The sequence below is a fragment of the Thermobia domestica genome, chromosome 3 (genome assembly GCF_964235325.1).
Source record: "Thermobia domestica chromosome 3, izTheDome1.hap1.1, whole genome shotgun sequence".
Taxonomy (NCBI): domain Eukaryota; kingdom Metazoa; phylum Arthropoda; class Insecta; order Zygentoma; family Lepismatidae; genus Thermobia; species Thermobia domestica.
The window spans coordinates 102,852,492-102,924,580 of NC_137456.1; positions in this window are offsets into that span (position 1 = coordinate 102,852,492).

The window sequence follows — 72,089 nt, forward strand, 5'->3', positions numbered from 1 at the left end:
GCCTGTGACGCTCTGTTTCGCTCCATTTTACGTTTTGGCGTGATAGTAAAAGTTGTCATAAAATTTCTGTTACGTAATTGTATTTAGTACTTAGGAAATATCTATTAGTGGAAAGGCTTGACAGTTTAAAAGAATAAGTCTTCAATTTAATTATGATTTCATTGTCTTAGATGTCAAGCTAAGCAAGAACGATGACCCTATTTAAAACATTTGTTAATTTAGTAGGATTTTCTATTTGCTAGGGAGTTAAATAAAGAGATAATAATATTTCTCTTCCATTTCTGAACTAGTTAAAAAAATACTGAGGATGAGACTGATAAGTACCAAAGGTTCAAATGCACAGTGGCGTAGCGAAGGGGAGCGGACCGTTCTAGGCAGCAATCTGGAAGGAACGACAAAGTGAGGATCACATTTTAAATTTGACTATTTAAAAATTTGAAAATTTTGACTATTGATAACATTTTAAAATTGACACCTATAACCAATCATGGATCTTGTGTATGATTTAAAATTTTATGAATTAGCGAAAGTTAAAATTTATATGTTCGTCATTAATTCGGGTTACTTCGTACACTAAATCTCACTAGCCAACTTACAATCCGATTTCAGCTGGTGATTGTAATTGAATATAGTAAATATGTAATAAAAATATGTGGTTATTAGTATTAATTAAAGTTAAACTGTAATTAAATAACTATAAGTAAAGGTAGTTTTGCATTGGATGAAGAGTAAAAATTTTTACTTGCTTTTACACGCATTAACAGAAATCCTACCGTTCAAATTGAACTCTGAATGTTAGCTTTAAGTAAACTGCATATACGAGGGGGACCCAAAAGAAACCGAACTGAAAGCGCGCGTGGCCGTTTCTAGGTATAGTAGAGAGTAGTTCTGCTAGGTAATTCTAATAGAGATCTTCTCAAATCAGTTGCCCAATCGGCTTCTGCGTAGGAGATGGATGTTTGATTGTAGTGTTTTTTTTTCTTTTTTTTTTTCTCAACTGTTCTCGTTTGTCGTCTGCGAAATCATTGTGACAGATTTACAGGAACAAAAACTATGTTAGAAAATTTGATTCTTGCTTGTAACGTAAGCTTACCAAATGCTTTAACAGGCTTTCAAGAACGATGCTATGAGTGCAAACAAGTTTTCGAATGGTTTGAGTGGTTTAAACATGGTGAGATCAATGTTGAAGTTCATACTCGTTCGGGGCGCTCTTCATCATCTCAAAACGACGAAAACATTGAAAAAATCTGCCAAAAGATCAACAAGGATTGTTGTTTCACGATCGACGAAATTTCAGAACAGACAGGAGTGAGTTGGGGCTCGTGTAGCGGATTTTCAATGAGGATTTGCAAAATATGCGCGCTGCCGCTGAGTTTGTTGCTCGCCTGCTCACACAGGATCTGGATATTTGGGCTCTCACGAATAGGCTAGCGTTCCCTACCCTCCGTATTTGACAGGCCTAGCCCCGTGAGACATTTTTTTCAATTCCCTAGAATGAAAAAAAATCTAAAAGGGAAGCGTTTTGATGATGTGGAGGATATAAAAAGAGCTTAGCAGAGGGCACTAGACGATATCAAAGTTGAAGAGTTCCAGAGATGCTTCAGACAGTGAGAAAGAAGACTAGAGAATTGCATTTCATTTAAGGGAGATTACTTTGAACAAGACTGGAAGTATTTTGTTAAAGAAAAACTTAATAAATTGCTTTTTTTAAAGAACAAAGTCCGCTTATTTAGACCCACCCTCGTATATACACCTTACATCATTTTTATCGATTTTTCCCGTATATCATGAAAGTTCAAGGATTCTATCAGTAAGATTTTACTTTAAATTCTCAACCCAGATTAGTATACTAACAGACAGCTTGGGTATGTAATAAATAAGAAAAATGAAATGAAATGAAATATTTGAGTTTTACGTCCTACGAGTATGCCGGTTAGGCTAAAGGAGACGGTGATGATGAGAAACGAATGAAATGGTGGAATGAAGAAAGTGGGAGGAAACGGGAGAACCCCTAGAAAACCCACGAGCGCGGTGTTTGTCCACCACAGAGTCCACACGGCGCGAGCTGGGATCAAACCAGGGACCCCAAGCACCAGAGGTGAACGCTCTACCACTGAGCCACCGCACCCCCTGTAATAAATAAGAGAGAGAGAGAGAGAACATGAAATTCATCCTGTCTCATACACAGATGTTCATAGCTACTGTATAATTGAGCTAATTTGTTATTTATACGTATGTTTTCCATAAGAAGAAAAACTAACAAACTGATTATTTATATTCTAAGGGAAAAACAAAACGGATAGCTTTGATGGAATATCTATATTTACTTCACATTTATTAACTAACTTTATCTTCAAAAGAAGTGAATTACACATAAAAATAATGATATTTATAGATATACACGCTTTTCCTCTCAACACATACTTATACTAACATTATATGTGGCCATTTATATATGAAGAGAGGGAGAGAGAGTGAATGAAATAACATGACATATAAGCTTTTTTTTTTTTTAAGCGAAAAATTGCTTCTGCAAAATAGCAAGCATAGGTATTGTTTACACTTCTGTACTGTGTAATATTTATTTAGCCATACATTTCCGTGCCTTTTTTTTTTTTATTTATTTTATTTTCTCTAGTCCTGTACGTGGGGTTTCATGGTTTCCAGCCTGAAGCATTTAATTCTCTGTTTATTTTGTGAGGGTAATTAGCAACGAACTCGACAAACTTAGAAGGCCCGTGGCTGAATTTGTTTAATTGGCCAGCTTCTCCTACCTCCTGTCCCCGACCAGCCCTTCCGCCTTCAACGCTTCGTATATATATATATATATATATATATATATATATATATATATATATATATATATATGTATGTATGTATTATATGTAATTTTCTCCCTCCCCGCCCCGTAGCCTTCGCTCGGAGCGCTCAAAATCCCACGTTGTGCGTGCCTGAATTTCTATCTTTCTATCTCCCATAGTTTGGGTATGTGGATTTTCCATGTAGATAAATTGCACTTCATACATATTATTTGTGAAATTAGAGGAAAAAATAAAAACGAAACGACATCATCTATGAGTATTTTTAGAGTATATAAATGAAGGGAGAAAAAAGTCGGAATTCTGAGAGCAACGAGGCGTAGTGCAATTTTGTAAACGCATCTAACACTGCCATCTATTGTGCGCTTGCCAAGTTAGTGATGGAAATGGCACAAAATGTGTTTACTCCTTCTTTTTTTTTTTTTTTTTTAAGCACATTCTGCACCCATCTCGAATATGCAGAATGGTTGTTAGCAGTCGTTATAATTCATGAATGAAAGAAATTTGCTATTAATAGATTCTCTAATTATATAGTTGTTTCCTTTTCTTTTCCTTTTTCTTTCTATTTTTCTTTCCTTTTTAGTATAGCTCTATGAAGATTGCGGATTTGTAACAAAGTCAGTGATAGTTCTGCTGCAACTTTTTTTTTTTTTTTGTTTCAACTGCATTGTTTCCACCCTTTTCCAGAAATAATGCTCTTCTATGTGAAACCGTCACATCATTTTATCTCTTACAATATATATATATATATATATATATATATATATATATATAATGTATGTATAGGGTGTTCATAACAACACTGACAACGTTTTGGAGGTGATTCCTGACACGAAGATAAGACGAAAAGTATAGAACAATATCGGTGCATGAATGCTTCCTTTTGGAGTTATAGGTTGCCGAAACATGAAAGAAAAAATGAAATTTTAAGATCCGTAGATACAATACTATAAGATGTACCGTAGTCGGGTCAAGAGTTTATTTAGGAACTAGTATATGACCTATCCAAATATCCATGTTTCAGAATCCTGTTGCATTTCCGCAACAATTTTTATAGACCTAGTTGGTGAGTACTTCAAATTATATGCCCGTAGCCAAACTCCCTCTATAGAAATTGTTGCGTGAGTACCTTAGGATTCTAAAACATGTATTTTTAGATAGCGCTCATATTAGTTCCTATGTGAAGTCTTAACCCGACTACGGTAGATCTCATAGTTTTGGAGCTATGGACCTTTAAAGTTCATTTTTTTCATGCTTTCGGCAGCCTGTAACTCCGAAAGGAAGTATTTGTGCACCCAGGTTGATCTATACTTTTCGTCTTATCTTGATGTCAGGAATCACCTCCCAAACGCTGTCGGTGTTATTTTCAAACATCCTATCTATCTATCTATCTATCTATCTATCTATCTATCTATCTATATATATATATATATATATATATATATATATATATATATATATATATATATATATATATATATAATCTACAAATTTGCCCTAGATTAGGGAAATTTCCCTCAAACTACGAACAGTGTCTACTGCGGAGCTCTTTCGTGGCTAAGTGGTTAGCGTATGCGCCTTTGGGGTGGGAGACCAGGATTCGATTCCCGGCGGGACCTCATATAGTTCAGATTCTATTTTAATCAGTAGGCCTACGTCTCATGTAGACTCGCTGCTGAAAGGGACGTTCCACTAAAATCAACCCAAGTCAACTGTCTACCACGAGTATAATGTTAAAATTACACACAATTTCAAACTCCAGTGACTAAAGTCAGGTCTCGTTTATTTGGATTATTACTTGTGGAGTAAGTAACTTAATCATGTTTATTACTATTATTATTATTATTATTATTGTTAAACTTAAGCAATTTTCTAGGCTTATTATGTTTTTACCCAACGTGCGACCCTAATCCCAAACCCTAGTGAGCCTAATGGTAAATCTATTCTTGATCTCCAAGTAATTAATAACCAAAATAGCCCATAAAACCGCAAATCCAGAGCCAAGTGGATTTCTACTCCTGTGTATACATTCTGAAGCAAGAATAGAAAATTTTCTCGTCACAAACACTGTATTTAAAACACAGATGTATTATTATTTCGTTTCATTTATCGTGGTTAATTTTCATTCATTTAAAAATGTATGTATATTTTATGTTTATTGATAATTTTTACTGCCCAGTTGCAAACACGAAAAGCATTCATTAAAAATACGTGTACATGATTCAATCGTCCGTTTTCTATAATGAAATAACAACACATTTTCCTTTCTAAACAATGTTTTCAACATCAGTAAAACACACACACACAATTTGAATTAGGTCACTTGAGCGTGGTTCTCCTCTTTTCACCCGCAGCGAATCGATCAAAATCAAATAAATTGGATTTTTGTGTGTGTGTGTGTGTTTTTTTTTAAATATCAAATTAAATTCCAAAATAAGAAGTGAATGAAAATTCATTTGACAAAACACATGTAAACATTTTGGATGAACGGTTAATTTGTTTTTCTCTTTCTTTCTCACTATCATTCTCATTTCACTTGTCTATTCTCTATTTGTACCTAGAATCATCAGGATGGTTCACAGAGATGAGCTCCGAGTTTCATACGTCTATGCAGGAGCATACGCAGGGGGTGGGTCCTGGGGGTCCGGACTCCCCCCGAAATCCCGACTTTTTTGTAAATGTAGTCAACTTTTAGGGGCAACTTTAGCAATTTTCATATAATTTAGTCTCAAATTGTATTTGGACCCCTCCTGAAACGCTTTAGACCCCTCCCGAAATAAATTCCTGCGTACGTGCCTGCGTCTATGTATCCTGAACTGTAAATAAACTACACTACATTTGATAAATAAGGCCCTAAAGTTTAGAATGTCACCTCTGCCGTCTAAACATAAAAGACAGTATCTGTTGGAAAACTGATTTTCGAGAAAATAACAAGTTTCTATTTAGATAAAAGCTGCAAATTTTTAGGTAGGTAAGGGTTACGGGCAGTAATTAATTCAGGAATTGCTTGAAAGGAGAATATTTTCCCTCCGAATCAGCGAACTCCCAGGAAAAAATACTATCGTGTTCAATAAGGAAACATATATTTCAGTTTTACTTCAAACGTTTATGCCCTTCAGGCTAAAGGAGACGAATGACTACAGTAAAGTAAGTGAATGATGATGGAAGAATTGGTGGAATGAGAATGTGGTAGGAAACGGGAGTACCCCGAGAAAACCGACGGACATGATGTTATGAACTACAACTTACTTGGACGAGGATCGAATCAGGGATCCCCACGCAGGGAGTTCTATCACTGAGCCGCCGGTAGAGCTGTAACCGCCGGAACCCCTTGACTGTGCTTAATAATCGTTACTAGTATTTCTGCAGTACTACTTTCCCCCCCTGGGGGAAATCGTCTTAAATCTTCACGGTTTATGGATACAGTAAGTATATACATATTGTTAGCACAGTCTACTCTAGTTCAAAACGAATATGGGGATTGTAGCTAAAGAGAGAAGACCAGATCAAACTTAGAGAAATATCTGGAATTTCTCTTATGAACATGCCCCTAAAAGTTAGGCAAAACTGTGTGCAATGAGACTAAAGTTAATTCTAGCAGTGACCAATGAGGTTGATGTTTAATTTTAGTAAGAAGCTATATGTTCATGTCAAATCAATTTATTGGATATAGAGTTAGGTGTTCTTAGATTGGACGTGTTTAAATGTCCGAAAGATTGTGCGGGACAGAAAGGAAATCTGACCAAAGAGTATGTCATACCTTGAGTACTGTTGGATCCATGTTGTCAAGAGTCCCTCCCTGGAGTTCCGTTAACTTCGTGGGTAATACTGCATCGAAAACATGATGTGTTCGTCTGTTCACAATTCACGATTTTTTACGTTTACTAATTTGTCGCGACTCTCGTCTGCGCTCTACCGACTCTCGATCTCTACTCCTCCTATTTCCAAGGAAACGATTTTATGTAGCCGAAAACATGAGATTGCAGATTTCAGAGATACTTCGGAACAACAATGGCTCCAGCCAGCACATGGAAAATCTTGTGAAAACGCAGTTGAGAAAGAACATTCTGCTGACCAAAAATCCTTAAAATTTCAAGACACAATTTTCCGGATAGTCTAAATTTTGTCAATCTAAGAAATTTCTGGAAAAGATGAGTACAAAAATTCTTACAACATTACAAACCTTTGCTGATACAATTCTGGAATTAAAATGCTGATTTAATGGTAGTTATCTAACAGTTATATAATGGTACATTATGTAAATTCTCTTAACGTAATATTAGCTTGCAATATCTGGTTTCCTAAGAAAGACTGTAATTCGTGAACAATGTAAATAATTCTCATGACGCTATTCTTTTCTAAACTTTGTCGAATACGAAAATTTAATAAACACAAGTGATTATGTAAATAAAATAAAAATAAATTACTTTTAAAAACATAATGTATCGTAGCGTTACCAAGAATTAAACCCAAGTACAATAATATTCTATAACAATATGATAACATAACTAGTATTGTAGATACAGTATTCTGCTTTTCCCAATTAAGATCACATGATCATGTGATTTATCTGCTGTTAATAACTTAATTTCGGCCAAACTGAAGCAATAGTCTTTTTTTCTTCTTCTTCGAAAATCAGACTTTCAGAATGCTTGCCGCCTAATGCGCAGTCGTGCAGCAGCTTTAATTAGGACCAAAATGGCTATATGCTCTGTTGTAAAGATCTATACATTAAAAAAAATCATGATTATTGGATTAACGCTTCCGTTCCTAAGCCCAAGCGGAACTCTGAATAAATTCTAAGTCGAGGTGGTACGTATGCCTCTCTCGGGTAGTGGGTAGTCAGTTGTCGGTTGTATGGAAAACTTATTCGGGCTCACACCTTGAGAAGATGTGAACATCTTGTAAGCTGAAAGCTGTCGCCAGTTGTCTAGATTTATAGTATTTCGCTGTTGAACACAGAATGTTCCGTTGAATGTTTTGTACTTTTCTTCGGTAATAATATATGAATGAATTAAAACAGATGAAAAAACAAATGTAGAATGTTCTTAATGACCTAATGTATGATTCTAGTTTTAACGTCGAGGTTGATAATTCTTCAGCACCTATTATACGTTTTCGCTAAAGATAATGAGACGAATTAATTCGATGAGAAAATAGATTAAAAAAAAAAAAACTTATACATAACCATTAGATGCTCAAAAGATATGCAATTTAACTTACTACGTTTTTATTCATGTAGGCTACTAACCTATGATGTTCTCTGCGTTCAAGACTATCAAATTAAACCAAACAAAAGCGAACTACCTAAAAGTGATTTTCATATATTTTTTATTTATAAATAAATCGTGAAGCGAGAAATATTAATTTCCTACAACTTTGTAATAGTTTCAACATCTTTTTCCGCTTTTAAAATTTATCTTGTATAAATTATTTAAATGTAAGTAAAAGTCTTATTCCAAGTAAGATAGATAAAACTTCCACTTAATACTACCAATATATTCAATGTATTTGTCATATATTTCGTATTCTCACTTTTCTCTTATTACCTGATTAACTAACTAACTAACTAACTCTATGGCCTATGAAACCCGGAGGTTCAATGCCGCGTTCACAAAAGCTCTCCACTGACTTCTATCTTTAGCTAACTGCATCCAGTTTCTATTTTGTATTCCAATCTCTGAGAGATCCATCTTAATATTGTCCTCCCATCTGCGCCTAGGTCTTCCTAATGGTCGTTTTCCGATTGGTCTTCCAGTCAAGACTTTGAAAGCGTTTCTACTTTCTCCCATTCTAGCTACATGACCCGCCCACCTAAGCCTACTAGACTTGACGACCCTAACAATGTTGGGTAAACCATATAAATTATGTAGTTCCTCGTTATGAAGTTTCCGCCATTCCCGTTCCTCTTGGATACGAATATTCGTCTCAGGATCTTGTTCTCAAATACTTTCAGTCTATGTTCTTCCCTCAGACTAAGTGACCATGTTTCGCAGCCATACAGAACAACAGGCATGATTATCGTTTTGTATATTTTAAGCTTCAAATTCCTCGACAGAATTCGCGACGACAAGAGATTTTGAACCGAATAGTAACACGAATTCCCTGCTTTTAATCGACATTTAATTTCTCCGTGAATATGCTTTTCCTCTGTTAATATTGATCTTAGATATTTGAAATTATCCACTTTATCAAAAGTATTATTTAATATTTTAACGCATCCATAATTTGCTGTATTCCGGTCCCGACGCACTTCCATGTATTTAGTTTTCTCTTATTACCTGACTACACCTGAAAAATGCACTAAATTTCCAGTATGATGGAATTTGCATAGCAATGTAAGCACAGGAGATAAAGTGTTAACGATGCTAGGAAACACTGTTTTTTTTTTTTTTTCAAACTACTTAATTTTATAGCGAGGGAACTCCACGTAGTAGCACTCTTATTTCGACGTTTTCTAAATGAATCTCTATGTTAACGAACAGGTGCATCGAGAATGACGATCTGTCGCTTCTTCGGTTAAGGATTACCATTAGGAATTATATTTCTGAGCTGTCGGCATCTAAGGCCATTTAGCCTGTCACATATGTGGGGTGACACCCTTCGGAGAGCACACTGTCCGACGAAAGGGAAGGAAGAATGAATTGGGGAAAGAAGGCAGAGGGCTGGGGCCCTTATGTCAGGTACTATCCCGCTATTTGCCTAGTGTGAATGAGAAAAAACCAAGAAAACATTATTTAGGATGACTGGCTGGCTTTTTACACTTTTTTTCGACCGAGGTTCCTTACCGGAAATCAGACTCGAAACCTCTCGCACCAAAGATGAGGGTGTTAGTGATTACACTACTCGGGGCCATGCTTCTTTGGTTAAGTCTGCAATGTTTTGAACACATATTACGTTTAGAAAGAAGCTAGTTTTGAACATTGCCAGATAAATTATTCTAGTAATCATGTTTTGAAAAAAAAACAAAAATGGTGCATAAGCTTTTGAGAAAAAGCGAATAATAGTTACATGTTTGTTCTCAACTGATCATCCTTCACGATTATATTCTCTATGTAGGTGCGCTTATAGTATTGTAAACTTATTCATGAAACCTATAATAAAAGCCGCTCGAATCAGGATATCAAGACTCATAATCTTGTAATATTAACGCAAACCAATATTAAATAGTATCATGTGTTAACATGTTGTAACTAACGTGATCAGCATGTAACGTTATATTTCGTTACCTCTTTTTTTTAATACTGCATAATGAATGCTCTATAATTATATATGAACAGTGGAAGTATTGTTTGTGAAATTGATCAGGGAAAAGCATAGGACAGGTATTCATTACTACTGAAAAGATTGTAGAACGCTGCCCTGTAATTTGCGTGACTCCCTCTACTAAGCACCTGATAAATAATGAAGACGATAATGCAAGGGTATAATAATAGATGGCAGTACTAGAGCAATTTGACGTTTTCAGCCAACTAATCGCTTGATAGCGCCATAAAGTTTGAGCTGTAAGATACGTCATCTGTGTTAATTCACCACAGTGGAGGGAATTGTGCAAAATACGGAGTCCTTGAAACGAAAACTAGAACGATTTAACAGATATTTATGCGATAGAAGCTTGGAATAGATAGCAAAAGCATGTACTTATCATGTCTTGTATTTTTCTAGACTATTTTTAGTTCAAATGGAATATTTTATCTACTAAGAAGGATTTGATTCCAGTTGTTAATCACGAAATACCACAAGTAAGGTGAAGAAACCATGAAAATAGCAAACGGGAAAGCAAGCAAGAAATAGGCCCTTCATTTGTTTCGAAACAGAAAACACATTTTAATATTTTATTGCTTCTCATAAGAGTGTTAAGTTAAACGTGACCCATTGCTTTTTTTATTCAGTTTTGCATATTCTTGATAAAACCAGAGATATTCGATTAATTATACTATGGAAAACAATTCTCAAAATACTGTTCGCGAATCAACGTAGTATGTTTACGAAGGTTTGTTGTGGAGTAAACATACCATAGAGCACAGCCTCCACTCTTTAGAAACACTTTCAACTATGTTGCGGTACGTTTAACAGGGGTGCCCACAAGGGGGGGGGGCTATGACGCAAACTGCGTCATTGAAATATTTGGGGGGTTACAAATCTATATAAATATGTTTAAGGGGGTGTAAAAATTAATCGAAAAGTTTTTTTTTTTCATGGAAGAACACCTATGGATAGACAATTGAGGAGGGGGGTGCGTCATGGACATGAGGGAGGGTAGGCACCACTGCGTTTAATCATTTATACCTTAAAAGTGTAAGAAGTATGTTCTTCTAGAGCAGCGTTTCCCAACCTTCTTCAACTTGCGGCACACTACGGGTATAACTTGAATTCTCGCGGCACACTCATAGATATTATTATTTGTAAATATAAAACACAGTGGTATTTTTTTTTTCTTTTTTGGTGATTACTGACCTCCTTCACACAGAGAAGAAAGCTCGATTACTAGCTTTCCTCAGTGGTAAATAATTATGCTTATTCTTCATTCCAATTTAAAAATAGAAAACAATTGCAATGAAATATTGCACTCAGGTTTTCAAAAATACGCTTTCTTTTTCGAAAACTGTATCCAATCTTTCACTAAGAAGGAAGATCAGTAAACAACGAACGAAGAATCAAATCTCATTTACTTTTAAAACACAAATGTAGGTAATTTGTATGCATGTTTGCTTTGTCGAAGAGATTGACTGATATTTTAAATTTTCAAGTTACGAAATAGTTTGCAACAATAAAGAAGTAATAATGGTCGTAACAATGATAAATACTTTTTTCAACATTAAAAATGTACAAAAAGTAACACGGTATGAAACTTAAAATTGTAGATTCATAGTAGAGGTTCATAGTAGTGTGAAATAGAAATGTACATTTTCCCCTACTTTTGTAATTTGATTGCTATAGGATTAATAATTTTGTTTCGATTTCCTTGCAACACACCAGCGGCCCATTCACGGCACACCGGTTGGGAAACGCTGTTCTAGAGGGTCATTCTGCCGATTTAAGGGAAAATGAAATGACATTTTTAAGTTTTACGGTCCATGATTATGCCGGCTAGGCTAAAGAAGATGGTGATGATGAGAAATGAATGAAATGGTGGAATGAAGAAAGTGGGAGGAAACAGGAAAACCCCGAGAAAATTCACGCACACGGTGTTTGTCTGCCGATTTGAGAGGTTTGGGACGAAAGTAAATTGCGAAATCAATGATGTAGCTGCGAATTCCATACCCACCATGAATAACATTTTGCGTCATTTTTGATTTGTTCCAAATGCTAGTCACACTGTAAGTGCACTTTACTACATTAATATTATACTGTCATAAAAATGTCTTACAAAATGATGGTTTATCATCTCCAAATATTTTGAATCCCAAGAAGGGATTAGATATATTCGTTACTCTTCCTGAAGAACCTAACTCTTTCCTATCAACGAGTGCCTGGCGAAACCGCTCCCCTTGTCCTACCTACAAGATGGCCCTACTTATGTTCATGACTCAGATTCAGTAGAAAGCAGTAGAAAGAGATTTAATTCGAGAACAAAATATCAAATTACAGCCGCTTAAAAGAACATAGTGTCAGAGTAAAGTCGTCAGAAATCTACACATTATTATTATTATTATTATTATTATTATTATTATTATTATTATTATTATTATTATTATTATTATTATTATTATTATTATTATTATTATTATTATTATTATTATTATTATTGCTGTTGTTTTCAAGTGATTAAATACACAATTTTTTAAAAATACTTGTTCAACTCAATTATTCAGAATTTATGGCTACACTTTTCTACAGCTAATAACGCATGAATCCTTTAGTGCAAACCAAGCTCAGTCGTGGTTATATGGTCAGCATGCGCGCCAAGCCCGTATCCAGGGGTGTCTAGGGAGGGCCGCCACCCCTATATTTTTCCTGGCCCCCCTAAAATTTTGACGGTAGGCTTGCAAATGAACTACAATACGATGATAAACTATAGTATGGTTGGATCGGTCCCCCCTAACTACAGCGCCCCCCCCCCTACATTTTTGGGCTGACTACCGGCCTGATGCGCGCCTTTGGCGCTAGAGCTTATGTAGTGAGGACTTCATGTTAAACTGTAGATTTAGCACTATACACCTGCACTATATACCTTAGGTGCTAAAAACGTGTGCTAAACTCCAAACTAATCGACATAAAGTCAACACAAAGAAATTCAGGAGCGTCATTGCAGGTTTTGCTTTGGGAGGCGAAGTTTCCGTACGTTCCGTTTTGACCAAGACAGTTCCGGTTTGAAGTCTCTTGTAATATGCCACCCATCGCTTTACAATTTATCCTGGTTATTAGTCGTAAAAATATTTACACCTAGTACATATTTTCATATTAGCAGCTACACATATAATCATAATTTATAGTATACTGTATACAGGGTGTTTGAAAACAACACCGACAATGTTTAGGAGATAATTCGGGACAGCAAAATAAGACAAAAAGTGTAGACCAACCTGGGTGCAAAAATGCTTCCTTTTTTAGTTACAGGCTGACGAAAACATGAAAAAATGAACTTTAAAGGTTCATAGCTCCAGAAATATGGGACCTACCATAGTAGGGTCAAGACTTCACTTAGGAACTAATATGTGTCCTATCCAAAAATGCATGTTTCAGGATCTTGCGGTACTTCCTCAACAATTTTTATAGAAGAAGTTTGGCTACGGAATATAATTTGAAGTAGTCACCAACTACCTCTATAAAAATTGATGCGTGAGTACCTTAGGATTCTGAAACATGAAGTTTTGGATAGAGCACCTATTAGTTCCTAAGTGAAATCTTGACCCGACTATGGTACGTCCCATATTTCTGAAGCTATGGACCTTTAAACTTAATTTTTTTCATGTTTTCGGCAGGCTATAACTCCAAAAGAAAGCATTTGTGCACGCAGGTTGGTCTATACTTTTTGCCTTATCTTGGTGTCAAGAATCACCTCCCAATCGTTGTCGGTGTTGCTTTGAAACACCCTGTATATCAAACTCATTGGGAAAAGGGGGCAATAATGCTTCTGAATGGATTTCATTCTTGAAGCAATTTACGTGTGTGTTTTGTCTTTATTCAAACCAAGTAATATTAATTTGCTCATCAAACATAGCTAGTAGTTATCACGTCTAAGAACCGATGTATGGAGCAACCATTTATTTATATGTTTCAATAATTTGTTCATTGAGTAACTTTCCAGATAGCCTATGGTTTGTATAGCCTTTACATTGCGTTCCTATAAAATAAACGTTTAGAAATACTGCGAACATATTTTTAGATTTCGTAAAAATATTTTATATTATGCGACTAATCTCTTAGTCGCATAACAAGAAAACAATTTATACAATTTAACTTCAATGTTGCAAATATAGGGTGGCCCAAAAGTAGGTATACAGTCCCATACTGATCAGTTCACTGCATTTTATATAATTTCTTATTGTTATCCAAAGTTTCTTTATTATTTGTTTTTAATGTCGTTTTACTTATGTCGATTCACTACCTTTTCTGTCTGCTTTCGGCACTGCTTGCAAAATAACATATCCACAGACAACTTCCCGCGTAAAATTCACCAGAATTGTCACCAGGGGGCGATAGCTAATCTACCATCGCGAAAAGTATGTACACAAATAATCACAACGAAAAATAGCTGAAAATAATACTCTTCAAACGCAATAGGTAAGATCAAAAAATATGTAGCCAAAACGTAACGAAAACTTGGTCAATGCAAAGTGTATAGCTACTTTTGGGCCACCCTGTAAAGTGGTTTTGTCACAAAGTCTAGTTGTTTTCAATACTTGTTTAGTGGAGAACTTTTTCAATCTGGCGGCTTCTGCGAAAATATGGTGGGTCGTGAATTGTTTCTCGTGGAAATTTTGTGGATTTTTTAAATGTCGAACAGGCCGTCTGGCATATGAAGTCCCATTCACCGCTCTCACTCATTTCGATGAACGAATCGGAACTATTAAAACATTATCCAGAGATATCACATCGTATCACAAACTCATCAACTCCACTTAGAAAATCCACCTGATACAGCACATGAAATTTGACTTGGACGATCTAAAGTCCAATTTCTACTCTAGTACTGTATGGATAGAAGTATTTCTTTCTCTCTCTCTCTTCCTTCTTTCTTTCTCTTTCTTTCTTCCTTTTTTCCTTTTTCTTGTTAAGGAGGTGTCATCCTGTTCGTCTCAATCTAAATTTAAAGAAGCTGCATGGTGTTGTACAGTCAATGTCTAATGATAGGAATCAATAATTCTGTTATCGGATTCTCATATCAGATTCTTGTAAAATGTATTTGCCACTGCATTCCAATTTCGGTATCTACAAAGAAATTTGTAGATATATCTATGTTTACGCGGTTTGGATCACACCAACAGATGTACCTTGATGTTCACAACATAACTGAAATCCCAGCAAATCAAAGAACCTATTCATCATCACACTCGTCGTCATCATTATAGGAATTCTGTTGTTACTGAGAGCTCACTTAGCGCAACTGAGAAGCTTCCATGTTCCAGGGTCTTCAGCTAACCTCTTCGTCTTCACGTACGATCTTTCGGCTTTGATATCGTCCATTAAGTGTACCCTGCTCTGTCCCATCCCTCTCTTTCTTACCACCATACCCTATAGTGCGTCTCTCATAATACAGTTCCTTTTTAGTCAATGTTCCAACCAATGTGTCTTTCCTTTTTCAATAACATCTAAAATTGTTCTTTTCTCCTTCAACATTTCTCACACCCTCTCATTCGTTTTCCGCTCGACCCTGCTAATTCTCTTCATTCTTCTTTCACACTCGCAGTTCGAAAGTTTCCAGTCGTTTTTCATCACTCCTGCTGTAATGTCCATGTTTCTGCCCTATACAGTACAATACTCAACACGAAGCATTTTATAAATCTTTTTATCAATTCTTTACTCAAAGTCCTGTTGTATGAATTAATAGTTTCGTTTTTCATTTCCATTTCTAATGGAATTTCTCATAATTTTAAAATATTTTCAATAGTATTCTGGTGGTTTTGAGTCGTAGGTTTAGTGGGAAAAGGTACTAAACTGTTGGCAACATTGCTCAACTTTTACAATACCAATTAACGGAAATATTAAGTTTCATTCATTTGAGCCTCTAGCGGGTTGAAATTAGACATTACAACAATATGAATATCACAATTATTTACCAATATATCTTGAAGTTGAAACTGTTGCCTGTATCCTCGAAAAGTAGTACATTTCCTCGTTTATCAACAAACCCACCAGGACAATTTTTAAGTTAAGAAAAAGGGGAAATATTTGGGTAAAAGAAAACGTCTTGTAGCCCTAATAGCATTCAAAATGGAGAGAGATCTTTTGAAAGAATTGGGTTTGGTCTGTAAGTATTGGAATTAATTTTGTACTTTGATTAAAGCACATAACGTATTAATTACGTACAAGTAAGACTTGTTTAGCTAGCTCCCATTGTTCGAATATCTTAACTATTCAGGATAAAGGGGTTTATTCATAGTTTCATTGCCAAGGGCTCTAGAAGATAGACGTTGACCAATAGTTGTAATATGAATTACTTGTCAAGTCCTATCGAGAGGTAGCCTTCTATTATTTTGATCCTAGAGGCTCAGAAAGTTGGTCAAAAAGGGCAGCAATGGTAAGGGGTCATTGATGATTTAGAGAAACTGAAAGGTTTTAGGAATGAAATCAATACAAGAATAAGATCAGAAAGCAACCGCATTTAGTAAATGAGAGAAGCATCCATAGAGGATAACGCTAAGCTGAGATATCAATATAGGTAATGGGTCTACGTATATACTTTTGAACAAATCTTCGACCCATAGGTCATGGGTCTACGTATATACTTTTGAACAAATCTTTGACCCATAGGTAATGGGTCTACGTATATATTTTTGAAAAAAATCTTCGACCCATCACTTATACCGATATCTCAGCTTAGCGTTATCCTCTATGGATGCTTCTCTCATGTGCTAAATGCGGTTGATTTCTTATCTTATTCTTGTATTGATTTCACTCCTAAAACCTTTCAGTTTCTCTAAATCATCAATGACCCCTTACCATTGCTGCCCTTTTTGAACAACTTCCTGAGGCTTTAGGGTCAAAATAATAGAAGGCTACCTCTCGATAGGACTTGAAGAGTACTTCTTATTACACCTGTTGGTCAATGTTTAACTTCAGGGGCCCTTGGCAATAGAACTGTGAATAAATCCCATTAAAGTCTTATTTTCAATTCAGATATTTTCCGTTAAGTCCTCGTGGAATTAAAGCTGAAAACATCACCTGCAATCTGTTGACGAAACAATATAGTGTTTGTTCTTATACAACATTCAAGGGCGCCGATCCTGGGGGACTGGCGGGGTGCCCAAGCCCCCCCCCCTGTATTTTTATGAATATGTACACTGTTAAAAGTAATTTCTTAAATTTGAGAAACTGTTTCTTACTGTGCACCGAGACAATATTTTCTTAGAAATGAGATTTGGCAATTCTCATTCATAAGGAAAGTAACAGTATATTTTCTCGTTCTACTTTAAACAATCTCATATACTTTTCTTCATTTCTCATTAATGAGAGTTTCAAACTCTTGTTTCTAAGAAAAGATTTTCTCGGCGCACAGATAAGAAACAGTTTCTAAGATTTAAGAAAGTATTTTTAACAGTGTATTTTTATATGTATTTTTTCTTGTTATATGTATTGTTATATATATATTTTATGAGTGCCCCCCCCCAAAGTTACAGAGAAGTCGCCGTCCTTGTAACATCATATCCATATAAGGTTTGTTTATTTCGAGCTTTCTGCAAAAGAAAAAAAGTCAATAATAATGTAAGTAAGATGAGTAAATAACACTAAATTTCAGTTACGATTATATCCTATAATAACTTTTCAGATTTTTTCAACCAAAAAAAAAAAAAAAAAAAGCACCTCTTCTGTAACGGAAATCGTCGTATATGTCTCTCGCTGGTGAAGACAAAAGGCAACGCTGTATGATTTATATCGAAGATTGATAACTCTGGCTTCATACATATATATATCTATCTCCATTTTTATGCGTTTCTATGTCTCATTTAAATTTTGCAAATGACATCAAAATGTGCAGCAGCAGGGGATGAAGAATCAATTATCTTGCGAATGCGTATTCTAGATGAAAAGTTCTCGCTTTCAGAATTCATAACCAAAAATCTGTTTTGAGAGAGAAATGTAAATTCATGACCATATATGAATGCAAAGATGATCAAAAAAGTTATATTCTTGTAGTGTGTGTATATGTGCGCGGCAATATAACTTCATGACTTGGAGATTCATAAAAATATACACATAATAGGCACTGTGTATATAGGAATCGGGTACTAGAGAATTGTTACTGCATAAATGATTATTTCAAAGGAGAGTTATAACAGTAAACAATGAGAAGTGTACTGGAGAATGTAAGTACAAACAAGAGTGATTTCAAACTTCTCTGGTGGGGGGTAATCAATACAGAGGGGGTTGATGAAAAACAGTATTGTGAAAGCGTTGGTAACCCGCACTAAGCATTAACGAACATATGGCGCTAGGAGATTTTGTAGATCAGGGAGAAAATTCTCACCTTCAGGGCCATTCCCTGAAACTATCACTGACTACAAATGATTTTTTGAAGAGCACTGACCGACCACAAGATACTGGGCACACAAAGGTTTGGTACAATAAACTAAAATATTGAAAAATAAAATCAAATCTGGAGCCCTCCCCACTAGTCTAGCGCGTGTGCCTTTGGTCCTTGGTTCGACTCCCTGGTGGGAGAGTACAAAAATGTATTTTCCCAATCATTCAGTTTTATTGTCCATCCGTCTTCTTTAACCTAAGGGGCATAACCCTAGGACGTTAAACTGAAAATAAATCTGAAGGCAAATAAATATAGTAGGACTATACAACCAACTAAACCTTCAAATATAAACAAAATGTGTCTCTAATATAGGCGACCCCAGAATCTTGCTCTTCAGCTAAGAATGGCCGAGTGAATTTGCTCAGTCAAGTTTCAGAAGTTGCTATGAGTATAGGATCATCATCAGGTCAGTGTTTTCACTTCTATACTTGTGATATTACATTGATTTGTTCAAATAGAGCGGACTGCTTAAACAGGTAAACAATAGTTAGTTCAGGCTGGACGCACAACGCAAATTAAAACAGAGTAAAATAATTAACCGTGTGTAACGAGTAGCAAAATGCAAATCACTAATATCAAGTTCACTCAAGTCCTCTTTGGATATTTTTGTAGAAGATAGTAATAACATGGAGTGTTTAATATTTTAAACAACAGGTTGCTCAAAGAAGTTTAATATCAAGCAACATTATTCAACTTCTCGTGCCATGCGCAATGAAACGTTACAAATTATAGATATTGTACTATAAGATAGAGTATTATTTCAGCTATAGCACAAGACACTGATTCATTTGGTTGTGTCTCCTGATATCGAAAAATGTAACAAATAAAACAAAATATTAGATTCGTTTTACAATGAGCACACAAGATTGCACTTGCTGTTAGATCTTACTAGAAGTGCTCCGTTTCATGAAATGTTTATTTGTGTGTAAAGTATTTTAAAGTAACAATCTTATCACGAAATAGATATATTGTTTAACCGTTTCTCGTGTTATGTTTCATATTTTATTTAAATATTAATTTACATTTAAGGAAATAGATTTTGAGACGGAACTAGCGCAGAACGCCATAATACGTTATTGCCAAATTTGTACGTTTACTGTAATAGTCACAATAAGAAAATTCCTGGATTCTACCGTTGCAGTTCGAGAAGAGAAATCACAATAAGGAGCGAAAAATAATTTCTCCAGCAAGTATCTAAGCAGAATTCCATGATTACACCCTTTATTATTTGGCATCAGTAAACACTCGACACTATCTGGCAATGCCGCACTATTCAAACAGCACCGAGAACACCTAGTAAGCCACCTTAAGTTCGATGGATAAGGAAAAGATCATGCCGCATAAACGAAGGAAAGGATGTTAACTAACGTAAGTAACAACTGGTGTTATTATTATAAATCGTAACTACGGCTTTTAAATCTCTTCTCATAGCTGAAGGATAAACAACGTAGTATGTTACACCGAGAGAAATTTCTTTTTTAGTGACAGCTCGAGCTTCATGAGGTAGAGAATGGTATGATACTTCAGTTGGTTTGTTAGTTAGGAATTTAGCGTCTCTTTTCAACATGGGTGCTACATGTGACGTGAACGTACAAGATTAACGTGAAATCTGAATTACATGAGCTCCTACCGGAAATCAAATACGGGTCTTTCAAAGAGACCCCAGCTTTCTCCATGCGAGACTTTTGTTTACTAGTCCAACAACTATGATTTACGCTGTTATTCCATTATCATCAATCATTCGTATACGCCAGGTACACTTAATTGTTGCGGTTAGCATTAAACTTCGGAAGTCATTGACGAGGTACATGTGTTCCTTTTGGAAGAAATCTATCAAATTGAATGTGTTTGGGTTAACAGGTTCGCTCGTCCTAAAATAAGCGCTGCAACTGTTTTTAGTATGAATTTCAGAACCACTGTAGCCCCTTCGTGATAACCGTAAATGAACCAAATTTTCACCTGTCAGTCCTAAGTACAACAAAGGAAAGAAAAAAAGTTTGTTGATGTATGAATTAATTGGAAGTGGGGGCATATAATGTTTCCTTGGCCAAATATTGGAAAATACCTTTGTCAGCATGTGACCTTGGCATTTACTATGTATAAATTTATAAAGACTAGTGAAGGCACTGTCGTTGAAATCAAGTAACATATGGGTCACTGAGAGCACAAGGGAATCTAGTCCAATCACTAAATTTGTGAGAAAAAGAGACATTTTTAATGGTACGCTTAAGTGCATGCAAAAGTGAACACTGTTATTAACACATATTATAAGAGTTACTTAAAATACTTGCACATGAATGGTTTAAGGTCTGAAAGAAGCTTCAGAAATAGAGAATTTAGAGATGAAGGACTCTATGCAGAGTTGACTTAGCATCGCACCTGATACTAACTTCCGCATTTAGAAACACGTCAGTTCAGTTAGCGACGATTTATATGGGAACAGGCCGGCCCAGACTTTCCCACGGGGTTGTCCAAGCACATTAGGAGAAATCAAGGTAAGAGAGAACAATTCTTTCTTACCTTGATTCTTTCTAATGTGCTTGGCCAACTCTCTGGAAAAGTCGTGGTTGGCCTTTTTTAATATAAGTCGTCGCTAACTTAATATGATGTGTTTTAAATGCAGAAGTTGGCATCATACGTTAGTCAAACACTTAATACGACACTGAAGACCAGTGGCGGGCCTAGCCCGGGGCAGTGGGTCTAGCCCCCCCCCCCCCAAGTTTTTGAGTGACAAAAATAATTTAAGCTATTATTTACATATTTTTGAAAGTCTATAATGAATTCATGATATACCAAGAATATTCAGGGTTCTGTCTGCCCCGCCAATTTTTATCTTCTACATTTGCCACTGCTGAAAACGACTCTAAATATTGCCCGAAATGTGCAAAATCATAAAAAAAAAAGTGGACTTGATTCCCATGCACACTGAACGTGTCATATTTACCAGACAGAAACTTTTAGGCGGCAATTGTTGCAAAGAATGTCGACAGTCTATTGGCCGTTGCCGTATTTACAGCTCTTACTAGAGTGCTCTGATTTCCCGCAATTGACATCAACTTGATATTTCTTGAATCTTTTAAATCAGTAAGATGCGATTGACTCTAATAAAGCCTCCTTGTGAATTTTTGCTGCAGTATTTGATATATTGTCATGAAGGATATCCCCAAACGTACATTAAATTTCAAGAGTATGTACAACTCTCCTATTATGATACAATTTATTTTATATATAAGAGCTCTACATTATATTTCAAATCCGCAATTCAACTTTCGCGACAATAAGGAGATTGTGGTGTCATGTTTAAATGCATTTCTGTTTTTGTATCTCACAGCGTCAGAGAATGGTTTTAGTGTTGTTTTGTTTGTTTATAGTTTGCCGACGAAAAGCAGGAAGTATGCTTATGTTTTGCACACGAGAAAGTTTTAATTAAGTTTATGAATGTAGTAAACTATGTTTTAAGCCCCATGTGTAGTAGGTAAATGTGTTCACTTCTTTCGTTCTTAAAACTATTATTGAGAGTGAAAAATATTGAAAATTAGAGATGGCAAGTTGGCTCAAAAGTAAAGCGCAATGTCACTATTTTGATTATGAGTCGTGAGATGTTCACCCATTGTTACTTTTGTAGTGGAAAATCTTATTTGTTTTGCAATTCTAGTTTAGCAATGCTCATATAACACCGTTTTTCGTTTCAGAATTTGACGCAGAAACATGCTGAATATATGCACATCCACAGAGAAACCACATCCAAAGCTCACCTTTGCTACTTCGAATTCTGGATTTAATATGATGACAATGTACCAGAGCTCTCAATTCTAGATAGCAGGTTAACGATTTCGAACTCTGGTTAATTACATGTTAGTTCAGTGATAGAACGCTTACCCCTGGAACTCAATGTTAATTGTAATTCTGGTCATATGAATTTGACTCAGTGATATAACGCTATTTATAGTTTCAAAATTTATGGTCATAAGACAGTGGATAGAGGGATCTGAAATCTGATCAAATATGATAGATAATAAGCAGTGGCGTATTTACGATTTTATTTCGGGGGGGCTTTGCAAACTTTCGGGGGAGCTTTGCCTGAAAATGTGAAAATTCTGCATGATGTTTCATATACTTTACTATAGTAAGTAAGATTTCGTGGAGGGCTTAAGCCCGGAAGCCCCCTAAATACGCCACTGATAATAACTGTTAGGGGAATCACTAAATTTAGCTTTTCTTTCTTCAACTCTGGATCTAATATGATGGTTATACTTTAGAGTCCTTTTGGTCATGAAATACTGGTTAAGTGATAGATAGATCACTATTAGAAATTCGCAATTTTATATTATTCTAATAATGATGGATATGTATTAGAGATCTCACTTCTAGCTCGTAGTTACTGGTTTCAAACTCTGGTTCACTTCATAAAACAACACTCACTTTGAGATTTCAGGCATTTCGAACTCTGGTCTTCAGTTGTAGGATTAGTGAATCTTATTTTAAGTAAAAAGCCTCCTTTGTTTTGTGTGACCACCGTACTCGCGAAACCAGGAGTCAGCCTTCTTCCCAAGTTAAAAGCAGAACTCTGATCTGTTTACTTGATTCCAACCTCAAAACCAGGATATTTTAACTGGTGTCATAGAGAGATCTACCATCGCACATAAGTATACTCAATTCTATGAGGGGCCGCGGTGGCTCAGTGGTAGAGCGTTCACCTCTGGTGTTTGGGGTCCAGCCCCCGCCAAGTGAACTTTGTAGTGGACAAACGCCGTGTGCGTGGGTTTTCTCGGGGTTCTCCCGTTTCCTCCCACTTTCTTCATTCCACCATTTCATTCATCACTCATCATCACCGTCTCCCTTAGCCTAACTGGCATAACCGTGAGACGTAAAACTTAACGATTTCATTTTTTTCAATTCTATGAGCGTATTATTATTCTATGAGTTCGTATAATAAGTTTACATGTATTATTATTATGTAATAATAATGGCTGTATTGTTGTGTAATTTCTATCTTGTGCTATTGTCTTTCATTACAGTTGTTTCGTTTTGCATTTTTGTTTTATCGTGTAATTATAAATTTTGCATAAGAATACATGCCTCATCAGCCAATACGTGTAAGTTCATTGAAATGCGTCTTTATTAACAGTTGTTTAAAAGTGAAACAAAACAGATAATAGTTTTACATATTTTTTTATAGGTTAAGACAAACGAATAATGGATGCTCGTTTATAGTAAGGCTAGAGTTGAGTATTTTTTATGAACGTCTTTATTCAACAACGGCATTATGAAGGGCAGGGCTTACTACTAACGTGGACTTTGAATCATGACCGGGATTTGGTGCATTTGTGAGTGCACAGACCATCATGCAAGATCAACTATCACATTATCTTGACTTCAAGAGTGCTAAATTACAGGACGATGAATGAGGCAAGAATTAGGGAAATGAGAAATTAAGAGAAAATGAAGATACTAAAAAATACCTACATACACATAATAATGTCACTGTGAATTCACATGTTCTGAAATTCAGCTGACATTAGAGATAAACTGTCTTCTCAGACAAGGGTAAAAGTGGATCTGGAAAGGTGGGGGGACGGTAGGTAGCGGCATTACGTCATGCCGTCTCCCTACCTATCTTTGCCCATTGTAATTTTTATGAACTGGGTGGACGCCGTACATATATTTTGAAGGTGAGGGGATGTAGTCCCCACGCGTTTCCCCGCACATTCACCCCTGTTCTCAAATGCATTGTGTCTCCCTCAAGGTGATGAATAAGCTTTACCTATTTTTGCACCCATCCTACCTAAGAATAGGAGTACAGACACAAACAAAATACGCACCTTCTCCTACATGTTAAATTGTCACTAGTTTTTTGAACTATTTATTCAATATAAATAGCTCTTCTTTATGTAGATGGATATATGTAATTTTTTGTGCATTTTTGGACACTATATTCAAATTTACTAATTCATTCCAAAGTTAATAACAAAGACCTCGTATCCTAGATTTTGAATCCAAAAGAAAAACTGGCCTTTTCAAAACATATCTATATATTAGTTTATTTTGAGTTTAACGTCCCTTTCAGCAGCGAGGCTATATGAGACATGGACCTATTGATTAATATGGAATCCGAATCATAATTATGAGCTCCCGCCGGGAATCGAACCCGGATCAAAATATACACAAACACACATACACCCCCCCATATATATATATATATATATATATATATATATATATATATATATATATATATATATATATATATATATATATATATATATATACCAATACACACTATATTGGTATGCATATCGTCTTAATTAAAGTGCATGGTTTTAAAACATTCTTTACCCATAAAATAATATTAAAAACAATGAAACGTTTAATTTGTGTCTTGAGGAAAGTTACGTCATTAATCTTCGAGGTTCACTTTCTAATTAATCATTTTTAGCACAGATTTATTGGCTCAAATTAAACATGTTAACTTTTGTAATGAGCTCTAAGTGAAGATAAGCTGGGTTGACAGCTTGTGGGGTTTTAGGAAGAGAAAATATCATAGTGATTTATTTTGTATTTTTTGATACCCTAACAGCTAAGAATCAGAAAGAATGTTTAGTAAGACTCATTAATTACCAAGGCAAAAAACTTGTTGTATCAGATACTCTCAGTAAAATTTAAACAAAATTGAAGATAATGAAAGCGTACTGGTTCCCCTCTGTTAATGTGTTCTATATGATGTTTGTGTAAGTGTCAGTAATGGAAAATGAACTATTATTTGAATTTAGCTTGGTGAACAAGCTATCACTGCAAGTTTAGGTCACAACAGGTTATAATCAGGGGTAAAATTAAATCTGAAAAGGTGGAGGAACGGTAGGTGGTGGCAGCATGACGCCACGCCGTTCCCCCTGCCTATCTTTGCCCATTGTAATTTTTTTAGGAACTGTAGGACGCCGTACATATACTATATTGTCGAGGTGGGGGGACGACGTCCCCATGCGTTCCCCCGCACTTTTACCCCTGGTTATAATGATATACTTTCAAATCACAACAGGGGAGGGGGGGGGATTTCTGAAACTGGTCGATTTATCGCCAGAAGGTGAGACCGTATGTTCGACTATCTACTGTGCTGATATGCAGGGTGTTTCAAAACAACACCGACAACGTTTGGGAGGTGATTCCTGACACCAAAATAAGACGAAAAGTATAGACCAACCTGGGTGCACAAATGCTTCCTTTCGAAGTTATAGGCTGCCGAAAACATGAAAAAAATGAACTTTAAGGGTCCATAGCTCCAAAACTATGGGACCTACCGTAGGCGGGTCAAGACTTTACTTAGGAACTAATATGCGCTCTATAAAAAAAATGTATGTTTCAGAATCCTAAGGTACTCCCGCTACAATTTTTGCACAGGCAGTTTAGTTACGGGCATATAATCTGAGGTATTCACTAACTACCTCTATAAAAATTGTTACGGAAGTACTGCAGGATTCTGAAGCAGTATTTCTGAATAGAGGACATATTAGTTCCTTAGTAAAGTCTTGACCCGACTACAGTAGACCCCATAGGTTTGAAGTTACGGACCTTTAAAGTTTATTTTTTCATGTTTTCGGCAGCCTATAACTCCGAAAGGAAACCTTTGTGCACCCAGGTTGGTCTATACTTTTTTGTCTCATCTTGGTATCAGGAATCACCTCCCAAACGTTGTCAGTGTTGTTTTGAAACACCCTGTATATGATAATGTTAATACCAATTAGGCCTAACCCTTAAGTCTAACATAATTGGAAAGATACTACTTAAACATCTACAGCAACAAACACATGAAGTTTTATAGATGTAACATTAAGTAGCTAACTCCTTACAGTTCATGAGATTCTTCGTAAATATTTGGTTAACACACTTCCCCGGTAGAAATTCTCCTGACTCACATTCCACACTAAATTACATATGTTCACGACTCATACAGCCTCGGTGATAGATAGGATCCCAAAGTATTTATAAATATTCCAGTTTCGATCGAACAAAGGCATTATATAGCCGAATACAAACGCTATAACGATAATATATTTTTTTTAAATAATGACAACTTCTTAACCAGACCAAACATTTTAAAAGCTTCGTAGATTATTACATTTATATGGTGTTTAAATTTCAATTCATGTCAAACCAAACTCCTGAATCACTTATAGTTTCCTTTCTTTTTATGGTCTGATTTCCAATAGTCAAACATAGTACGGCTTTTGCTAACAGTAAAAGTCATGTCATTTAGAAATATTATCATTTCTAATATATATCATTTAGAAATATTAAACTGGTATTTATCTCTTCTACATTCTTCATTAAGTAAATGAATATCTTACTGTAATTTACGATACTCATTTCTTGTATGGATTTCTTTGTATAATTTGGTGCCATCTGCAAATATTAAACATAAGTACGCTTAACATTTTCAGGTAGATCGTTTATCATTATATGAAAAAGCAATGGGCTCAGATTCGATCCTTGAGGTATCCCAGAATGTACTATAAATGAAATGAAATCTTTGAGTTTTACGTCCCACGATTGTGCCGTGACGGTGATGATGAGAAATGAATGAAATGGTGAAAAGAAGAAAGTAGAAAAAAACGGAAGAACCTCGAGGAAACCCACGCACACGATGTTTGTCCACCACAAAGCTCACTTGGCTCCACCTGGAATCAAACCAGGGACCCCATACACCAGAGGTGAACGCTCTACAACTGAGACACCGAGCCAGCAACGAATACGTACAGAGTGTCCCAAAAGTAGGTATACACCCTCGCATTGATCAAGTATAACAGTGTAGTTTATGGGTTTATTTGCTTCGACTGTTCTGAGCTTAAGATACAAGTAAAAAGATGTTAAGAACAAATAATAAAGAATCTAAGTCTACCTGATCTGGATAACAATAAGAAATGCTATGAGCTGATCACACGGTGCTGTATACCTACTTTTGGGCCATCCGTATAATAACTGTAATTTATCTTACTACAGTACGTCAAACGCACCAGTTAGAAATGTTGATAAATGTGTTTCGTTGAAAAATATTGATTAAATAAGTGAACTCAATCTTTTTAATTAGCTATTTGTTACCAGAGTGTCTCGAAGAAGGAAAGATGGTAATACCTTTAACGCGTTTTTTTTTTCGGTAAATGTAGAGGAAAAAGTGTCTCTCCACATTGAACAGGCCGATCCACGGGTGGTGTAGAAATAAGATTATACATTTTCTTGTTGATAATTGATTTTCTACCTATCTATTAAAGCTCGTTCTTTCTCATTTTACGACTGATTGTATTGTTTTTCTATTAAATCTCGTTCTTTCTTGTTTTCAATTACAAACCTTGTTTTCTCTTGTTCAAAATTTGATTTTCTTGTCTTCTATTACAGTTCTTATTCTCTCGCGTTTGAAATTTCTTCTCGCGTTTAAGTGTTCTTTTACTCATTTTTGATATTTATTGTGCGAATTGACAGAAGATATGTAAATTCCTTACAGGAAGTGATGTATCAAGCACCATGGTCCAATTACTTTTATCTCCTAGGATTTTCTAGGTTAAGAATCTGAATACATCCATGAAGTGCTTTTAAATGCAAGTACAATAGGAAATAAAACCTGCTTCCACTATGAGTTCAAAGGTATGAGTAGACTCCCCAATTGGTAGGCAGACACCTTATGAATTACAACACCGTATATCTGAGCGTGAACTTTTAATGTATTTTCATTTTTTTTTATTCCTACCTAAAATCCAGCGGTTTGCTACAATTTAGCTAAAAGCGTTGTGTCTCTAGATTCGTCGTGAGCTCAAAACCGAGCCTGGAAAATAAGATACGAGGAGCCACCATGCTAAAACTTCTCGCTCCAATTCCTTAAATCATGTTATGATGCAGTTATTGACGAAACGTTCTCTTGTGAAATAAGGACAAAATTGTAAGGTGTTTCAGAAAAAAAAATGTTCTTAAAAAATTCAGTCTTGAAGAAAAACTATACCTTGTGGATTTTTCATAACAAATGACATGAGTTATTATTGACAAATATTTATAAAATATCAACAAAATCTCATGAGTCGTATTTAAAAAAAAAAAAAAAAAAACTATATAAAAATTTCACCTTAAGTTAAACTATCCCTTGTGGATATTTTCATGCAAATGATTTACACAACATTGTAGGTTAAAGAAATGTTTATTTATGAGATATAAACAAAATCATTTGAAAAGTTGTTTATATATATATATATATATATATATATATATATATATATATATATATATATATATATATATATATATATATATATATATATATATAAACGCTTGAAAACAAATTCATTCCCAAGAGTAAACTACCTCTCGTAGAGTTTTCAAAACAAATAAGTTATACCATATTATCAGGTTGTTCATCAGCTAATTTGTTTTTAGAAATACAAATAAAATCACTTGAGCTGTTTCTGAAATAATTCAAAAAAAAAAACTTACTCGAATAGTGAATTATCCCTCGTAGGTTTTGTCAGAAAAATTATTTATGACGCAGTGTAAGTTATTACTGAAATATTGACATGTAAAAAATAAACAAAATCGTTAGAGCCGTTTCCGAAAAGAAAATGCATTTCAACCTTTAGTAAGCTACTCTTACTTTGGGGGCAGGAATAAAATACAAAAAATCTTTAGGGAATACTATAAAAGAAACTTAAGTTTAAAATTTATTACGGGTACGTTGATGAATTAGCCTAGTTTTCTAGGCTAATAAACACACATCGGGACAAACAAATGGACGGCAGACAGTCTGATATTTAAAAATTAAAGTCTATATTTCGGTATGCGAGGGTCATGAAACCTGTAAATCCGTTGACTCGATTTCTTTCACGATCACACTACTTTCTTCCATGTTATCGTTGATTAAAAGTACATTGTAACAAAACGAAATGTTTAATTTAACGTCCCATGAGTGTGACCTTTAAATCAAAGGAGACAGTTGATTAATAAAAGTAAGTGATTGTGTAAATATTAGTGAAATGAGAGCACTTGAAGAAACGGCAGAACCTCTTTGAAACCAATATAGACAATGTTAATGTCCACAACAAACATGACATCTGGGTTCAAATCAGAAAGCCATTCGAACCACAAATTGAACGCACTACCATTAACCCATCATGTTTCTAAAAGTGCCACTGGGTGTATAAGAAGGCAAATAAATGAGCAAATTAATTAAAAATGCAATAAACGATTTCTTACATACTACTTTTCTGGATATGTTGATTTTAATGCAGGTGCATTTTTTACACAAATACTAGGCCTAATTTTAAAATTTAACGGAGTAAAATAAAAATTAAGGCTATGAAAATTCATTACATTAATGCCACAAAAGTAACGGTTAAAATGAAAATTAACCTCAATCAAAAATGAGAACTGGAATTAAAACTACTGTTCAATAAGAATTATATTGACTTCTTGAAAGTTATTGTAAAATTTAATATTTAAATTTAAGAGCACTGGAAATTAGCCTACTATTATGAAAATTTACTCTTCTCAAACAAAACTAATTATTAATAAACAAAAAGGATAAAGTATAGAACTCACAAATATTCATTTTATATTGTATCTGAGAAAACAATAACTTTTTTAATAGTGTTACATCACTTTGATTTTTCTGTATTTGTAAAAAAAAGAAATATTCTAAATTGTAACGTTCAGTGTTCAAAGGTGGATTAGGTCAATGAAACCAGTAACAAGGAAGAAAAACTTAAAAGATAAAAGCAAAGGCATTATACTCAAACAGAATGTTAATGGAAACGTATGAATATGTTGTAACACGAAAATGTTAAGAAACAACTGACATTGTAATTCCCTGTATGTTTTCAAAGAACGCCTAATAGAATCGCGAGTTGTCATAATTTCATCTTACGCACATATATCGAGCAAGCTATGAGGTGACAAACATCTTGTGTCAAAATAATATAAAGGAAGGAACCAATTCAAGAACGAGAAGAACAATGAATTAAGGAAGTGATTAATTCATATAAAACATTATGATTTGGATGCTTCGTGGTCAGTCAAGGGTCAATCAGTGGGTAAGGGTTCATTCGTTAGGTTCCGTTGTTCAGTCATCCAGTCAGGGTCCAGAACAGTCAGGTTATTCGTCATGAAGTCAATCTACATCTTGAGAATGGACTAAGTCCTGTCCAGAAATCTGTCAGTCAGTTATCTTGGAGTCTTGCCATCATTTTATTATTTTCATTTGTGGACTGAGGAATGACGTATCATACGAGACTAATGTTGGTCCAGTAGACGTACACTTAATTCACATATTACCTATAGAAAAGACAAAAAGGCTGCAATCATAACAACCATCACATGTAGAAGTCATCAAGATTCAACACCACAGAATTAACATGAGCTCCAGGTTCAACGCCGCTGATACCAAATCGTATGTATTCTACTCGGACGATTTTAAACACATACACTAGTCATTTACATTAAATCTACATTAAAACATCTCCCAACATAGTAAATTCACTGTTTTATTTAAACAAGTACACAGCGAATCAAAAATGGGGTTAGGCTGGTTAAAAGCAACTATTCACAATAGAGTGTGAGAATACATTGCTTCTTCAATCTGCTATCTGAGAATAAAGGTTTACTTTGCCGCACCTACGGCATACCAGATGGAAGTACAGCAAAAGTAGTTACGATTCTTTAAACAATTATCAATTAAAAATTAACAGCTGGAATTAAAAAAAAAAATAAAATTAACACGTTTTAATTTATTAATTAAGTCGTTAATTTTAACTAATTAGTTTTAAACTTCATTTTTGACAATTGTTTTTTTGTTTTCCCATTTAAATCTCAATTTCTCTCTACCAAATACTTAAAACATCTATAGTTGCACAAATTCCGCCAAATACATTTCAAAAACATTTTTAAAAAATGGTAGAACTTAACATAGTTTCAACAGAAACGCAACAAACCCTTTCCTGTCAGATCCATACGTACGGCTTTTGTGGGAAGTGCTGTATATAAAGAATAACTATCGTATTCCGGAAAGGTTCTCAACAACAGAACAGAAAGCAGAATGTATGGAAACTTGGGATATTTCATGAGTTTAGTCGTGTTTCTAGCAGGCAGGCACCTGTTTACTTCTACTAAGTCGCTAGCGCTGTATATGACATATTGTTTTTAAAGTAAACAAGGAACGACCTCCAACATTTCCCATTTCCGTGTTTCTCTTGCTTCCCTATATATATATATATATATATATGCGTGTGTGTGTGTATGTGTGTATGTGTGTGACTAAGTAGAATACCAAAATCAAGGGAAGCAGAGGAAACATAGCACGTGTGTGCATAGCTGCATAGCATAGCACACACACAGGGAAAGAAATATACGATCACTAAGGGTTACTGTTTTATTTTATCCCCCTCGGGGCAATAAATTTGCGTCCGAAAAGATATTACAGAATGTTTTCCCCGTGTGCTGATGAAAGGAAAAACTTCCGTTTGCGAGTACCAATAACAGTTAAAAACTAGTATGTTACGTTTTTTGTTTGTAATACGAAAATGAGAGGAGATAACTAAGCTACTAAACATAGTCTCCTAAAGTAAATTATTCAACAAATATGTAGAGGTCAAATATCCAACTTTTATTAAGATGACACCAATGGAATTGATAATATTGTAATGTTGGTACATCGATCTAGCAGTAAGCTTGATTAACAAAAATAAAAGAGTATATTCTTGGTGTGATGTCATGAAATGATTGACATTCTGTGAGAAATACTAAATACTGGAGCGTAAACTAAGAATCGAACCCTTGATTGTAGATGCTGTCTATCTAAATCTTAGGTTGATTTATCGCAGAATATTGCGAGAGATAGAGACAAACATGGATTGAAGAGAATGGAAAACTGATAATTCAATGATAAAGAAGTTTTGATTTCATTACTTGCTCTTATAACGTGTATAAAGGGTGTGATTGAGATACGAAGCAACGAGTCTGAGACTATCAGAAAAAGTTAATATGAAAAGGCACTTACATTGTGATCCTTAGCTGAAGTAAAATCTCGTAGGCTCCGCCTCCTCCGTAACTTATGTAACTTCTAGGTGAATGGCAAGTCTAGAGCTGAAGTATAGACTTCAAGTATGTGCTGATTACGTAGGTGGTGCTTTTATATAAAACTGCAGATTGCAATCCGCATGCTTTTCATATTTCCTCGTCTGGAAGTTTCATGTGTATGTCTGATAGAATAAAATAAGTTTTGGGCTTTCGATTTTGGAAACAACCCTGACTTAATTCATCCAATTCAGATAAGTTGGACTCAAACCAACTTTAAATTGTTTACATAGATTTTTACAAAATTTTAAATATTTACAATAATTTCGGGGTTTTAAAATTTGGAATACTACATGATGTTGCTCCTAGCGATGGTGAAGTCCAGGGTAAATAAACAAACGCTCTAATGTTGAAGAAGCTTAGCTTCTGCTTACGGCTGGGCTCTTGAAGATGGTAAAGGCGAAATTGAAGAATAAAAATCTCCATATCTTGACTCGAGGCCCGGGAGCTATTCATATATTAAAAGATTAACTTGGTTTGAACTTACTAAGACAAAACATCAGCAGACACCTCAAGATCGTCCTTCTCATTCTATCAGGATATAAAGGTAACGGCTGAAAGAAGACCATATTTTCCAATTTAATACCTGTGAAGTATCCAGGGGATAATACAATGTATTTCTGTGGATTCAAACTGCTTAAAAAGGCTTTTGGGAACAGGTGAATGGAGTCTGAAGAGCTGTGGAAGAGGAAGGGAAGAAAACCTTCCTCGTAGTTCTTCACGAATACTACTGTACTCCCATATCATTTCATTTACCCTCTTAATAACACACACATAAAAAAAATGTTAAACATTTAGTGAACTCGGAACATTTAGTGCCTATTTACTATACCCAAAACAAAATTAAATTTCAAAATTGCTTTTCACCTTGCCAGTGTTATTGTTTACGTTGCAAATTTGAGAGCAATAATAACGGTTAACTAGTTCGAAAGCTACGTCAGCAAATTTACTTATTTCCTCCTTTCCTCCACATAAAGAAGAGACTTTTCGTGTACCAGTGACCAAATTGTACTTATCAAGTAGTTACGAGAATCCATGACATCAGGTGCGAAAGTACTATATACGTGTCCTCGGTTTCCAACGATGGTCTGGCAACATAGTTTCCATTACTGACATAGATGTTTATTTTACTCCGACCTCATTCTCCCTTGTCCTCGCAGTGGCAGTTGGCCCTCTCCCTCGTTCACAGTTGCCCTCCCGAAGTGAGTTGTCCATCGCCCTCGCACCCGTGCTAGAAACTTGTCCTCGCCCATGCATTTGAACTGAAAATTTATCCTCGCCCTTGCGCACTCTCTCCCTCGCGAAGGGAGTTGTCGATCGCCCTCGCGCACCTTCGCCTCGAAGTAACAGTTGGTCCTCGCCCTCGCGAAAGGAGTTGTTCCATCGAAACTTGTCCTTGCCCTCGCGCACCCTCACCCTCGCAGTGACAGTTAGCTCTGTTCCTCGTTCATCCTCACTCTCACGAAGAAAGTTGCTCATTGCCCTCGCTCGCTCTCGTCCTTGCCTTGGGAATTTGTCCTCGCCCTCGTGCACTCCCGCCCTTGCTGTCGAAGCTTGTCGTCGCCCTCATCAAGGAAGTCATTCGTTGCTCTTGCTCGCCCTCGCCCACGTGTTAGGAATTTATCCTCGCCCTTGCTGTCGAAGCTTGTCCTCGCTCTCGCCCCTCGCGTCATTGTGGGCGAGGGAATTTGAGGGTGAGGATGCCCTCGCGAGGATGAACACCAAAAGTGTAAAGTAGTTAGTTATAACAAGACGAGATGATATAATTTGTTTGGTCTGACTTTGCTAAAGACGGACGTACATTGGTTAGTTACGACAAGGTGAGTTACAAGGTGTACACAAAATAAGCAGAAAATTTCTTGCCGTTTCTGACATCCCATTTGATTATATGCTTACCGACAGAAAATGAACTGAATTATACGCCGGAAGAACAAGCACATTAAAAAAAAAAGAGTTGCTTCACAACCGTGGCAGTTACTGTAATAAAAATGAAATGAAATATTTACGTCCAACGGTTGTGCCGGCTAGGCTAAAGGAGACGGTGATGGTGGCAAATGAATGAAATAGTGGAATGAAGAAAGTGGGAGGAAACAGGAGATCCCAGAGGAAACCCACGCACATGGTGTTTGTCCACCACAAAGTTCACATGGCGCAAGCTGGTATCGAACCAGGGACCCCATGCACCAGAGTTGAACGCTCTACCACTGAGCCATCGCTTCCCATTGCTGTAGTAGAACAGTCGCTCTCCTCATTGGACTATTGTCTAGTGTGCGCGGTGTCTGACTTTGATTCCAAGTGGAAGACCCTTTAAATTTCAACGCATTACGATGGTTCGTATTCCCGTTTTTAGTCAGTTCTAAATAAAATATCAGACGGAGTTGTCACCAACGTAAGACTGTATCAAGATATATATAAGCGATCAGAAAATAACTCGAAATTATAAGTTTACACAAAGTAAATGGTATTCTACGCCATTTTGAAGTCCTCTCTTTTCTTGTGTGAATGTATTATAGATACTTCTTTGTACTTTTCTTTCTGGATACGGCCTTAACAAGCGCATCAAGTGGATGTACCATATATATGAGAGATGAAGAAGATATAATATTGGATTTATCCATTTGTTCGGAAACTGAAAGAAAAACAAAGTATCTGATGAAAGTTAGTTCTTGAACTAAGAGATGATCGCGAAAACTTCTACAACTTTATACAATTGACCCAGGAAGCATTTAGCGAGTTGTTAGAATTGCTATATAATGGACTTAAAGGATACTGATTATTGTGCTGCGAATAGATTCTCGGCAAGAAATGGAAAACAACAAGGAAACTGATTAATTGATGTAAAACAAATTAAACTAATTATCAATTATATTTTTTTTTTTTTAAATCAACTTCAAAAACTAGTTATAAATTTTGAAAACAGGATAACTCAAAAGTGAACGAACACAAATACAGTAAAATTCCCAATAACGGTCACAAATGGGAGACATAATTACTTATCCATATGTGAGATGTCGTTTAAAGAGAAATTTCAAAGATTTAGATTAGTCACAGCTGAAGTGGTAATTGTGTGCTGTATATAATAATTACATTAGTTATAAATGTAATGTAATTATAAATGTATAGGGTAATACCAAAATACTGTACTTAGTGCGGGAAATGAAGGAGTGAGGCGGGAAATTTGTAAACAAACAAAATATCTGGTGTATGCTCAGAAAGTTCAAGATTTAAATCATCTTAAACAACCAATAACGAACACCATTACATCCATACTACCAGACATGCTGATCAAAACAAGTGGAAGATAGAATATCGGTCGACATATGCAAAGTCCTACTAGATGAAAAAAAAATCTTTGGGGTTTATCCTTTCATCGCATTAGTTTCATAATTTAATGTATTTCATGTGGACTGCTTGATGAGAGCATGAAGCTAAGGATATTTTTGTCTAGACTTGCTATTTCCATATGCAGTAAGGTAAACAAAAACCAAAAGAACTTACTTACTCGTGATTATATTGACTTAGCAATGCTTAAATATCCTGTTATTACCTAATACGGCATCTGAATATTCAATGCGAATGAATTTTAATCCAATTCCAGCCATGCCACTTCTTTCTCTCCCCCTTTCTGCAAAAATAGCTAATAAAGATAATTGAAAAATAGTAAACAAAAGGGTAATAGAAAAAAACAGTAAACTATAAGGGAATAGAAAATGTAGTAACAAAAAAAAAGGTACAAATTAAGGTAGTAAAGAGAATGATAATAGAAAAATGGTTAATAAACGTCTAGTTAAAATACAGATAGCAAACAAAAGTTCCTTTTTTTATTATCGAAACTATTTTCCCAGTACGCTGTATAATGTATACATAACGCTATATGTATTTTCATGTGTGGTAGGTGAACAATGAAGCGAGAGAAGTCAGTTACTTACCCGTGATATTGAATGAGCAAGGCCCGAATATCCTCTGCTAATACCTAAGTTATAGATAAGGAAATTGAATATTCAATGCGAATAATTTTTAATCCAATCGCAGCTATAGGACACCTCTTTCTCCTCCCCACCCTCTTTATTTTTAAAAAAAGTGTATGTTTGCATTATTCATAAAGAGCGCTAATCGTAAGAGGAATGGTAAACGTTTTGACAGATGCTTCAAGAGTTGTATTTGTGTGGTTTAATAGAAAAAGAAAAGGTAGAAAATGAATTAGAAAAGATAACAAAAACCACGTTGTTTGAAGAAACAAGAGAAAAGGAAGAATAGAGAGGATCAGAAATTAATCTGCGGAAAATGTAAATGCGCCGGAAATCTAAAGAAGAAACACAAGAGAGAGAGATGGAAGATGCTGAATACTAAATGACGAATTAAGAGAATTGTATAAACGCATGCCATATTTCAGTTATCTCCACATGTAAGAGCTTATGAATTGAATAAGAGAACCACAGTGCACTACCCAATAGCAGAAAAAAAAGCCCCAGTTGTAATTTTCGTTTTAAACTTATATCATATTTTCTTCTATGTAGAAATAAAAAAAAACAGAGTACCACCATTTTTATTTTTCACATTTCTTCTTTCTCTCCTGAACTTTAGGTTGGTGGGAAACTTTAAAACTTTTCTCTTCCTTGTGAGAGCTCTTTTATACTTTGATAAGTATCTTCTTCATAACTCCATTTACATATTCTATCCTCAGTCATCCTCTTCCTGCTTTTCCTTCTCCGTTTCGCTCTATCTATATGGTGATCCTATCGGAGTTGTCTTTTGCTATGCTGTTTCTTCTTTTCCTATTATCTTCATGATCTGTCGTCCTCCATTAGCTTTCTTTAGTAAGTCTTCATTCCTTTTCCTTTCGGTCCATGATATACGCAGCATTCTACGCCAACACCACATTTCAAATGCTTTCAGTTTTTCTCAATGTCCACATCTCTGATCCGTAAAGCGCCACGCTCCATACCAGTGTTTTAATAAATCGTTTTCGAACGTCCAACGACACATTTCTTGATATTTTCCACACAAACATAGATAAAACGAGCGATGAATATGATTCATATAATAAAATGTCCTGTACAATACAGAACGTTTTTTCTTTTATCATTGTACAGTACTTGCAAAAGTCAAAGGATCAAAACACTAGTGCAGTAGAGAAAATGATACGACATAGAGATTTAAACAAATTTACGTGCTTTATGCATAAGTTATTAAACATCTAGGTGATTCAAAAAGTAATGCACCCATACCCACTATTTGGCCAATAATACCGTAAACGTTCTGAACTGTTCATCATTAATGCACTGATGTTTAAGCTATAGAATGTCATTTGTTTAATTTTCTTATATCTTCTCGTTCCAGAGTAATGGAGCAATCCATTGCGTTCAGTTATGACGTCCGGTTGAAACAGGAGGCTGTTATTAAATTTCTGACTGCGGAAGGTTGTGCGCCCATGAAAATTCACCGCCGGCGAAGAGTCATGGATACACCATTACGACCTCTACGCCATACGTCCTCTCTTCCACCAAAAAAAAACATATCTTAAGTTTTCCCATCTACTGGCAAAGTGTTGTTGACTCTCAGCCTCATCCTGCCTATAGTTCGGATCTTGTGCCCTGTGACGTTTGGCTCTTCCAAAGACTTAAAGATCACCTTAAAGGTCAACGATATAGTTGTGACGCGGAGGTGGAAACAGCAGATAGTGGATGGTATCGCCAGTAGCCACCATAATTATTCCTCGACGGCGTGAAAAACCTTGTTACGCGTTGGTACAACTGTGTTCCCCGTAACGGGGACTATGATGAAAATTGATGCCACCAGTTGTAGCTGCTATTGCAATCTTTCCACTGATACCCATCGGTGATATCTGCGAAACACAAATAAAGTTATCGCCTTGGAGGCTTTACTTTCTGAATCACCCTCGTAATAATGGAAAACTAAAGATGGTGTTAATTCTAAAAGTGAACAAAAGTTTTTCTTCCTTGCATTCTTTTTAGTTTCTTCTTTCTTTCTTCTTCGTTAATTTGATGTTTTCTTCACCTAACCCTTTCTCAAATTTCAACTCAAAATAACAGTAATAACCTTCTCAGAAAACACACGCCTTGCTTAATGAAAATCTTCCTCCTTCCCTCCCCTCTCTTTTATTAGTACGAAAATTACCACGAAACACGATCTCAAAAATGACACGAATCTGGCACTTTTCTGTTGAGCCATGTCAACTATAAACAATATACCTTAGTAGGAAACTTGTAAGATAGCATACGAAATGTTTTATGAAAATCAGGCAATTTTAGCAAAAGTTATTGTTAATATGTGTTCATAAGATGGGATGAAATCATCCTGTTCTCTCTAAATTCAACTTCAAACAATGGCAGCAACTCAGTACTTTGAAACAACATCTATATATATACTGTTTCATAAAATTCTGAGAACTTTTTCTTTTAATTTTGGCGTGTGATAGGGAGAAGGGGATAAATTCATTCCTTGATTATTGATACATATCAGCTTGATGCAGAGGAGAAATTGAGAAAACTCAGAAAAGTGTAGGTCATATTCTACCATTTTTTTATTTACAAATTATCGTGGAACTTACTTTAATTCGGGAATTATTTCATATCCTTATTCTTTCTAATTTGAATTTCTGAGTAGTTATTGTGGAAAAGATTATAACAACGTACAATATGTTGCCATTCGTCACCGGACAAATCTTAAAATGTGTTTGGTAACGTCTGTACATGTCATACAACCTATGAAAGGCGTTGATGGTTGAAAATACACTCATATCAGCTACAGCAGTCAATATGAACAGACGATGCGAAGTTAGTTAGGCGTAAAGAGGGATGATCATCGGATCCCACAGGTTGGACATTCGATCCGTGAGATTTCGAACAAATTTCTGATATCCCAGTCGACAGTGAGTGATGTTATCATCAAATGGAAGGAAAAAGAGGTTATGACATGCCGGTAGACCTGTTTGGACAGTCGAGTAATCAATAACAATTCGATAAAATTTCAAAGCAGTTTCGTCGATTAAAAAAATAATTTTATCGAATTACCGTACTTTCGAGACTCTCGAATTTTTCGGGACACTCGAAGCGTTCGAGACTCTCTTCCAGACACACATACCATTACATTAGCCCGTCCTTTCTTAGGGCGGGCTAACAAGAACTAAAAAAAGTCAGTAGTCAGAGTGGACAGCTCGACGGCTATAAGGTTTGAATTTGAACCACTCAATTTTTTTAGAAAGCCATATTAACATCTAGCATCCATTTTCTCTCCTATAGGGCGACACTGATAAATTCTAATGTTTTCAAATTACAGGTAAAATATCAAGCATTAATAAATACTTTTTCTTCATATCTGATATAACCGCCACCAGGTTATAGAAGTATTTTTGTAAACACTTTGTATATTTTGTAAAAACTGTAATTATTATTTTTAATTTATACTTTATTCTGCAACGCATATAAGTTTTTTCTTTGGTGGGAATTGTTTTTTTCCACGAACTCAGGACGGTTACACTGACATATTATTAATTTCCGCGGTGTTACCAGCACTTAAGATTCCATACCGACCGTACTAGCAAAGGGAGTAAACTTGCTGCACCCCGAAGGTAGGGTCCTTGATTCGAATGTATGTTAGGCATGTAATTTTTTAGGGGGGCATTGACCTCGCGCATAAGATGCGGGCCTAAAACCTCTTCTAAAAAGAAATCATGTATGACAAAATTTGGTAATATTTTCGAAAACTTTTGAATACTCTACGAATGAAGTTTTGTAATGGTTCGGCAATAACTGAAATGTCAGTAATATTGAAAATTTGGATAGTGCACGAAATTTATTTAACACCCGAAGTTTCGAGAGTACCAGAAATTGTGTTAATATTTGAAGTTTCGAATGTACCTGAAATCTCTGTAATAATCAAATTTTCAAAATTACGTGATATTTTTATAACACTAGAACTTTCAAATACTCGAAACTTCGATAATATTCGAACTTTCGATAATACTCGAAACTTCGATAATACTCGAACTTTCGATAATACCCGAAACTTTGATAATGTCAAATACTCGAACGGTTTCGAGTAACCCATGACAAATTGATAAATTTTCACTCCCGAAATTCGATAGGTCCTTAGCCTTATCGAACGCCCTTACATGCCGGCCCAAGTCAATTAAAGCGAAAATATTAACAGACTGCGACCGTCGATGCTTGCAATGTATTAGCATTAAATACCATATACTGATGCGCACGAGACGAGTCGAGACAGGATTTTCCTGACAAAATTCGAGTCGAGACACGGCTCTTCCAATAGAGAAATATACATTTTTCGAGTTGAGACATCACGTTTAAGCACATTTTCGAGACTAGACAACCACAAATCTTGTCTCATGCGCATCCCTAAAACACAACAAACTTACATAGTCCTTGTAGTTCGTCGTTCCCTTCATTATGATGAATAAACAAGGCCCTATATACTATTTGTTGTCATGTTTGCCAGATTCGAACGTAATATCTAGGTTACCACTGATTTCGACGCCAGAGGGAAGCAAAGTCAGAGCGAGTAACTACGCCTCCTCGAAATATATATTGTAATGTAGGTCAAGTAATATAAACCGATTAGTTTACCGGACAGTTCAGTTTTTGATCTCCTTGTCCGTTGTCCAGTATGGTTTTTGATCTTGTCCGTTGTCCAATACGATCTCAAAACCGGACATTAAATGTCCGGTAATTTTTCCACTTACTAGTCCTATTCTCTGTTCTATTCAGATTATTTTGAAATGACGGAAGGAATCGTTTATCGATGAATATGGTTAAGGCAGAGCTTATAGTTCGCTTTGATATCGACCTGTTGTGAGTAGAATTTGCTGAAGAGTTGAAGGCAGGAAAATTTACTCAACTTATCAAAAGTGCTGAAGATAAACAGAAGTACATCTGCAAGAGCGCAATACCAAATCCTCTACATCCGCTACCTCCGCTTTCAATTAAATAATACATTCAGATCCAGTAAAATATTGTAGGCACTAAGATACAATAACAGCCCTAGCGGAGCTGGTAAGACATTTTTCAAATATATTTTGTGCATGGCATAATTACAGAAATGAAATCTTTAAGTTTAACGTCGAACGATTATGCCTGTTATTCTAAGGTAGACAATGATTAAAGCAAGTGAATGATGATGGAAGAATCGGTGGAATGATGAAGTGGGAGGAAACGGGAGTACCCCGAGAAAACCCACGGCCATGATGTTGTCTATCACAAACTTACATGGCCGGGGATCGAACCAGACTAAGCGCTCTACCACTGAATCACAATGCTCCCTGCTTGGCATAATTGCACTGCCAATTAAATTTACTTTTCTGTATTAAATATGGTGTATTATTGATGGTAGACTACAAAATTTACATGTGCCAACTCAACCAAAACTGGAATAAGTAGGTTCAATATATGCTTCGAAAGAAACTAAAGGTATTAAATTCGAACTTCGAATGGCTCCATTTTATGAGAAGTAACCACTTTCTGGTTGTTCACACGTTTGACAAGCGATGATGTCGCAACCTTAAGAATATACGTACTCCAGAAGTGTGTCTGGTATTTCAATTTTCAAAAGTTGGCAATCATAAAAGCAATCCTTTCCCATATACAATATCTTTCCCTCGATTTTTTTTCTGTCGTTTCGTTTGCCTCCTCCTTTCCCTAAGGAATTAAAGTCAGCTCCCACAACCCAATATTACGTGCAATTTGTCTCGGTGTCGTTTGCCACAACCTGATTTTGGTGTTGTTTGCTAAGATATTGTTATTTTTGATTTATCTTATCTCATAAGGGTATACAGATTAATACAAGATCAACTCATAAACTAAGGGTTACCAGATGAATATATTAAACATTTATTATATTTACGTATAAATGGGACACATAGATACGGCGCCAAGCACATTATCGGATTACTGAGCTATCGGCTGTTAACACCACCGTTAAGCTTGTTCAATCGAGTTCAAGCTAATGAGGTAATCATTCGTGTGCTTACAAGTTCGCCAAATGAGTTTCCAAATTAAGATGCCGTACAGTTTGTGTGTGTCTGAATATGTGGCCAACGTTGAATCTACACATACCATCAGGACCACCCATAAGAGGATGGGGTAATTCCGACAAACATCAGGGGCTGAGATGCTTAGGGTGGAGAAGTGATAAAAATTATCTTTTCTTTTAATTTTTCGTAACTTGTTTAAAGATTAAGTTAAACAATATTAGATTTATATATAGGAATTTAACGCTCTTTGAAACACACTCTGGCAACAAGAATGAAGTGTAGTTCACTGATAATTCAAGAAATTTAGTGACTTCTGCATTGTTACTTGGATGTTTTCAAGCCAAGAGAAACTATTAAATTATATTGGTTGACGGATCCTTCATAGTCTTTCTAGAAAAAGGTAGGTGTGCACAGACTGAAGCAGAGAAGTTTATAGAAGAAAATCTACCAAAAGTTATGAACGTTTTACAAATAATAAGCTAGTTTGTCATGATGGGATAACAGAAATAAACGACCTAATTATTTTTTCAAGTTTGAACCATTAATTTTCTTGTATGTTTAAAAGGGAAGTTTTGGATTCTGCAGGTTGTAGGTGTACGGAGTTAGTAGATGTAGTAGAATGTACGTAGTTTAGATTTTGCAGTTAAAGTGCTTAAGGGTACGATCGATAAGGATGCAATAACTATAGCGTAGACCGGGGCTGGTTGACGGACTGCATATAATTCTTCATTCATTAACATAATAAGCTGTTGTTGCTGTCATAAAAGAGCGACCTATGGATGCAGCTGGCACCTTCATATAGAACTTGTAACTTGCGGATTATGGCGTCTATTAGATAAAGAATTTTTTTGCCAGTCTGAAGTACTTTTTTCAGTTCTCCGTTACATCACAGAATCTTCACTACTAGGAGTACAGAGGTAAGTAATATAGCATTAGTTAGATCTGAACTTTGTTTTTATGGATATTCAAACAACAAAACGTAAATGTCAAACAATTGCTGAGTAATTACGACTTTGTTGCACAATATGGGCTTGGGGTTAATTGGCGTATAGCATTTGGGGTTGGTTGGCAAGTGCGCCAAACAACCTCGTGTGAAATTTTATTTCATTTTACTTATATTGTTACATTGTTTGTTTTATTGTTATGTAGTTTACAGTTCTACTAATCTTTTACTTCATTGTTATAGAATAGCATGCACGTATTGGATTACTGTTAAAATTTACAAATCGAGATAAGAGTGTATGCCGGACTCTGAATTTTCTGAATATTATGCCTAATTCTCAGGATCAAGAATATTTTGTATGTGCTCTTTTGTTATAAAAATAGAGGCCTAGGTATTGCTTTTTCTTTCTTTGTGGAAAGTAGAAAATAAACTGCATTTCTCGATAATTCAGCTAAAACATATCTTAATTTCTCTTAGCTACTTTGTGAACAGCGGGAAATAAACTACCTTTCTTGATAGTTCAGTTATTTTAATTACATTTTGAAATAATATGAAGTAACCTACACCAAATCATATTAAAACTGATGTGGTTTGATAATTTTGTAGCTTTCACTGTCATGACAACCATGCTAGAATTAAAGAAAGAAGTTTTCATATTTCATAATGCTGATTCTTTTAAATGTTATGAATAAAAGTAATTTCAAACTTCAAATAGCCTACTTCATTGCAATATATAGAATTGAATTGCATTGAATTTAGAAAAAGAACGTTTATTTCTAATAAATCCGCTTTTTTGTTTGTATTTTTTATATTTAAAAAAATATGCCAACTAGCCCCACAATATCAGCCAACCAGCCCTTACTAGGGGTCAGTTGGTATACTTCATTTTAAAAGAAAGAAAAATTATTTCTCGAAAACTGTAAGCAACGAAACAAAAACAAAAATTGAATTTATTAGAAGAAACATTGGTCTGTCCGTCAACATCCATTACATTGCAATACAGTGCACCATCTGCTCATAAAAAAATAAAGAATGAAAAGTTCGCCAACCAGCTCCGGTCTCCCGTATGGTCTAAATATTTACAGAGAGCTAAAAAATATCCTAACATTGAGATTGGGGTATTTTTAAAACAAAGATGAGAAGGAAAAGGAGAGTTTTCTTCGATAGATCTGATTGTGCTAACGGTGAAGCATCCGAAACAATTTCAGAAGATACTAAACAATAACATTTTGTGTGTGTGTGTGTGTGTGTGTGTATGTGTAATTTTACACAAGATCGAATCTAAGATAGATTCTCGGTGTGAAGAAATGAGAAACATTTCTGTAACTTTTGAAGCAATTATATTAATATTTCCATCACGTCAACGGAAAATAAAGTGTCCTTATTTGTTTTTCTCAATTAAATTTATAAGCTGAAGTTACAATTTGTATTTCTTGAACTTTACATTGCACTCAGAATTTTCATTATCCTGACTATTGTTTCAGGTGAGGAAAAGTTTAGCAAATTATCGTAAATCAGGAACCATTACAATCAAAGAGCTCAAATTAGAGGGCATTATTTTAAGTTTATATCATGGACAAATATATTTTTAAATAGTCTATGGATTCAGCGTCCACAAATTGGTATACAAAACGCAATAAGAAATGTATCCAAACGTGGGTACTTTTAATATTGTGCTAACTGGCACTTCAAAGTGCCCAATTTTAAGGTCATTTTTCCTCATAAACGAATATTTCTCAAAACATTTCCATTGAATGCACAGTACTCAAATTAGTATGAAATATATCGAAGCCTTAGAAATGATTTAAGAATGTATTACATTCTTACTGTTGTTATGTTCCTACTCTTTCGACATCCAGAATTTAATATATTATTATTTAATATATATAATATATATATCCTAGTTATTTACTCACATAGCATAATAGAAAAATAGAACATTATATAACAAGGGATAATATTAAGAATTGCCGTAGAAGAGAAGATGAAGTTATGTCAATTCACGAAGCTGTAATGAAATTAGGGATGCTTTGTGTATGGCCGCTTGGAGCTTAATGTTTTTTCTCAGCAATGAGAATATGTATGAGACCCTTTTTGTCCCGAAGGAAAGAACTTTTACCACATATTCACAGAAAATCAGAAATAGACGTGCCTGGCAACCCTTACCTGTTACGTGAGGTATGTGACAATCTTCACGATAATGAGATCCGATAAATCCGCAATGACAATACAGTGGCAAACAACACCAAAATCGAGTTGTGGTAAACAACACCGTGGCAAACTACACACCAGCCAACCCAAGCCTTTTGATTTGCCTCTGAGACAAGAGTTCAAGCTGTCTTGTCTCGAAAAGGTGTGAAAGTGATGTTTCGTATCGAAAAGTGTGTTTGTTTTTATCGAAAGAAACTCTGTCTCGACTCATATCTGGTCATGAAAATTATGTCTCGTCTCGTCTCGAGAACAGCCCTAGAGCACTTAAACTGTGTTTTATTTCGCATAGGTGCTTTATCAAAATATGTATTAAAAAGTAACGGAGTCTTGGCTAAACGAAGGGGAAAAATTGTGCGGTGGGCGGAACCTCACTGTGACATAGAAGAACGTATAGACCAAACCACAAAATGTATACGGAACAGGTGACATATCTTGTTGACAGCGCGCGCTTTTTTGCAGTGGCATATTCAATAATTAGGAATGACAGTCACACATGTTGGGAGAGTATAGGTCTATGTGTAGATCTGTCTGTAACTGAGTGTAAAGGTGCCTTCTACTTCTGCTATTGCGACTACTTCGTACAATTCTAAGTAGACAAAATAGGTCTATATTAACATTTTCCGGCTTTCTTCAAGCTCCTGCCGTTTGATGGAGCGGATTGGAAAGTACAAAAAAGAAGACAATTTAAATTCGAAAACATCTAGTGTGTTCAATCCATTTCGAAGATAATAACAATGTAAGAAATTTGAAAACCAAATTGCGAAACACAACTTGTACCTTCCAATTGCAAAATGAGAACTTCAGCTATTCATATACCGTCTTAATTTTAGATTTTAAAAATTTCGATGTACTGTTTTCTAGTCTCCTACACATTTCAGTAAAGTCGGTATGTCCTTTCCTCCCCTCAAATAGAATAGCGCCCTGGCTTGTGGGAAATTTCTAATTTGATCCCTTATGCAATCTTAATAAGAAAAATAAGAAGAAAACTTTCACCTCTTGATCACAGATAGCTTTCTTTCTCTCTAATTTTTCCCCTTTAGTATGATGCTTGCCTTTGTGTTTAGGTTTTCATACACATTTTGTCCCGAGATGGGGAGGGGGCCAGTGGCGGATCTAGAAGGTAAACACTGGGGAATAAAACAGAACTCATACTACGATATTTGTATCATCCGCCACTGGAAGGGAGATTCATCATTTAAGAAAGCTGTACTAGGTCACTATTTACTAAAGAACGTACCCTGAAGAACAGCGATAAGTAATTACAATTCTCGAGGGGTAGTTAGATAACTCCGGAGGCTAGAAAGGAGAGCAAAGTCCCTCAGAAAGTATACCTGTAAGTAATACTGTATTTTACTTGGACTACGGAAAGTATGGCTAATAAATCTGATCAATTTCCAATTTAGAAGTCACCTTTCTATACAATTTATTTTATTTGTAACGACCAAAATAATTTATTTTTTTTCCGAACTGATAAGGCCGAAATAATCACTCTAGCTACCTATTATAGAAAACAGAATTCAAAAAATTGCTTTCGTTCAAGAGATATCGTGTAAAGTTACGAACCTATGTACGTTACAATCTTAAAGCGTCCTACTTGCGCCCAATAAAGATATACAATAGTAAGCTAGCTGGATCTAAATTGGATTGGGTTTGTACAGGATATAATTCAGTGACGAACTTATATTTCTGCGATAATAATCCTTCACTGAACTTCAAGGAGAGTTAATTATGAAGCGCTTAAGCAAATTGTAGTGAGTTCATTCAATTTTGTAAGTGCAACACTTTTTTGGCACTTAATTGCAGAAATGATATATAAATGAATGTATTTAAATTATTATTATTATTATTATTATTATTTATTCTGTCTTTTGGAAGGTCCTAGAATTAATGAGATGTTTTTTTCTAATTTCAACTTTTTAATTATTTTATTTTTAAATTATAGATTTGGGTCTGGAAATGTCTCTTTCATGTTTCTCGATCTTCAGTTTTCTCTTTCAACTCTTAATATTTGCTTCTAGTCTTCCTAATCATCTATCAGTTGCGTTCTTCTTACTACTTCCCGCTTTCCTTAAATCCGATTTAAACTACTCACTAAGCAAAATCTACTAAAAACAAAGCTTGTACCCTGAAAAATATTCCCGTTTTCCTTTCATCTTTCATTCTATAGAGGCATGACGAAGACAATTTCTTCGCAAGATGTTCTCATTCAAATTGTTTTCCTCTCCATCTTTCTCCAACACAACATTTCGAAGTTCTCTAACTTTCGTAATGTCCAAGTTTCTGAACCATACAGCCCAATAATCCGTACAACATAGCACCTGATCAACTTCTTCTTTAGTCTAATATCTGCTTTCTAGTTAAGAGTGACATGAGTTTAGAAGTAAATGCAGAGAAAACTAAATACATGGAAGTGCGTCGGGACCGTAATACAGCAAATTATGGATGCGTTAAAATATTAAATAATGCTTTTGATAAAGTGGATCGTTTCAAATATCTAGGATCAATATTAACAGAAGAAAATCATATTCACGAAGAAATTAAATGTCGACTAAAAGCAGGAAATTCGTGTTACTATTCGGTTCAAAATCTCTTGTCGTCGCGAATTCTGTCGAGAAATTTGAAGCTTAAAATATATAAAACGATAATCTTGCCTGTTGTTCTGTATGGTTGCGAAACATAGTCGCTTAGTCTGAGGGAAGAACATAGACAAAGTATTTGAGAACAAGATCCTGAGACGAATATTCGGACCCAAGAGGAACGGGAATGGGGAATGGCGGAAACTTCATAACGAGGAAGTTATATGGTTTACCCAACATTGTTAGGGTCATCAAGTCTAGGAGGCTTAGGTGGGCAGGTCATGTAACTAGGATGGAAGAAAGTAGGAACACTTTCAAAGTCTTGACTGGAAGACCAATCGGAAAACGACCATTAGGAAGACCTAGGCGCAGATGGGAGGACAATATTAAGATGGATCTCGCAGAGATTGGAATCCAAAGTAAAAACTGGATACAGTTAGCTAAGGATAGAAGTCAGTGGAGAGCTTTTGTGAACGCGGCATTGAACCTCCGGGTTCCATAGGCCATAGAGTTAGTTAGTTAGTTAGTTAAGAGTGATCTCTTCTTATTGAATGCTTGTTTGGCTATGATGATTCTTAACCTAATCTCTTCGGTGCAGTAAGAGTCTCTTGCCAAAATACTTTTCAGATATTTGAAATGATCAACCTCTTCAAGTTCATTTTGTTTTACTCTCACCCGTACATTAAATATTCTCATAGCATTCGATTTTTCGATGATTTCCATTCCATATAGTTTCCCAGTTTCAACTATTTTGTGAATAATCTCCTGTAGATATCTTCGGTTCTAGCTATAATGACTTTATCATCTGCATACCTGACCTTGTTAATGATCTGTCCTTCAATCTTGAAGTATCCAATTCCCATTGATGCTTCCTTCATTAAACATTCACACTGTAAATGTTGAATAATTGGGGCGACATACTGCGCCTTTGTCTGACTCTTCTTTCAATCTGTACACTATTGGTTTCTTCTTCGTTCAAGCGTAATTTCACTCTTGTCGTATGTACAGGTTACGAATGAGTAGTCCGTCTTTTTAGTTAAAGCTCAATTTCTTTAAGCATTTTCAGAAGTTTAGTCGAACTGACCCGGTCAAAAGCTTTTCGCCAGTCGATGAAGCACAAACACAACTCTTTCTTTACAAGAACTCGTTCTAATATAATTCATATCAACTCAATAGCATCTCGGGTGCTTTTCCTCCAACATATCTTCTTCTACTATAAAACTTTAATATAATCCACTCCTTATTTTATGTTAAGGAAAATAATTTTAATTCAGACCGTGTTTACCACACTTAAATAATAATTTGGTTTCTTTTTATTCTCATTATAAATGTATTATTATCACATTCTCTAAATGATCATTTGTATCCTCATAGGTAAAAGTTCATGTGAGATCTGTGAGTAGACAAATATTTAAGTTTTAGATTTGTAAATGACAGTTCTTGGTTCCATTTTGTTAGAAGTTCAAAAATATTTTGGATACGAACAAATTCTATCCTTTAAAAATACTTCCAAATTTCCTATCAGATTTCTACATTTTTCACAAATCTTTCATACACAATGTCTTAAATTATTTGATATTCTATACGTTGAATCTTTAGTAAACTTACAATTCTAAATAAGGAAGTAGACGGATATCGTAATCAAGTTTCAATATTTTAAATTACTGTACATCGTTTTTCAAAACAAGCAAAAAAAGGAAAAAAAGAGATTTTTTAAATTACATTATTTAGGGAGCATAGGCCAATTGTCTTCCTAAGATATATACAGGGTGGAAAGAATATAATCTTGAATACTCTTTGTAACTTAAAAACTTAAATAGATTTGCTTAAAGATTTGTACGATTCAAAAATTGACAGGGGAAAATTGTATAACATATTCTGCTATACTACTAGATTAACAGTGTTGCCATCATAAGCGAAAAATGTATTTTCACAAAATGGCAGTATGCAGGCATGTACATAGGAATTCATTTCGGGGGAGGGGTACAAATTCAATATGATGATAAACTATATTAAAATTTGTAAAATCACTCTAAAATTGGACTAAATTTACAGAGAAGTCAATGGGAAGAAGGAGCCGACTCGAGAACCCAACCCCTGCGTACGTCCCTGATGCAATAAGTAAGATTATAACATTTTAAACCTGTATGCTAGACGAAAACTTGAAAACTTACAATGTTTATCATTCAATGTTATTAAGTAAGGAAGCTGGAATATAACAAAATCCAACTTTCGGAAGCTTCTAGAACAGTATTAACAAAAGTGAGACAGAGAGAGCAATGTATATCTAAAACACTTTAGTGTTGAATATTAGGATTATAATATTACATATTTAAGGTAAGTAGATACAAAGTTACAAGGAACTTAAAATTTGACTTTATTTATAATGGCTTTACTTCGAAAAAACTTCCCTACAAAAATATCACACATAATTAGTAAACGTCTCCCAAAGACGTAAAGCTCTGATTTAAAAAAAGATCATGTAGAGAGTGTGTTTATTTGTATTTCCAGTAGTTTCAATTCTTTAACTAGATGTGTACAAACTGGATAATTTATAACTTTTAGTATTCTACAAGTGTATATCCTATTGTTTCAATAGCATAAAATAGGATATGGATACCTACCATTAAAATCACCGTTAGTCTTGAAAAATGTTAACGGATTTACTCTATTAACGAACTCGACCGAGATCATCTTTCTATCTATTTATTACAAAGAAAGACAATTCAAATATTCGATTTCTAGCATTACAATCTTACCTGGCCCATTAGCATAATACTAACAGTACATGCTCGATGCGCGTAGTCTTGTATAGTTACAGAACTTTTCCAAAAGGCGAGTTCTAGTTCTATAACTAAGATTGTTATGCATGGTTAAACTATGAGAAACAGTATGGGTAATGGTAGCTAGTTCTTTTCCTCCTTTGAGCTCAAAAGGTTTATACGAAAAACAACTAAGAATATTTGTGCTGGAGTGAAGGAAGAGATTACGTGTTAGGGTTAAGAATACCAGGCATAGGTACAGAACTGAATAGTCATGGCTCAGGTATACATGGGAAAACTGGAAAAACAGGGAAAAGTCAGGGAAAATGAAACGAAGGTCAAATGTCAGGGAAAATGGTGCTTAACCTGGAAATCCGGGAAAATTGGGAATTTTTCTCAGGAAATGAAACTATTGTCCGCCTCACCTATTTGTTAAAATAAGCCAATAATTCAGCCATTATTTGTTGAAAGACGCACTACAAATAAATGATTTTCGTTGAGTTTTAGGAGTTGTATAGGCTACATAGTAATATAGGGAGCTAGCTTGTTTACCAGCGGGGGCTGAGGTAAAGGGGGAAAAATTTCAAAATTTTTTCTGCCTGACTCTTGCAATACTCCCTTACCCTCCTTCTATATGTCAGCGTTGCCAGGGTTAAAAATTTGTCACATGAATGTCATTCTGAAGAGTTAGTGTGAGTTGGTTATTTGTTGTGTGCTGTTGTGATTGCGGTTTTGTTGCTTATTATTCATTTGACAATGGCTTCACAGCGTAAGAGAGGGCAAACTATACACAGCGAAGCTAGAGAAGTAATAAAGAAGGCCATAGTGCAGTGCGACGAAGAAGCGAGGGAGAAAAAATACTGAAGCATTTGTTATCACAGCCTAATTTGCGTGTGTCGACGTATACAAGGATCTTCGATAGGGATTGCATAATTGCATAAACTCTTTGAATTAAGTGAGTATTAGCTGAATTTTTTGACAACGCACTGGCAACCTTGCCCAGGACCGTCGAGTGACCGTTTCTTGGTGACGGGGTGGGGAACCTGCCAATCAACTCTGAATTCCTCAGCCTCGCATTAAAGCTAGCTCCCTATAATATATATACTTGTTAAGTGAAGTAGTTACTATTTCATGTACGGTTGTACACAACATTATAATACTAAGAATGTAATTTATGAAGATGTTTTGATTTGTTACACTTCACGTTATAAATTGTGGCATTTCTTTCTGTTGGAAACATAATAGTGTAGAAGTACTGTTCAGTAAATGAGGGTAATTTGCGACTATTCAATGCTTTTTCACACCGTAACAGACTGTAAATATTTTTTTAATTATAAAATTTAAATGCCGATGTCCATTGCAAAAGACTGAGGGCAAGAAGTTAAAATAATCTGAAAGCCCCAAAGAATGTAGATATAGAATTCAGGGCAGAAAACAAAATCCATTGGGTACATTGGAAAGCTTAAAGATATCAAGGTAGTAGACAAGTGCAGTTTCTTCAGTGACTGTCAAAAAATTTTGATAGGCACTACTGAAAAAAATACTCTAAAAATGTCCTCTTAGATATCCTCTTACTCGTGCCATTTCATACCTTGATTCTGAGGTTTTCTTGCATAAACCTAAAATTGCCCGAATAAGGATGACGAAGTGCTTGGAAACACTCCATCAGTCCTTTCGTCTCGATGATGTTAAAGCAGAGCTAGTTCTGAAAGAGTTCGAATCTTTTCTTCAGCCGTCTAAAAGTTTGTTGGCGTCTTATTTCAATTCCAATGGAATCAAAATAAATCTTGATGACTTTTATTAATCAGTTCTAAGTGGCAAAAGTGAATTCAAACACTTGTGGAGTCTTGTGAAAATGACATGGATTATTTCACATGGAAATGCAGGTGTAGAGTCTGGTATTTCTATTTTAAAAAGTTTATTGGTAGAACATTTGCAAAAGGCTGTTTTCAGTTTCCCAATGACAAGTGGTAGATTATTTAGCCTACATAGATGGAATTTGATGTCTTAGTGCTTCAGATCCAGAACTCTTAACTTCTTGTAAAAGGTCCGATAACAAGATACAATTCGGCTTTGAAAGAAAAGAGAAAAGAAAATGAGAGGTCCAAGGTAGTGCGTAAATGGAGGAAAATAGCTAAGTTAAACAAACTAGAAAAAAAGAGATGACTTAAGAAAAAACGATTGGGATCAGAAGAAATTGAAAGCGAGATCAAAATTTTAAAGCAGTAAATCTAAGTAACTGAAACAAGTAATCATACAATCAAGTAGTAATCAAGTACCTATTATTGTTAAAAGCTTTTAAGTAGTATTCCTACTTATTTAACATCATTTAAGTTGTTTTTGGATCAAAAGATCCAATATGTTTGAGGCAAAAAAATTCTTGTACGTCTTATATGTGAAGGACTACATATAGTGTAGCTAAGCCCGACTACACTTAACTCAGTATGATGTGCTTATTCCGTAAAAAGATAAGAAAACTCGATTTAGAGTCCGTTCAAAAATTTTGTGGCCCCTGATCCAAAAATATCCAATATATTTCATTCAATCGAAAATTTTCTTGTAAGCCTTATATCTGGAGAACTACACATAGTGTAGCCGACCCAAATTATCACTGAACTCAGTATATGATTATTCAAAAAAAAAAAAAAAAAAAAAACGAAAACTCGATTTAGGGGTCTTCAAAGATTTGTAGCTCCTGATTCAAAAAGTAATTATCGGCCGAGGTCGCACTCTTTTGATGCATTTTTTGGGATCATTCCTAAAATTCTTGTTACCTTTTAATATGTATAACATATTGTATAAATTTATGTTTTATTGTGATAACAATTAGAATCTATTGCAACAACTGAATTAAAATCGGTACAAGAAAATAGAGGTTAGAGAATTGGCATGGGTAGCTGTAATGTTCGCTCCCCATAACTTTCATTATGTTAAACTTTCAAATACTTTTGCGTTTGAAGGTGGAAAGTCCTAATTTGCATTCTCATAGTTACATATACATTTACACATTATTTTAAAAAGTTTGACACACTGTTTCATTTTCTTATTTTATTGAATTCGAAGAAATATTGAGAAATTCCATTAAAGTATTGTTTTTTCGTTTGTTTACTAAATTTTTAGGAGCCCATCTTATTTTCTTCGATATTAATAGAAGCAATTTGTTGACATTTTTAAAAGAATTCTTAAGCCACGGCTGCTCCTTGGGTAGAAGGGTGGCCAATTTGTTACTATATATATATATATATATACATATATATATATATATATATATATATATATATATATATATATATATATATATATATATAAAGAAAGTTAACATTAATGTGTCATTTTATTTGAAGATGTCTTATAAAGTTTCTTCACTAACTCAAATACAAGGTGTCTACTAAAATTCCAAAATGAAATTTCGTGACTTTTTCTTAATCTTTTCTGTACCAAACCAAACCATAAAATTTCGTAACATTCCCAAGAGTGAATTTGGGTGCGAATTAGGCCCAATTTTCTTGCATGCGATAGAAGCGTGCTTTGTTCGCAATTTAGTAGCATCAAGAGCCGACCACAGACATTTTTGGTGGTAAATTTTAATGTTTTACACAACAAAATTTTTCAGTCTATTTATATTTGTATAGATAAAAAGAATCGTGACCCAAAAGCTAAATTTCGTGACTTTTTCTTGACTTTCATAACCGTTTTCTGATTTCATGACCTCCGTGACTTTCGTGACCGATAGACACCCTGAAATTGCAATTCTATGGTTGACTTACACTGGTTTGTTTATCTACTATTATTAGCGTTTTGTATAGCTCTGTGTCTACTGTTTAGTGTCGTAAACGGAAAGTTGCTGATATTTTGGTAGCACACAGGTTGAGAATCACTGGCCCAAATCTTTATTTAGCTTTTACAGGCATTCATCATCAGCACACCATTATCTTATTAAATGTTGCGGGTCAGGGAAAATGGTTGGTCTTGCACCTGGAAATTTGGGCAAAGTCAGGGAAAATCATACAAAGTAATTTTGTAAGAACCCTCACATAAGCACTTGCGAAGCATCACAGCACAAAGTTAACATGTACAAATGCCTCTATATCTCAACACTCCTTATTAAACTTCTTTGCATGACCCTCGGTTGATTCTACAACATTGCTAGAAAACTGTCCGCTTAGTTCGAATTCAAAGATTTGTTCGCTTTATTTGCGTTTATGTTCTTCGTAAGCAGCAAACCTATATAGAAAAAGATTTACAAGCTTTAGGCAGGTCTCACATTGACAGGAGGCAGAACAACGAAACCGAGGCAGCAGGAGGCAGGAGAGAATACAGAGAGAAAAGTGCGTCTCAATCACATCGTTGGTGACGCCTTTGTACTAACATGCACCTGAGAGAATAGCGGTACGGTACAATAATGAACTTCAGCTCGATTGACGTTTCCTCTGGTCAATTGCGGCCGGCCTTAAAGTAGGATCTGCACCACTGCATTCGATGCTCTGCCAGAGAGGGTAGAACCCAGGAGTGTGCAGCAAATGCACACGTCACGCTTGGCAATATAGCACAGAATAATAATATTCCAGAAACAAGTAACAACTATAGGAAGCGGGCCTTAGGAATATGGAAAGTCCTGGAATCAAACCTGCAAACTTTAAAAAAAACATCTGCCATGAAAAGATAAGTAAAAAGAGAGTTCTAGTGTTCTATTCCCCATGGTAGATAGTCACCTTTACCAATGAAATTACTTAACCTTTGATTTTACGGACTTTAGGAAGCAACGGACACAATTTGAAGCGGCCGAGTCCGTTTGAATGTCTTGATTTTATGCTAAAAATAATGTTGAACTTACTGCATTATAATGTACCAGGTATTTTACTCTGTTCGATTGGATAGTGTGGTTGATTAAAGAACTGCACTGTATTATTCCTTTTTCTTTCGTGATGTGATGTAACTGTGGATATTATCCACTGCAGACTTAGTGTCGAAACTTACGAACAATTAGCAACACTGGATTGCTATTGGCCTCCCTTTAAACTTTTGAAACGAGGAAGAAATTCATCTGTCTCACATAAATGTAAATTGGTTTTCCTTCATATTTCTTTTGATTATCACTTCCGATGAACAGCGATTGTGCTTTACTTCGGAGGAAAAGACTAGACGGACCGCGATGGCTCAGTGGTAGAGCGTTCACCTCTGGTCCATAGGGTCTTTGGTTCGATCCCAGCTCGCGAAAAGTGAGCTTTGTGGTGGACAAACACCATGTGCGTGAGTTTTCTCAGGGCTCTCCTTTTTCCTCCCACTTTCTTCATTCCACCATTTCATTCAATTCTCATCATCACTGTCTCCTTTAATCCAGCCGGCATAACCGTGGGTCGTAAAACTTAAATACAGACTAAGAAAAAACTATTTTTGAATAAAATCTTTAGTTTATTACCTAGCGTAGTTTAACGTCGTAGTTGTTTGCCTTGTAGGCCAAAGGAAACAACTCTTAACTATCATCAATCTGAAGACTTTTTCCACTTCGCAAGCAGTGGAACGTATTTTCTTTTTAGCACTCCTATACTACCACATCCAATATATTTTGATACAGTTTGCTAGATAGCAGAGATGAGTATATCAATGCGTACTCTCTTCTAGTTGAGTATGAGGAAAGTCGAAGCTAAGAGTGGGATCTTTTTTGTTTGAGAGGGTGTCTTGTAATATATAATGAGCCAAGCGTCTCTAACAACGGTCGGATGCCATCTGATATATATATATATATATATATATATATATATATATATATATATATATATATATATATATATATATATATATATATATATATATATACTAACATTATAAGAAATACTGGGCGCATTCATTATCAAATTATATTCCTATAACAACATATTTATAGACATGTGACAATAATTTTGGACATGAGTGTACATAAACTTATTCTATCCTGTGAAAGAATAATGACAAGAAATAAACAGTTTTAATACAAAATAAACTGTGCTAAAGACGGTAGCCAGAATAACGTGATTCCATGTAGGAGATATGGGATAGTTGCAGTAAGAAAAGTAACATAGTTTATTATATGTAACCAACATGGCTTTGCTACTGTGCACGTTGCATAAACGCCAGGGAATGTTACAGATTTTAAACATAATATGCGTTGTCGCTATTGCAGTCACTGTTACGTAAACGAATCGACTCTATTAACGAACTCCATCAAGATAATCGTAAAACAGAATTCAAAACTTGGCTATCGTTCAAAAGTTCTCTTGTGAAGTAACGGAGGGACGGACTTATTAACATTGCAATCTTAAAGCCCACCAGGATGATCCTTAAAAAAATGAATTGACTGAACCAGCATAGGCTAGAGCTCATGTGATGTGTTCTAGCGATCTGAAGCGTTAATATGACACGATCGTGAGGCGAAACTCAACGGGAGTTCAAACCTCTCTGGGAAAACATTTTAAAAATGTTCTCATCTCTATCATATTTTATTAGATAAACCATGGAGACAAATATCCGGTTGGGATGAATTAATAAGGAAAAATGGTTAGCAGCAGGTCTCGGGTTCAAATGAGGTTGCTGGTCATCCTGACAGTTTTTCCCAGGGTTTTTCCTCATTTCCATCAACGAATACTGGGATTATACATTTTACATAGAAGTCCTGGCCGATTTCCTTCACTTCCTTTACTATTGTTGTTGTTGCTTTGTTAATAATTCTAGGTTAAACTGAATTAATGGCTGTATCTGGAAATCCCGTAAATAAAATTAAATATTTCGTTTTACCTTTAACGATTAAATGTTTTATTACATCTTTAACTCACTTCTAACTAAACAGAGATAATGCTAAGTTGGTGAGTGATAATTAGTTTGATTGATTAGACTTCAATATAATTTGACTTATGGTATAGAGGTTATATAAGACCTGAACAATACCTTAAAGGTACACATCAGAAAATGATAGTGTTAAAATAACTCAATTTTAACACGAAGGATCCAGTCTTCCATACAGCAAAAAATAACGGTGTTAAAATAACTCAATTTTAACACATACCAGCGGTCTCAGCATGACTACCACTTTCCTGTGTTATTTCAATACCAAGGGTCTGGTGTTGCAGTTAACACAGGCCTGGTGTTACCGATTAAACACAGAGATGATGTTGAGTTGTGTGAAAGTTAATACCACTTTGCTGTAAAATAACTAGGTGAATGAATGAAGAAGCACGGAAATAGAAACAGCGCCATGGTGATCTTGCAATGTATACACAATGTGTTGTTAGTTCACCCCAGGTAATATGGTGAATGCAAGCCATTGAGATACTAATAATAAAGTGTATTATTTGTCAGTGGTCAGCGAAACCATTGATTTGGTAAGAACAATGACTTATTAAATGTATGACAATCGTAACAAAATACTGTTTATCAGAAGGTCAGCTAAATAGTGTAATTTTAAGCGAGAACATTGCCATTCAAGAGTATTGTAAACATCTAGTAACTCACACTGAGAATTTGTATCAGTTCTTTTTATATTTTGCTATGAGCAGTGCTTTACGCAGTATATTTGATATTTATACTAAGTATCTATTAATGTATTACATAGTGTATATTTCCTGTAATAGTTCACGAAAGTAGTTTTGTGAGCATATGAATTTTCTAACAATGTTTACATGAGTTGAAGTAGTGACATCTGTTGTTCCTATCTTCAATATTTTTCTTTTCGTCTGACTATATTTCATTACTCCTAACCAGTTATAAATAAATTGTGCCACATTTTGTTACCCCTCATAGGAATCATGTCGATATACAATTAACCCAAAAAGTTCTTGCCGTTTTTTACGTTTTATTAATCATGCGCTCACAGAGATGAAACGTAATGATGCACATGTCCGCCAGTGATCAGGATTTAGTTTGACCATTGACCTTCAGTAATACAGGGAGGTTGCACATATACAGCAGTCATAGGTCGTCCAGTGTTGAAGAGAAAAGGAGGAATCGAAGCAGCTTTTTTGCGCGTGGCTTTGAAGTGGACCTGTCAGCTGTCGCTTCAAGCCGCCGCGCATTCCAGGCATTTGGGAAAATTGTCGTGAACGAACGCATTGCCAGACGTTGCTTTCGAAATTCTGTTCGGAAGAAGTTAGCCTTTGGGATGAACCTCACAGTGGATGACCACCTGTGTTGTATGACGAGGACCTGAAAGCAGCCATCGAGGAGGAGAGTAGTGTACCGAGCAATTAACTTGCAGAAAGGTTCCATGTTTCCGCTGAAACAGTCAGATTGCACCTGCATGGGATAGTAAGTGACGCAAAATAAGCAAATGAGTATCCCACACATTGTCGGCAGCTAACAAGGAGCAACGAGCGATTACCTGTTTGTTCTTGCTCACTCGGTGCCTGAACACACCGCCATCCTTGATCGCTTGCTCACTGGTGGCGAAAAGATGTCCCTCTATGACACTTCCAAGCGTACCAAGACCAAGCCCGAGAAAACCCACGAGCACAGTGTTTGTCCGCCACAAAGTCCACATGCCGCGAGCTGGGATCGAACCAGGGACCCCAAGCACCGGAGGTGAACGCTCTACCACTGAGACGGTCTGTTTTGGAAAAGATGTGAAAGTAATGTCTCGTCTCGGAAATTCTATTTGTTTCCATCAGGAGGGATCTCTCTCCGCCTCGTATTTCACTACGAAAATTTTGTCTCATAGGCAATCCTAATAATTATAATTTGTATGTAATGGTAATATTTTGTTCAATATTAACCTCTAATGCGAGGGATTCTTGATCATATGAATTTGTGATGAACAACATTGTACCTGTACGTCTTTCTTGGGGGGGGGGGGGAGGATATGGCCCCGCGTAGTGTATCCTCGTCTTTGGTGTGTGCGGTCCCGGGCTCGATACCCGGTGGGGACACTAGGTCGAAAATGTATAACAGCTCTTTCAGGCTTTCCAACCTGAGTATGTTTTTACATGGTTTTCTTCATTCACGTCAGGCAAATTCCGGGATCATAGCTAACATAGTAGTCCCATGCCACTAAGGCACATGTGCTAGCCATTTGGGAAGGGTATATTCTGTTTGTATTACACCAGATAACAGTAAATTTTTTTATGTATGCAGCATGTTCTTGAGAGATACAGTGATTGTTTCCCGTTGCCTTTCACCAATTGGGAATTTACATTGTCTTGCCGATAATCTACCGGCTTTCGTCGTTGCCCACTACTACTGCTAAGACGATTAGATAGTTCCTGTACTCATTGTGAGGGCCGTTCCACAGGCTAGAGAATCGTTACCGAGGACTAGTACTCTAAAAGCACGTGTGGTTTTCCAAGACACCCCGAACTAAATAATAGAACATGTAGGGAAGAAAATGTACATACATGTAAATGAAAAATCTAGCTCAGGATGGGTAAGAGTGAACGGCTTTGTCGAATGAATCGAAAGATTGCTGACCTGAGAAGATGTTCCTAAAGTAATAAGTTCTCGCATATCCTTTGAGCAATTTAAACACGGATTAATAAACTCTTGCGTCCTAGACTCCCATTAATGAATTTCAAATATTACGTTTCTACTTACTGAATATGAAGGAGGTAATATATCGTGGTTGCACACTCTAAGCCAATTTTCACATTTTAATTAAGCTTTTAGACATTGTTAGTTAGTTTCGTGAACAAATTATCTTCGATAATGGACCACCCGAGAAAGGATTTGATTTGATTTGATGTTAGCGTCCCTTTCAGCAGCGAGGCTATGTGTAATGAACCTACAGCTTTCCGTGAAATCTGAACCACATGAGTTAACACCTGGAACCAAACCCGGGACCCCGAAGGAGCGTACGCTAACCGCTTAGCCACGAGGGAGCTCCATCCGAAAGAGGAAAAGCACATTAAGATCTATAATGCGGAAAATTCACATTGAAAACTTTTATACAATACATTTATTTACTCTTTAATACACAAAGAACACGAGAAGAAGTTCACACGAGAAGAAGAATATGCCACTCTAGGCTCGAGCCTAGTTAGTATTGGGGCTAATTCAGACCTAGAAAAGCTGCTGATTAAATGCAAGGATTATGTCCGCCTGCTTCATTATCTTGCGCAGCAGAGGAACGTGACAAGATAACTTCACACACGACAAAGTTAGTCCTGAACACATGAAGTCATACCAATTAATCAGTTCTGAACAAAATATCACATGAAATTGTTACTGATGCTAGACGATATCAAGAACAGAGTATCAGAATGTATCCACATGAGATGCAGGTGAGGAAAGTATCAATTTGCTACTCCAGCAACCACCAGTTTTATGATTTCCTCTCTACCAGTATAGTTGGTACGCTCATTTTGTGTACATGTTTCCGAGTTTGATTCCCGGTTTGAGAGTATTTATGGTGCTTCGGAATTCACTGTAAAGTGAATTCAAATTTCATATAGCCTAGATGCTGAGAAACAAAGCAACTTCAACAAAAAAACAAATAAATCGGTTTTGTATCTCTTCCTTATAGGTTTACTGAAATTTCAATCAATCAAAAGTTCAGTGTGCTAGTAAATTAATCTTGGCGGTTGCATCCAGAAGCTTGTTAAATGGATAAATATGTAGACTAATTGCTAAATCTAAATTTCACAATATAAATTTATAGGTTTTCAAACTCTACTCCTCGTCCTACGAAATCCCTGTACGTAGGAAAATACTTTAATAAATAAGCACATTATTGATGCTGTTTGTAATTTAGGCAACATAATTTTATCTTAATGATTTGATTATCTCTGTAATACTTCAGACTTCAACTCTCCCAGAACTAATGAACTTACATTCGCAAGATAGCAATTATAATATCTTTACATGTTTCTTTCAAATATATTACACTTCATATCGCCTTAATTTTGTGTATGCATTTTAGTAATTCATTCTGTTAAAGGTCAATGAAAGAATAAACAACCAATCATTTTTACATAAACTGCAGAATAGATATATTACATCAAATATATAATTTAACGTTCAGTCATCATCTCGGGTCAGTGATCTTTCGGATTTATTTGAAACAGATTTAATCCTTCCCTATCATGAGGCAGGTTTTTAATTTCTTTGTAGTTTTTTCTCTATATCTTGATTAATTTGGTCCATATATTTCAATAATGGCCCTGTTCTACGTATTTTTCCTTCTGCAATTCCCTCCAATAGCCACTAGCGTGATTCCTCCATATCTCGTAATGTATCCAATCATTCTATCCCGTCTTTTCGAAACATTCTTCGATATAATCCATTTTTTCCCTACCATTTCCAATAGTCTTTCATGTAATATGTTGTCTGCCGATTTAAGCATATGGGAACGGCAACGTTCAGTAACTATACCATTTCAGTAAAAGGATTCGGTTTATCAGTGAATACAATACCATTAACCATTAGGTAACCAACTTGTTCATGAGATCTACCAACTAGAGTTATCCATGAATCGAGACAGACTTTGTGGCTTGCTACCAGATGAAATAGAGCAACCTCGTCGCTAAGCGGTTTGCGTACGCGCCTTTGGCGTGAGAGACCCGGTTTCGACTCCCCGCGGGGACTTATGTGGTTCGGATCCCACGTTAAGCTCTAGATCTACGTCTCACACAGTCTCGCTGCTGAACGGGACCCTAACTAAAAATCAATTCAAATGAAATCAAAAACCAGATGAAATAGCACTCTTTCAATAGATACAGATACACTTTCCGAGTCGAAAAATCACTTTCACGACATCTTGTCGAGTGAAGATATCTTCAACTCTGGTGTCATGGGCAACTCTACGATCAACTGGCGCATTAACGTGGGCACGGCTGTAAGGCACACCAGAAATATTTTTGTTGCGACCATGGCTCAAACTAGCAAATGTCTACTCCAGACGAGTGTATTGTTTCATAGAGGCAGTGTGTCTACTTATACGCACGAATAATGATAATTTCGAAAACTTGAATTAGTAGTTGATTTGACTTTAATGTCCATTTTCGATACCAAAGCGCATGAGAGTAGACATACAGATTTACGTATAATCTGAGATGCAATTTCTCCCACAGGGGATTTAATAAGGATATGCGTATTTGGCTACTAGCTAAACTCCCCATTTCTTATCTTTAGTGTTTATCCTTAATGTCCTAATAACACTCGAAATGAAATCTTTAAGTTTTACGTCGAACGGTTATGCCGGCTAGGCTAAAGGAGACATTGATGTTAAGAAATGAAGAAAGTGGAAGGAAACGGGAGAACCCCGAGAAAACCCACGCACACGGTGTTTGTCCACCACAAAGTTTACTTGGCGCCAGCTGTGATCGAACCTAATAATATTCAGTTGTACAATAAAATCGAGACAACAGCAAATGACAATGCGGCTCACATGGGTTATAAGAACAGTATCCGTGCATAGTATCAACCAGAAAGCCTTCTAGAAAAATGCATAATGAGCCCTTTGCTAAGCTGAGGAAAAACAAGCAAATTATATAAAAATTGGATAATAAAAAAAACGAAGTTGTAGTAACAGTCATAATTGGACGGAATTAACATATGATGGATTATAAAAGTTTTGTTTCCTCGTGATGATTATTAGGATTAGTTAAATTACACAATAATACCGGTATGTAGTTATAGTGTACACTTACAATCTTTATGTATTTCCAACAAAATCGTGAGTTTAATATTTCAAAGTGTTACGATTACAATGACAATTCAGACTGGCCATTAAAATTGTCTTGTAATATTATAGCACGTCCTTATCTTCTTAAACTTCGTAGAAAGTGACATAATTCATTGAATGAATCAATGAGGATGAATTGTTTTTCAATTTACTTATAAATACCATATACACAGATAAATTCATATCCCAAAGAGCATCACTGAAATTTTAAGGGGAAGATTAAATTTTTTATACAATTTAAATCATTTTAACTAACACTAAATAAGGTTATGAAAGAAAAATGTCTAATTTAAGCAGAACATCACATTATAATTAAGGAAATATCCACAGAGACGTGGGGATTGAAAGTCAAAACCATTTATCAAGATTCAAAAGTAGGTATAATGAATATTGAAGGAGAATTCACGAGGAGTGCGTTATGTTCCCTTAGCGAGATGTGGTCTTTGCTTCAATTACATTATGTTACATAACACAGACTAAAGTCACCGTCAATATTTAACTATGCAACCCGTCTGAACTACAATACAGTATTAGAAATTTATGTACTCAAGAGTTCAATATTCGAATCCTGGACGACAATACGCAAATGGTGGAAATACGTGTAAATTCATTTCTATCTACCTTACAAAAAATTATCACGCGGCAATTTTCTTGTGCGGTTGTGTAGAGAGAAAAAAAACTGATTAAGAATCAGATGGACCGAGACTCGAACTAGTAGCCAGTCATCTATAATTCACTCGTGACGTATGTGGAATATCATATAATATAATATCACCAAAGTCAGAAAATGGAACTACCCTGTAATTTTCCGGACACTTGTTACTCCAGTTCACGATATTAAAATATATCAAAATGTAGCATAACCTTAAATACAGTATAGCAATGTATATACTGTTAAATTGAATAGTTTAAAATGAATAGGTTTCACTTACCCATAGTTCCATAATCCTTATAACAAATACCACTCATCATGTTTGTAAATATACTGAACACACAAAAACACGAACGATGAAGATATAGTAAAATTCACCCACTTAGAATAAACACTGATTTTTCTCACTTATCGTTGCACAAATATCGGAAGATACAGTGCACAAATATCGAAATATACAGACAATCTTGATCAAATGAGTTTTACTTATATAATTTTAAATTATACTTATTATATGTCACTTTTCAATCTACATACAATTGAAACCGTCCACACTAGATATATAAACACAACAAATACGCGAAAACTTACGACGGGTTCACATAGATAATTTTTTAGTGTCACAATTGAAACACATGCTTTCACATATTTTTGTCACGTTTAGTTAACACGGACTGGCTTAATCGTGAAAACAAATGTTTTATTTATTTATTTATTTAAAAAAATGTCTGTTCACAATATGGTATTTCAATTATGGTTAATCGTTTGGCACGAATATATTTTTGGCTGAAATATTTGGGTTTTTTCTTTGCAGTACACAAATAGTACCACGTTAATATTCACTCGCACAATTTTAGGATTGGGCAGAGCACCGTTTGACAAGTAGCGAAAGGGGCAGGCGTTCCTTTCCAATTTCAGTTTTGCATGAACTCCGGGAACACCAGCAGTTTGCTCGCTGCACAAGCCCACCCTCGTTCGGCACTCAGCATCGACTGATAAGCTCGCCGCGGGGACACAAGTACCTCTGGAAGATCGATCGCCCCGGAATGAGCGTTATAAAAATTTGCGCGCTTGCTTTCTCGCGCCTTATTTATGAGTGTCTTTATTTCTGTGGTGTATTCTCCGTTTAGTTTCTATTTTTCTTTCAATTTTTTTTCCATTGCCACTAGATGTTTACGTTCTAAGTTCTTTTCTGCTTGAATACGCTTAGACTAATTCTGCTTTATAGTGTGGAGCCTTTTGTATTCGCATTTCGAATCTAATATTTTTCAAAATAAATACTTTTATAAAGGTACTAGAGCAATAATTTATTTAAGTTATGAATTGCATAAAACTATACTATTGTATTAAAATGTGTAAGCACTATATATTTACGAGTAAAACCAGTAATCTCCTTCAAATAACTCCGTAATAAAACTGTGAAATCCACGTTTAATTTCCTGGCTTGTCATAATTCGTAATATCAGTGATACTCGTATACACGTCTCATGGCCAAGTGCTGTAATGTATTTACCTTGGCATGACATGTAAACATGGAAGAATGAAATACAATCTTTAATTTAACAACCTACGATTATGTTCTGTAAGGTACAGAAGACGGATTACTGCAAGTAAATGACTATGAAAGAATTAGGGGAATGCGAAAGTAAGGGAAACTAGAGAACCTGGGAAAACAAAATTCTCCACTACAGAAATGATAATGTTCACCACGGAAATGATGTTGCCTACCACCTGGCCCGAGATCGAACCTGATACTCCTCGTAACAGAGATGATCGCTCTACCACTTATTTCTTGTGCCTTCTCAGACAAAAAAGGGTCTCAGACCTAAATAGAGTCACTAATCCTCTTTTACGTTATTTTTTTTTTTTTTTTATCTCACTGGGGCAACATTTTTAACGATTCTTTTCCATATTGCTGGGAATTCTCTTCTGTTATCCTTTTCTTTTTCAAATATGTATTCACACAATCTAACGATTTTGTTTTTGGTTCCCCTATCCTCTTATACGAGGTGGTATCAAAAAGTTTCGAGACTAGTTCTGTAAGACATCAATAGATGGCAGCGTAAGGCTGCACGCATAAATGTGGAGAACACCGGCCTTCTTAAGTCAATATGCCAAGAGACATCGTCCTGTGCACATCGGAAGCTGTGGTGCTGGTGCTATTCTGACCGTGCGTTAGCATGCCTGCGATTTCATCATGGACAGCAAGCTAGAACAACGAGCGAAAGTGAAATTCTGTGTGGCACTGGGCAAATTCGCCACATAGGCGCTTGATATGATTCGGCAAGTGTACGACGATGCTGCAACGAATCATTCGAGGTGTTTTGAATGGCATGTGCGCTTCAAGAGAGGAAAAACATCATTGGAAGTCGACGAGAGATTAGAACAGGGATTTATTTGTAGCCAGGGAAGCCTGGGAATTTCCCCCCTTCTAAATTTTGATTCCCTGTCTCTAGGTTTAATTCAGCCTTCCCAGCTTGGGAAGATATTTTCCCCGTTTCTTAAGCTATAAACTCTTTTTAAGTGCAATGATTCAACTTCAAGTTTTAGTAGCGATTCTTTATTTTTTTCTCAGTATGTTTATTGTCGCGAGCTATGTTGGTCTTGTTTATAAAATTGCTTTCTGAAGAATTGTTCATAGAATTGCTTTCAGTTTCTTCTGCAGAGTGTAAGAGAGGCTTTTCCAACTTAAACTTAGAGCATACTAGAAACCATTTATCTGTAAAAACCCTCAATCTCTTCTTTCCATAAGCGTTAATGGGCCAGACATTACATCTTTCAATGCAGAAAAGTATGCCTTCAGCTGAATAAAAAATTGACATCATATTGCTACCAACAAAACAACTGAAAAAGACAGTATCCGATGTAAACCAACCTCCTATTGGTTCACTATTCTAAAGTGAGGTACGCTGTGAAAATATTGTTAATTTCTAAAGACAGTGTTAGATAACACGCCGTAAGTCATGCTTCAGCTTAACTCAAGGTGAAATCGGCAGTCAATCCTTTCTCGTTATTTTGTTGTAAAAACTGTAAATATTGTAGGGTACAATGGCTGTTTCAATTTGGAGAGTAAAAGTGAAAGAAAAGGTATTTTTTTCCTAGGTAGCATCATATTGGTAATTGTTTAATACATGCTCATGATTCTTCGGAGACCAGATTACAGTCTTTGTTCAATTCTGGATTCGTTTTAATACCAGTATGTTTTGTTGACCAGAAGTATACTTTCAGCAGAACAATGCTAGGGTCACACACCCCTGAATATAATTTTATTAAGTAGAAGGAGCAAGTGCAAAAACTCATTTATGATATGTAGAATGATATTTAATACCGTCTTTCCCCTTCTATTTAATAAAATCAGGTTCAAGTGTATGTGCACCTATCACTGCTCTGCCCAAAGTAAACTCTTACATTTTATCATATTTATTGTTCGGGCGAGGAATTTGGTTTTCAAAGACCAAATTAGAACGGACTAAAGAATTATTTGTCATAACAAAACTGTTTTACGTAGGAGCGTGACACTTGTTACGACAAGTTGTGCAGATTGCAATGTAACTATAGGGCTTTTACTGGATGCTGCACACTTGTCTTCAGCAGTAGGACGAAAAGTAACAAGGTAACACATGTAAACTAATTTACCTAACCAAATCTTATATAACGTACCTACTCGTATTTATAAAAAAAATTGTTTTTAAAAAGGTAAAAAATGAAGAATTTGGGGACCGCCTATCAAACTAGTACCATAATTTTAAAGTAGATAGGTTTAAAAATAACATTGTCCCAACCCGACTGTAAAGTTGTTCTGTTATAAGTTAGACCCTACGGAACACAATCTTGCATAAACATTCCCCCCTTCTACAAGATCCACAAATAAATCACTGGATTAGAACGACAATCGACGAGCACAACACCCTAAAAGGTTAAACCTATTCGGCAACTTGTACACTTCGCAGCAAAAAACCTGCAACATAGCATGTAAGTTTATTGTGAAACTACGCTCGAAACAGCCCAGGGAATCCACATAACGTCTAAGTGGCACGAATTATGCAGGTGAAAACTCGGCGTCCTCCTTTGCACGCTTATTTTGGAGGAAAAGACTTCGTCGTTTCATATTAAACTTACATGCTCATCTTGTAGTTTTTTTTTTTTTTTTTTTTTTTTTTTTTTTTTTTTTTTTGCTGCGAACTGTACATGAGGATCGCAGGAGAACAATTCACAACATTGTTGCCATTGTTTGTTTGTCATACGGAACATTGTAGGCAGTGATTTGAACATGCATCGGTGTTGCTGCCAAGTTCGTCGCCAGGCTATTGACCCAGGATCCGCGTTGAAATCTGCCAAGTACTCCATCTGCGTGCCGTGAATGGCCCATTCTTTACGTCGAGGACTATTACCGGTGACGAAACTTTGGTTTACGGATAGGATCCTGAGACAAAGCAACAGTCTTCACAGTGGAAGAGTCCATAATCTCCACGCCCAGAATAGGAGAGGCAGGTCCGTAGCTCGACCAAGTGCATGCTCATCGCCTTTTTACGACATTCGAGTCATTGTGCATCACGAATTCAGCCCTAAGAACCAGATCGTCAATAGTGAGTTCTACTGCCAGGTTTTCAGACGTCTGAGGGAGAACATTCGGCGAAAGCTACCAGATCTGTGATAAAAAAAAAAAAAACTGCCTACTCTAGGACGACAATGCATCCCGTCACCGTGCTCTCCTCGCACATGAATTTGTCACTAGAATTCGCTCCTGCGGAGCTGCTATCTTCCCGAAGCTGAAGGTCCAGCTCAAAGGTCGACTTTGCGACACAATTGCGGAGATCCAGAGCGAATCGCAGAAGGTGCTTAAGACGCTTCGAAAAGAAGACTTCTAGAACATTCCAATAGTGACAGAAATTCTTTGAGAACTGTATTGCTGTACAAGGTGGCTAATTTGAAGGTGATAGTGTGTAAACATAGACACTATCACCTCATTCATTCTTGTAAACACAACTAGTTTCAAAACATTTTGATATCATCTCGTAATTTTCACATTATTTACTCCATTTTCTTGCCTACCTAACGTTAATTCTTTCTTATATGACCATACTACTGAAAATTACTTTGCTGTACTTACTTTGAAATCCTGAATTTTGCTGTTTATAGAACACATAATGATAGCAAATTCAATGATTTTTCAGAGGGCCGCGGTGGCTCAGTGGCAGAGCGTTCACCTCTGGTGCTTGGGGTCCCGGATTCGATCCCAGCCCCCGCCAAGTGAACTTTGTGGTGGACAAACACCGTGTGCGTGGGTTTCCTTGGGGGTTCTCCCGTTTCCTCTCACTTTCTTTACGCCACCATTTCATTCATTATTCATCATCGCCGTCCCCTTTAGCCTAACCGGCATAACCGTGGGACGCAAAACTCAATAATTTCATTTAATTTCATTTCTTAAATTATTTTTCAAACAAATGCACGTATCATTTTTCAAATCATAACAAGCAAAACACGTAAGAAAGGAACTAGTGAAAACCAATGTGCTTTTTGCCGAGCACTTAGTGCGTATGGTTTCATGTTAGACTCCAGGTGCACATACTTATCTCGAACACAAACTTGAGTAGCGGCTTTGGACCCTTCTTTAAACAATCAGTCCTGTCACATAGCCTTAATGCTTACAAGTGACTTTAAAAATCAAATCCATCAATCGTGAGACAAAATATCCTAATATGTTTTCCAATGTCAATTCTGAAATAAGAAAAGAAAACATGTGAAAATACAGCAACACAATGATTTTCGCCCTCAGCACGGAAAAAGAAGAAACTCATGACTTTTATATGCACGGTGATTTCCACACTAACTAAGAAAGAATGAACTCGAGAAAGGACATGAAGTCAATATTTACTGTACACATGGGCTAAGATTGAACCAGAGGACCTTTTGCATTAATTGTACTGACGTCTGAAACATCCATAACTGTATTTGTATCATCGATATCATCATCAATAGCAACAGTATCATTACGATATTACTTGAAAGTGTTTTGCGCACATTAAGAAGCTCCCAGTGGTTACGGCTTGAGGATCGAACTTACTGTTTTCAAAATAATCCAAATGCGCTCAAGAGAAGGCGAATACACTAAAGACAAACCAAGTATAATAATAATAATAATAATAATAATAATAATAATAATAATAATAATAATAATAATAATAATAATAATAATAATAATAATAATAATAATAATGAATAGGTGGCCCAGTGTAGCGTAGTCGCTAACTCTCATACCTTCGGTGCAAGCGGTCCCGGGTTTGATTCCTGGTGGGAGCACTGGTTCGAAAAAGTGTAAAACGCTTTTTCAGGTTAGCCACCCTGAATAAGGTTTTCTTGGGTTTTCCTCATTCACACCAGGCACATGCCGGAGTGATACCTAACTTATAGGTCCCAGGCCGCTTCCTTCCTTTCCCAATCCTTCCTTCCCTCCTTTTCCCCGGATTGTGTACTCGCCGCAACCTTCAAACGTGACGGGCTAAATGGTCATTGATGCCGAGAGCCCAGAAAACTAAATCATAAATCCTAATAAATTACTTTTAATCCTAAGCTCAAGCAGCCTTCGGGGCAATTTATTAGTGGAAATTTATTAATGCGACGTTCTAGTCTAGCTCGGTATTATTGTAGCGATACTAACAAATGTTATATTTGTCTTTAAATATATATATATATATATATATATATATATATATATATATATATATATATATATATATATATATATATATATATATATATACATACAATGTTTAAAGATTCGCTTGCCGTGTATTACCTATGCTTACTTTTTATATATTAGCCACCTTTAAAAATTCATTAAACTGACAAAGGAAAGGAGAAAAAAATGCTAACCCAGATTTATTTGTAACTTTATATAAAGCTATAGAACATACACTTTTGTTCTACGAATGTGCTTTTTGGAGAAAGAAATATTTAATTATGTACAATGCAAGATTTAAATTTAGATATTCTATACTTGAATATTTTGCTTTATTTTTATAAATAATTCAGTCTTCATCTGTAAATGTACCTCATTATATGAAAGAAAAGTTTATACGTTATGTGGCTTTTAAAGTTTTTTTAAATAGCATTTTTCATATCTTTTTTTTAAAAATGAAATCGTTCTTTTGTGTTTTATGACTTTAGTTTACGTTTTATTTGGATGTTCTATGTTACTATAATAATGACTCAAATTTTGTAGCTATGTTTTCGCTTTTTAAAAATAAGCCTTTCTAATGCACACACCCATATCTATCTATCTATCTATATATCTATATCTATATCTATCTATCTATCTATCTATCTATCTATCTATATATATATATATATATATATATATATATATATATATATATATATATATATATATGTGTCTGTGTGTGTGTGTGTGTGTGTACATGTATTTTAAATTTTAAATTCGTAGGCCAATTAATATTTAAAAGATCTCTTTTGCCTTTACTTTAAGAGGTTTTTTTTATATGCAATTTGGAAATGGTTTCTGAAAGAGCAGTTATGAGTTCAAGGGCAAAAGTGTCAGTTTGTATTAACACTTGATACAGATACTCTATGAGGAATATATATAAAGTGTCTTTCAAATATCTAGACGTTTATGAATATTGTTAATATTTATATGAAGGTACTCTGCAAAAAATTTTAGACACTATT